This window comes from Aegilops tauschii, chromosome 2, assembly GCF_002575655.3.
Source record: "Aegilops tauschii subsp. strangulata cultivar AL8/78 chromosome 2, Aet v6.0, whole genome shotgun sequence".
Taxonomy (NCBI): Eukaryota; Viridiplantae; Streptophyta; class Magnoliopsida; order Poales; family Poaceae; genus Aegilops; species Aegilops tauschii.
The window spans coordinates 339,716,925-339,789,013 of NC_053036.3; the positions used below are offsets into that span (position 1 = coordinate 339,716,925).

Below are 72,089 nucleotides of genomic sequence, written 5' to 3' on the forward strand. Positions count from 1 at the left end.
CATGTATTGACAGATGCGGGATGAACTCCTACCACATGACCGCATAAAAGCAATTCAAGAGGAATTGGCGGGATTCTTTCTTGACCACGTCATCAATAAAGCCGGAGAATACCATGTGGCACTTGACTTCAGATGTTAGGGATTGTAAGAGATCTTATATTGTATATATGTAACTAGTAGCGTCGGATAGATATACGAAAACTTCTTGTTCGACCAATCTCTCGGAGAAGGAGGTAGATCACTTCTCTCTATATATGTTCATGAAGATCTTGTGTACTTAATTGTTTCCTTCATTTGCTTACTATCTAGCGTGTCGTGAGTTCTCTCTATACGTATAGTACGTAGCATCGACCAAGCACGGAGATAAGAGAGGTCACTTCTCTCTATTAGCTAGCTAACACAATATATGAAACCCCTAAATTAACCCTCCAAAACTCCCAACCCCCCCCCCCTAAAAAACAAAAACCCCAGCTCCTGAGCTGCTGACGCATGGATGCCTTTTGGTCCCGGTTGGTGTTACCAACCGGGACCAAAGGCCCTCCTGCCTGGGCTCACCGTAGCGGCCACATGGAGAACCACTTGTCCCGGTTCATAAGAGAACCGGGACTAAAGGTGATGGGCTTTAGTCCTGACCCTTTAGTCCCGGTTCCAGAACCGGGACAAATGGGCCTTTTTCTACTAGTGATATCTTCAGGACTGAGTTATAATATACCCCTCTTCTTTGGAGTGGGCTTACGCGATGGTTTGGGAAGAGTCCAATCATCATAATTACAATATATTATTCAATAATTCTTCAGCTTGTCCAACAGTTCGTTCCCTGAAAACACAACCAGCACAACTATCTAGGAAATCCCTATAAGCATCGGTTAGTCCATTATAGAAGATATCAAGTATTTCATTTTTCTTAAGAGGATGATTAGGAAAATCATGAAGTAACTGGCAAAGCCTCCCCCAAGCTTGTGGGAGACTCTGTTCTTCAGTTTGCACAAAGTTAAATATTTCCTGTAAGGCAGCTTGTTTCTTATGAGCAGGAAATATTTTTCGGAGAAGTAATAAATCATATCCTGGGGACTACGCACACAACTAGGAGCAAGAGTATTGTACCAAGCTTTAGCATCACCCTTTGACGAGAACGGAAATAATTTGAGAATATAGTAATAGCGAGTTTTCTCATCATGAGTAAAAAGGGTGGCTATGTCATTCAACATAGTAAGATGTGCCACAACAGTTTCAGTTTCATAACCATGGAAAGGATCAGATTCAACCAAAGTAATTAACTCTGGGTCGACAAAGAATTCATAATCCTTATCATCAATAAAGATAGGTGAGGTAGCAAACTTAGGATCATATTGCATTCTAGCATTCAGAGATTTTTCTTTATACTTGCATAATAATTTCTCTAGATCATCTCTATCCTTACAAGCAAGAATATCTCTAGTTGTCTCCTCATTCATAACATAACCTTCTGGTACCTTAGGCAATTCATATCTAGGAAGGCTAGTTCTAGCAGGTGTTTCAGGAGTTTCAGTTTCAAGCTCATCATCAGATTCAACAACATCATGTTGTATCACTCTAGCAATTTGTTCATCAAGAAATTCACCCAGTGGCACATCATTATCATCAAGCAAGGTACTAGCATCATGATAAGCATCATTCATAGTAGAAGTAGCATCATCAATAACTTGCGACATATCAGGATTAATAGCATGTGGTGGTGTTGCAAGTTTACTTATAACAGAAGGTGAATCTAAAGCAGAACTGGATGACAGTTCCTTACCTCCCCTCGTCTTAGAGGGATAAATCTTAGACTTAGCATCCTTCAGATTCTTCATAGTGATAAATTAATAATAATCCCAAGTGACTCAACAGATATAGCTATGCTCCCCGGCAACGGCGCCAGAAAAAGATCTCCATAACCCACAAGTATAGGGGATCGCAACAGTTTTCGTGGGTAGAGTATTCAACCCAAATTTATAGATTCGACAGAAGGGGAGCCAAAGAATATTTGAAGGTATTAGCAGCTGAGTTGTCAATTCAACCACACCTGGAGATTAATTATCTGCAGCAAAGTGATCAGTAGCAAAGTAGTATGATAGTTTTGATAATAGTGATAGTCGAATTGGTAATGGTAACAGTGATAGCAGTAATTTTGTAGCAAGTGCAATATTAACGGCAGCAGTAGTAACTTAGCAGAAACAATATAAGGTAAATTCAAAGAACATGGATTGGTAATTTGTTGGATGATTTTCATCATGTGACAGTCATAACCTAGGGCGATACGGCACTAGCTCCAGTTCATAAATACAATGTAGGCATGTATTCCGTAAATAGTCATACGTGCTTATGGAAAGAACTTGCATGACATCTTTTGTCCTACCCTCCTGTGGTAGCGAGGTCCATATTGGAAACTAAGGGATATTAAGGCCTCCTTTTAATAGAGAACCGGAATAAAGCATTAACACATGGTGAATACATGAACTCGTCAAACTACGGTCATCACCGGGAGTGGTCCCGACTATTGTCACTCCGGGGTTGCCGGATCATAACATGTAGTAGGTGACTATAACTTGCAAGATCGGATCTAGAACATGGATATAATGGTGATAACATAAACGGTTCAGATCTGAATTCATGGCACCCGGGCCCAAAGTGACAAGCATTAAGCATGGCAAAGTCATAGCAACATCAAGCCCTAACAAAACTAACTCGATTACATGATGAATCTCATCCAACTCCTCACCGACCAGCGAGCCTATGAATGAATTACTCACTCCCGGTGGGGGCATCATGTAATTGGCGATGGAGAAGGGTTGGTGATGATGAAGAACGAAGATCCCCTCTCTGGAGCCCCAAACGGACTCCAGATCTGGCCTCCCGATGAAGAACAGGAGGTGACGGCGGCTCCGTCTCGTGGATCGTGATAATTCTTTCTCCCTGATTTTTTTCTAGAAAAATAGGATTTTATAGCGTCGGTTTCAAGGTCTGCGGGGCCACCACGTGGTGACAACCCACCTGGGCACGCCTGGGAGGGCAGGCGCCCTGGTGGGTTGTGCCCACCCAGGTGCCCCCCTCCGGTGGCTCTTGGCTCAAGCAATTCTCTTTTATTGTATAAAAAATCCTCGCAAAGTTTCGTTCCATTCCGAGAACTTTTATTTCTGCACAAAAACAACACCATGGCAGTTCTGCTGAAAACAGCGTCGGTCCGGGGTTAGTTTCATTCAAATCATGCAAATTAGAGTCCAAAACAAGAGGAAAAGCGTTAGGAAAAGTAGATACGTTGGAGACGTATCAGTGACACCCACGCAAAGGGTTTACTAGAGTCAATAATCTAGTTCACATCACCATGTGATTAACAACCAAAGAGTACTAAGGTGTGATCATGTTTTGCTTGTGAGAGAAGTTTAGTCAACGGGTCTGTCACATTCAGATCCATATGTATATTTGCAAATTTCTATGTCTACAATGCTCTGCATGGTGCTACTCTAGCTAATTGCTCCCACTATCAATATGTATCCAGACTGAGACTCTGAGTCATCCGAATTGGTGTCAAAGATTGCATCGGCGTAACCCTTTACGACGAACTCTTTATCACCTCCATAACCGAGAAATATTTCCTTAGTCCTTTTAGGCAACTAAGGATAAATTTTGACCGTTGTCCAGCGATCTACTCCTGGATCACTATTGTACCCCCTTGCCAAACTCATGGCAAGGTACACAATAGGTCTAGTACCACTAGTACAGCGAGCTCCTAAACAAACAGTTTTTAACCCCTTTCTGCGACGGCATTTGGAAACATCGCCAAGTGAGTGTGGGTGATAGGGGGTCCTTCCCACATGACCCAGAAACCGTCGGGGATATGCCCTCCTGGCACACACGTTCGGCAAAATGAGGTCGTGTGCGACCGGCGAGCGCTCAAATACGAAAATACGTACACTAGAGCTAAAAAATACAATTATACGGCGAAATTGTTTCCGGTCGCAAGTACATCCCACACAGTCAGTTCCTGCTAAACGTTTCCGTTCGTATGTTTATCCCACACAGTCGCTCCAAGGAAAACGTTTCCGTTCACATGTACATCACACACAATTTTTCCCGTTAAATCGCTTGCGTTATTGAATATATCACACACGGTCTATGGAAGAAACTGTGTAGCAAAGGTTGTCCATCACACACAGTTTTCATGTGGTAAACATTTGCGCAAGGTGTTCTTACGCAAACAGTTTTCAAGAGAAAGTCGTGTGTGATTGTTCATTGATCCAATAGGTTTATTCCTAGAAACTGTGTGCGTTGCCTGAGGTCATCGCCCAAGATATTTTTTCAACAACCATTTCCAATAGCAAAACCCAATTAGCTGGCTACTTCGCCACTAGCAGGCTAATTATCCGATTATTCATAATCCATTTATTAATCTAATTGACATTTCATATTAAGCACATAATATATTTCATTTTCATAATTGAAATACATCAGAGTACAACATCATATAGCTTCAGCACTCAGCTACCCCATTACACAACTACACTAGGACCAAGTTTCACATGCAACACCTATAACCTTTCGAAATTAGCATCATCGATGGTACATAGACAAATGTATCTCATCTGGAAAACTGCTGAAGTAGAAGGCCAATATTGAGCCTTCATTGTTGTTGAAGGTCTTTGTAACTTTAGGCCAGTGCCTGTGGGTGTTGTATGAATACCTACCTCGCTTCCTGACCATACAGGTGGTTTGAGAGGTAATCATCAGTGAAATGCTTTGGAAAGGCCTGAAAACAAGGATGTGCATAAATATCTTCTCTATATTGGAAATGGGGCAAAGGAATAAAAAAGGCAAGGTATAATAGTTAGTACCATCCTGTAGTGAACTGATGTCTTCTTCATTGTGCAGACAAAGATCTTGTTGTTTTTTGTCGCTAATTTCATTATCCTAACAATCTTTCTGAGTTTCTTGACTTGACTGATATTCATGGACAACTCATTTCCCCATATGCAAAAATGGTCAAACAGTGGGTCAAAACCTCTGACAGCAGGACCTACATGTGCAAGACCAATTTTTAAAAAACCTAAATATTAAAATGGTTCCTGCAATTGCACAATAATGTGCTACTAGACAACGGACCATGCACGTGCTAACCTCGATTGTAAACCTCAGTGCTTCCCATTGTTTCCCTAAAACACATATAAGGTAGTTAGTCATCAGGTTAAGTAAGGGTTCGCATGCTATCAGTTAAATATGTTGATGAAAAATAATCACATTGCAGATTCATCAGATTAATTCAAGCCACATGGAAAACCCATTTATCCAAACCAAGCATGATTAAGAACTAGGAAATATAGCACTTGTATATGTTTCTCATGTATTAAGTGCAGCCAAATTTGATTTATTCCTCACATGCACAACAATACAAAATTCTACCCACGACAATTGGACATCGCATTGCAGAATTGAACCAAGCAGTTAACTAAACACCACAACAAATGAACCAAACATTAACTGAGCACCACATTGCACAATATAACATAATCCTAATAGAAGATCAGACAGTTAACCAAAAAGTTAACTACAGCCAATTGTAGCAATTCAATTCAATTTATTCCTCACATGGTATACCACAACAGAATGCACCCACAATTTTGTAAAGATAAATTCAATTTATTTCTCACATGGAAGACAATACAAAATTGCATCTTGAAGAATTGAACATCACATTTGCAGAATTGAACGAAACAGTTAACTGAAGATGACAACTAATTAACAAAACAGTTAATAAGTGAGCACCACACTGCACGACATATAGAACATATACACTAGAGCAACAGATTGCATGGTAAAATTAGATAGCACAATTCACTAGAATTTGTGAAGGAAAGGCAGGAGCAGCACACGCAACGGGTAAACCAAGCATGCTTAACCGGCACAGCTAGCAAATGGCAAGGTGCTCCTTCAAGATCTTGGGGTCGGCACGAATGGCAACCATCGCGACCTCATCCGCGCGTGCGGCCGCGATTTGCTTCTCCGCTGCCAAATGCTCCTTGAGGTCTTGGCTATACTGCATGCACCATGGCTTAGGCCGGCGCTTATTTGGTGGAGGGGTCGGTGATTTGGGTGGAAGGTGTCGCGCTCGCGCCGGTGATAGGGGCATGTGGGATGTGGAAGGAGGAGGAGGATGGGGGTCGGGTGTGGATTACCTGCCTGGATAGGCGAGGCCGAGGAGCGTGAAGGAGGGTTGCCGGCGAGGAGGCGGCGTCGCTGCAAGCAAGGAGTGAAGGTTTCAACTTGGAAAAGGAAGGCGGAAAGAGGGGAAATGTGGCTTTTGGTAAGGGGGAGGGGCGGGGAGGTAGATATTTCCGTGGAAGCCGAAAATTTGGAATGACTTCAGCCAAAAAACTGACGCGCAAAGTGTCATCAGACACGGTCCCTTATTCAGAACTATGTACGATATGTGAACATCACAAACGATTCAGATAGCTTAACCCGTGTGTGTTGAGTTTGAACGTCAAAAAATTTGGTTCGAATTTCCCTGGTTACAGTGGTCATCCACGTCATTGCATAATTTGGGTACACAAAGGAGACTAACTTCTTAATCGAGCAAGTTCAGCAATTAAACAGAGCTAGCTGACCTAAACATTACTCTAGCAAATTAAAGACCGGCGCTCTTAATTAAACAAAACAAAGAGTACTACTACGGCTGGTGCTCGTCGATCTCCGCCGCCACCTCCATGTCCAGCTCGCGCTCGACGGTCTCCTGGGGAAGGGGCTCCATGGCATCTATTGCACCATACTCGGCAAGCATCTCGCCATCCGTCCCCATATCTTTGGAATAGGCCACCACGAGCTGGGCGTGGGCGGCCGCGATCTGGGCTCTGGCGGGCTCCGTCGTGGCAAGGTATGCCGTGCAGGAACGGACGGCTGCTCGAACTCTCTCGGTGATTGCCAGCTCTTCGGCCGTGGGTTGTCGATCATTGTCGGAGAAGCTTTGTTCGATTTGTGCGGTGACCGCCACGAGCTGGGTGTGGACGGCCTCGACATGGTAGTGGGCGGCCTCCAGCCGGGCTATGGCCGCCGCTGCGGAAAGGACAACTGATGTGCCGCTCTCGCCAGTTGCTATCCCCGAGGCAGATGTTGCTGGCGCCGCCTGAGAAGCAACAATGGCCGTTTGGGCTGCCTTGGCCGCCCGGACACAGACTGCAGTCACCCTCACGAAGCTTGTTAGCACGCGCCTGGCGGCTGCAGCCGCGCTCTTGCCGGAGTGGGCCGCCAAAGTTGCCCTCACGACGTGGGTCCACATCCCCATCTTTCACCGGCGACGAATGAACAGTGAAACGATATTTGGGGAGTGAGCTAGTGTGCTTGACATGCCGGCTGTGGACTATAGCCGATGCACCTTCTCTCGTAAGCCATGGGCGTACTATACACCGACGATGCTCCAAGATATTTTGTGTTGCATCTCACACGATTGGTGATAATAAACTGTGTGCGATCTACTTGATTTATCATCTTGATCATTTCAATTACGTAATGGGGTCACAGCTACAAAGGATGGTGTTTGATTGATATAACTTTTATCTATAGTGAACATGCAACTATAGGTGTGTCCTCAAAAAAAATGGAATTATTCAGGGTTCGTTTGTACATTTTTATACATTAACTGGGTTTTCCAGGCATTTTATGCGCATAATTCAAATTTGAACTACATGCACATGCTCCAGTGCATATAAACTTATTGAAAAATCAAATATGTGTCCTTGGTTGCATGCTTAGGTCCCATGCAAGAAATGGGAATGAATTTCAAACACCCTGCCACTGTGACTCGGTCGCGAACATTGAGATACCGGGTTTTTAAATTCTAGTAAATCCAAAACTCGTCTGAAATTCATGAAACTTGGCATGCTATCATGTAGCGGCATCAACATGCCGTGGTCAATTTTTTGTCCCGTTTGGGGCAGGTTCGGGTATAAGCTTCTCACAAACCATAGCTTCTCACAACAAGCGTGATGGTGTCGGTAGGGAACGTGCCACCTTTGGGACGAAACAATATCCGTTCCCTCTTATTGCTTTCAAAAAAATTCGAGTGTCAACATAGAACAACAAGAGTGTTGTGTTCAATTTTGGAATTTTTCGGGGTTTGTTTGGACATTTTTATACATTAACTGGGTTTTCCAGGCATTTTATGTGCATAATTCAAATTTGAACGACATGCACATTCTCCAGTGCATATAAATTGGTTGAAAAATCAAATCTGTGTCCTTGGGTGCATGCTTAGGTCCCATGCAAGAAATGGGAATAAATTTCAAATACCAGGGCACCATTGATTGCCGGCAAAACATTGAGATACCTGGTTTTTAAATTCTAGTAAATCGAAAACTCGTCTAAAATTCATGAAACTTGGCATGCTATCATGTAGCGGCATCAACATGCCGTGGTAAAAAATGTGTCCCATTTGGGGCAAGTTTGGGTATAAGCTTCTCACAAACCAGAGCTTCTAACAACAAGCGTGATGGTTTCAGTAGGGAATGTGCCACCTTTGGGGACGAAACGATATCCGTTGCCTCTTATTGCTTTCAAAAAAATTCAAGTGTCAACATAGAACAACAAGAGTGTTGTGTTCAATTTTGGAATTTTTCGGGGTTCGTTAGGACATTTTTATACATGAACTGGGTTTTCAATGCATTTATGTGCATAATTCAAATTTGAACTACATGCACATGCTCCAGTGCATATAAATTGGTTGAAAAATCAAATCAGTGTCCTTGGGTGCATGCTTAGGTCCGATGCAAGAAATGGGAATGAATTTCAAACTCCAAGGCACCGTTGATTCCCGGCAAAACATTGAGATGCCTGGATTTTAAATTCTAGTAAATCCAAAACTCGTCTGAAATTCATGAAACTTGGCATGCTATCATGGAGCGGCATCAACATGTTCTGGTACAAATTTTGTCCCATTTGGGGCAGGTTTGGGTATATGCTTCTCACAAACCGGAGCTTCTCACAGCAAGCATGATGGTTTTCGGTAGGGAACGTCCCACCTTTGGGGATGAAACGATATCCATTACCTCTTATTGGCAATTTTTTTTCTCGAGTGTTGTGTGAATTATTGTGATTTTTCGGGGTTCGTTTGGACATTTTTATGCATTAACTGACTTTTCAATGCATTTATGTGCATAATTCAAATTTGAACTACATGCACATGCTCCAGTGCATATAAATTGGTTGAAAAATCAAATATGTGTCCTTGGGTGCATGCTTAGGTCCCATGCAAGAAATGGAATGAATTTCAAACACTAGGGCACCATTGATTGCCGGCAAAACATTGAGATGCCTGGTTTTTAAATTCTAGTAAATCCAAAGCTCGTCTGAAATTCATGAAACTTTGCATGCTATCATGTAGCGGCATCAACATGTCGTGGTACAAATTTTCTCCCATTTGGGGCAGGTTTGGGTATATGCTTCTCACAAACCGGAGCTTCTCACAACAAGCATGATGCTTTTTGGTAGGGAATGTCCCACCTTTGGGGACGAAACGATATCCATTGTCTCTTATTGCTTTCAATTTTTTTTCTCGTGTCAACATAGAACAACACAAGTGTTGTGTGAATTATTATGATTTTTCGGGGTTCGTTTGGACATTTTTATGCATTAACTGAGTTTTCAATGCATTTATGTGCATAATTCAAATTTGAACTACATGCACATGCTCCAGTGCATATAAATTGGTTGAAAAATCAAATCTGTGTCCTTGGGTGCGTGCTTAGATCCCATGCAAGAAATGGGAATGAATTTCAAACACTAGGGCACCGTTGATTGCCGGCAAAACATTGAGATGCCTGGTTTTTAAATTCTAGTAAATCCAAAACTCGTCTGAAATTCATGAAACTTGGCATGCTATCATGTAGCGGCATCAAAATGTCGTGGTACAAATTTTGTCCCATTTGGGGCAGGTTTGGGTATATGCTTCTCACAATCCGGAGCTTCTCACAACAAGCATGGTGGTTTTCGGTAGGGAACGTCCCACCTTTGGGGATAGAACGACATCCATTGCTTCTTATTGTTTTCTAAAAAAATTCTCGTGTCAACATAGAACAACAGGAGTGTTGTGTGAATTTTTGTGATTATTCGGGGTTCGTTTGGACATTTTCATGCATTAACTGAGTTTTCAATGCATTTATGTGCATAATTCAAATTTGAACTACATGCACATGCTCCAGTGCATATAAATTGGTTGAAAAAACAAATTTGTGTCCTTGGGTGCATGCTTAGGTCCCATGCAAGAAATGGGAATGAATTTCAAACACCAGGGCACCGTTGATTGCCGGCAAACATTGAGATGCCTGGTTTTTAAATTCTAGTAAATCCAAAACTCGTCTGAAATTCATGAAACTTGGCATGCTATCATGGAGCGGCATCAACATGCCATGGTACAAATTTTGTCCCATTTGGGGCAGGTTTGGGTATATGATTCTCACAAACCGGAGCTTCTCACAACAAGCATGATGGCTTTCGGTAGGGAACGTCCCACCTTTGGGGACGAAACGATATCCATTGCCTCTTATTGCTTTCAAAAAAAAATCTTGTGTCAACATAGAACAACAGTAGTGTTGTGTGAATTTTTGTGATTTTTCGGGGTTCGTTTGGACATTTTTATGCACTAACTGAGTTTTCAATGTATTTATGTGCATAATTCAAATTTGAACTACATGCACATGCTCCAGTGCATATAAATTGGTTGAAAAATCAAATCTGTGTCCTTGGGTGCATGCTTAGGTCCCATGCAAGAAATGGGAATGAATTTTAAACAACAGGGCACTGTTGATTGCCGGCAAAACATTGAGATGCTTGGTTTTTAAATTCTAGTAAATCCAAAATTCTGTTAACCATTCACGTGACGCCACGTGTCTTGATTTTAATGGTTGTAGGAGGTGTCGTGCGGACAGCGGCTTGACCTTGACTGAACGGGAGGCATGCGAGCGCCATCCGGTGCGCAGGCTGACCGAGAGGCGTGCAAGCTGTCCTCGGGTGCGCAGGCTCACTGGGAAGCGTGCGAGTTGTACGCTGCGCAGGCTCACTAGGAAGCGAGCCCTTTGACTTCCATGGCCGCCCGCCTTGCTCGCATCCTCTCCATTAGTGGTGTCCAAGCTGTAGTTTAATTCTCTTTTTGAATATAAAACACTGATCGCAAACGTTTTAGTTAGAACACCCGTATGCAAACCGACAGCTTCCCCAGGAAGCCAAGAGAAAATGTGCCGAGCAAGATTTCTGCAGCTCTTGATCGCAAACGATTTAGATAGAACACCCATATGCATAGTGAGAGCAGCGCAGGATTTGTGCATCCCTTCAACGCAAATGGTTGTTTTGGATGACCCGTGTGCAACCACGTACAAACAATTTGGTAAGATATGCATCTGGAATATTGGGTATGTTGCCATTTGTCAAACTGGAAAGATTTACATTTGTTGATCTAGTAACATTGCCATTTGTCAATCCTTGTAACACCGCGATTTGTCAAAATATGCAGCTAGAAATCATTAGCACTATGTAATTTTTGCAACTAAAATTCAGTAATTAAGCATAGATTTCATTCATAGATTAAGTGGTCGTTCTTAATTTATACAAACAGTTCAACTCGACAGCTGAACCGACCAAACCTCTCCCCAATTTTTGCCAACCACGTACTGAAATAGATAGTTCAACTATATATACTAGCTAATTTTAAGTACGTTGTACAGTTCTACCACACATCTATAGTCAGATGAACAGAACAAAATAGCCCCTAAATACTACTACTACCACTGAGGGGCTTTGTGCTACTTCCGGCAGCCTCTCCTCTACCGAGCACGCTCAGTAAGAGGCAGAGGAGGAGGAGGAGCCTACCGACGAGCTGGACAAATGCAATACGGTGTCTGCCGCTGCTGCACATTCAGCGACGCTCGCCAGCTCGAACGCCCACTGCCGCTCCAGACGATCCCTCTCGAAGCGGCCGGACTGCTCGTAGATCTCCTGATTCCTCGCCTCTGCGTCGGCGTGTGCTGCGGTAAGGCTCTTTGCGTGCTCGACGAGGCGCTCCTCCTCCTCATACAGGAACTCAATGTAGCGCGCAAGGTTGCTGACGCACGTGCGGACCTCCACCTCCACCTCCCTCCTTCGGGCGGTGGTGGCGGAGCGGGTGATGATCCCGGCGGTCGACGGTGGGCTGGCGGCCACGGCGGCCGATGATGGGGTGGTGGCCACGACCACCAACTCCCGCCTTCAGGCCGCGGTGGCGGAGCGGGTGATGGCCACGGTGGCCGGCAGTAGGGTGGCGGCCACGACGGCCACCTCCCGCCTTCGGGCCGCGGCGGCAGAGCGGGAGATGGCCCTGGCTTTCGACGGTAGTGTGGCGGCAACGGCGCCCGGCAACAGCTGCCGACGGGCAGCGGCAGCGGAGCGTGTGGTGGGTGCTCCACGCACACCCAACAGGGACGCCACGCGCACTACACTACGTCGGGGACTGCGCCGCCGCCGCGGTGTAGCCTCCCAGCTAGAGCTGTCCTCTGATGACGGCGGAGTGGTTGAGCAACGATGATGGACCGGTGCCATTGGCGATTGTGGGAGAAGCAGACAAGATAAGCTACAGGGAGGGAGGGGAAATGCGACGCAGGACTCGCCAGCCGTGAGGGTTTTTATAGCAGGCCGGTAAGCATTGGGTTTTTGGGGGATTTCACCGAGTCGGGCAGGAAGCTTGCGCGGGAACTTGCGAGGTTGCGTGGGAACGGGCTCACCGATGATTCATTGCGCACCACCGTTTGGCCAAAAGAACGCCCCCGCGCGCTGCGTTAGCTTGCGCTGTAAGCCGTCTGCGGCAGCGGGGTGACAAGACATGCGAGAGGAGGACGAGAGGACACGTACACATACAGTTAATAAAAACACGTTTGCGATTTAATTGCCTACTATACCCCCATCCTGGTTTATAAGTAGGATTTAACTAATAAAATACGAATGCATGTCGCCATAGATTATATCATTGGAGTCGTATTTGAACATAGTTTCCAGCTATACAATTTTTGTAACATGCAATAACACTTTTTTGGTTAAATTTAAGGTTATACACCAGCAAGCGTTTGCCCGCAACACACACGGCTTATTCCAGCACAAACAGCTCTGATGGATCAACTGTCTGCCACGTATCGCACACGCAACTCTAATCTGATTCGTGCTTGATGTCTCCGACATCGCTCGCACAATTCGCCTTATTTGCCACGTATCATTGTGCCGTCCTCTGCTCGTGTCCCTCGGCAAGCTCTGCTCGCCGTTAGGCGCCGCAGCGCGCTGTGCTTGCTGTTAGGCGCCGCGACGCGCTCTGTCGGGTCTGTTGGCGCGCTCTGCTCACGTCTGTCGGCGCGCTCGGCTTGTGGACAACTTTTCCTTGAGACGACTGCGGAGCGCTCTGCTCCCGTCCCTCCACGCGCGCTCTGCAGCCGGTTGGGCGTGCGCACGATCACGGCGGGGGGGGGGCATATGCATGCGGTTGCGCCGCGCGCGTTGCCACGCGATGCAGTTACGTGCGGCACGATGGAGTTACGCGCTGCAAATTAGAACTGCCATCAGGGCTTGCCAATATTGCTGGCCGTCCGGCTTCCCCTTTAATTCCCACGGCCATTATAACCTTAGTCTCTTCAACCTTTCGATCGCGCCCCACAACACAACAAGCACACCCACGACGACACATAGAGAGGGGATGTCCGGCGGTGCTCCAATGGAGTTCGGCGAGCATAGAGTGGAGACACACGCGAGGGAGATGGATCTCTCGGTGGTGTACACCATCGACCCGGCCGTGGTGGATGACTACATCAATAGCGTTGAGCAGTTGCTTGCTGGAGACAAGTACAAGGTGGTCGGCATCGACCTCCAGTACACCGCCGGTCGTCCCGGCATAGAACAGAAGGTTGTCGTTGCCCAGTTGTGCGCGCGCCATCATGTCCTCATCTACCACTACTGCATGGCCAGAGAGCCTTGCGACCATTTCAACATGTTTGTCAATAGCACTGACTACAAGTTCGCCACGGTGGATACCACCAACGATGTAAAAGCACTCAGTGTTACGGGCTTGGCCTGCAAGAACCTTGTTGAAATCCGTGACCACTACACGGTCTGGGGCAGCACGAAGAAGGACTCCCTGGTCGAACTCGCCTCGGCCATCATCGACCCCTACTACGAAAAGATGAAGCAGGATGCCCAGAGAACAAGTCCCGTATCCTGGCACGGGGCCTGGATGCGGCAACTGGATGAACCTCACCGCAAGTTTGCGGCCAAGAGCGTGTACACATGCTACGAGATGCACAGGCGGATCGTTGACATGAGGAAGTGCCTCGTTACCCAAATCGACGAGCCCGGATTGAGCCACAAGCAGAGCAGGCGTCACAAGAAGTAGATGATGATCAGATGATCGTTTATGCTAGGTAATCATGCATGTAATATATAGTTTACTTTATTGGTGTGTGGAAATGTCATGTGTGTAGTAGCCACCTATGTAATTATGCATGTAATAGTTTACTTTGGTGTGTGCAAATGCCATGGTTGTAGTAGCCACCTATGTAAGTGGATGTTTAATTTGGTTATGCAAGCATGTCCTTATAAGTGTGTGTGTGTGTGTGTGTGTGGTGTGTGTGTGTGTATGTTGTTGTTCTGTATGCAATCCCTTCGCACAACACACCCGTCTTATTAGCAGCAACCATCTGTGTTATTATCAGTCTTCACACACATTTCTGATTACAGACCTGTTTGTTGCGTATCACACACATCTTGTTAAGTTGAACCGTTTCTGTTCTCATGTCTCAACGCAAATAGTTCATCCAAGTGAACCGCATGCCGTATATCGCACACACCTTGATCTGGCTGACCAGTTCTTTTGTGTTGCCTAATCACAAACAGTTCATCTGAGTGAACCTTATGTTGTGTACCGCACACGCCTTCATCTGGCTGCCCGTTTCTTTTGTTCCTCGTCATCGCAAATAGTTAATTGAACTGAACCGTATGCCCTTCATCACACACGCAACTAAAACCTGAACAGTGTTTGATGCATCCTTCATCGCAAAGGTTTTATACATTTCTGACGGTTTTCATATAGCGCCGTTTGCGATTATTACATCGCACACAGTTTCTCGAAGGCTCTCTGATCGTAGTGTCGCGTTAGCAACATCCTGCAGTAGTGTACACAACATGGCATACTTTATAGAACCTATGGCTGAGGCATACGAAATGACTTCCATTCTCTCTCTATATTCTGCCGTGGTCGGGTTTTGAGTCTTACTCAACTTCATACCTTGCAATCCAGGCAAGAAACCTTTCTTTGACTGATCCATTTTGAACTTCTTCAAAACTTTGTCAAGGTATGTGCTTTGTGGAAGTCCTATTAAGCGTCTCGATCTATCTCTATAGATCTTGATGCCCAATACATAAGTAGCTTTACCGATGTCTTTTATTGAAATATTCTTATTCAAGTATCCTTTTATGCTATCTAGAAATTCTATATCATTTCAAATCAACAATATGTCATCCACATATAATATCAGAAATGCTACAGAGCTCCCACTCACTTTCTTGTAAATACAGGCTTCACCATAAGTCTGTAAAAAACCATATGCTTTGATCACCTCATCAAAGCGTATATTCCAACTCTGAGATGCTTGCACCAGTCCATAGATGGATCGCTGGAGCTTGCACACTTTGTTAACACCTTTAGGATCAACAAAACCTTCTGGTTGCATCATATACAACTCTTCTTCAAGAAATCCATTTAGGATTACAGTTTTGACATCCATTTGCCAGATTTGATAAAATGCAGCAATTGCTAACATGATTCGGACAGACTAAAGCATCGCTATGGGTGAGAAAGTCTCATCGTAGTCAACCCATTGAACTTGTCGAAAACCTTTTGTGACTAGTCGACCTTTGTAGATAGTAACATTACCATCAGCGTCAGTCTTCTTCTTGAAGATCCGTTTATTCTCTATGGCTTACCGATCATCGGGCAAATCCACCAAAGTCCACACTTTGTTCTCATACATGGATCCTATCTCAGATTTCATGGCCTCAAGCCATCCGTCGGAATCTGGGCTCATCATAGCTTCTTCATAGTTCGTAGGTTCGCCTTGGTCTAATAACATGACTTCCAGAACAGGATTACCGTACCACTCTGGTGCGGATCTTGCTCTGGCTGACCTACGAGGTTCAGTAGCAACTTGATCTGAAGTTTCATGATCATTATCATTATTTTCCTCTCTAGTTGGTGTAAGCATCACAGGAACTGTTTTCTGTGATGTGGTACTTTCCAATTGGTGAGAAGGTACAATTACCTCATCAAGTTCTACTTTCCTTCCACTCACTTCTTTCAAGAGAAACTACTTCTCTACAAAGGTTCCATTCCGGGCAACAAAGATCTTGCCTTCGGATCTGTGGTAGAAGGTGTACCCAATTTTTTCCTTAGGGTATCCTATGAAGACACACTTCTCCAATTTGGTTTCGAGCTTATCAGGCTGAAGCCTTTATACATAGGCGTCACATCCCCAAACTTTTAAGAAATGACAGCTTAGGTTTCTTGCCAAACCACCATTCATACGGTGTCATCTCAATGAATTTAGACGGTGCCCTATTTAACGTGAATACGGTTGTCTCTAATGCATAACCCCAAAACAATAGTGGCAAATTGGTAAGAGACATCATAGAACAGACCATATCTAATAAAGTACGGTTACGACATTCGGACACACCATTATGCTGTGGTGTTCCAGGTGGCGTGAGTTATGAAACTATTCCACATTGTTTTATATGAAGGCCAAACTCGTAACTTAAATATTTGCCTCCGCGATCAGATCGTAGAAACTTTATTTTCTTGTTACGATGATTCTCCACTTTACTCTGGAATTCTTTGAACTTTTCAAATGTTTCATATTTGTGTTTCATTAAGTAGATATACCTATATCTGCTCAAATCATCGGTGAAGGTCAGAAAATAACGATACCCGCCGCATGCTTCAATACTCATTGGACCGCATACATCGCGGTATGTATTATTTCCAATAAGTCATTAGCTTGCTACATTGTTCCGGAGAATGGAGTTTTAGTCATCTTGCCCACGAGGCATGGTTCGCAAGTATCAAATGATTCATAATCAAGTGATTCCAAAAGCCCATCTGCATGGAGTTTCTTCATGCGCTTTACACCAATATGACCTATATAGTAGTGCCACAAGTATGTTGCACTATCATTATCAACTTTGCATCTTTTGGCATAAATATTATGAATATGTGTATCACTACGATCGAGATTCAAGAAACCATTCACATTGGGCGTATGACCATAGAAGGTTTTATTCATGTAAACAGAACAACAATTATTCTTTGACTTAAATGAATAACTGTATTGCAACAAACATGATCAAATCATATTCATGCTCAACGCAAACACCAAATAACATTTATTTAGGTTCAACACTATTCCCTACGGTAGAGGGAGTATGCGATGGTGATCGTATCAACCTTGGAATCACTTCTAACACACATCGTCACCTCGCCCTTAACTAGTCTCTGTTTATTCTACAACTCCTGTTTCGAGTTACTAATCTTAGCAACTGAACCGGTATAAAATACCCAGGGGCTACTATGAATACTAGTAAGGTACTCATCAATAACATTTATATAAAATATACCTTTGTTCACTTTGCCATCCTTCTTATCCGCCAAGAATTTGGGGGGCAGTTCCGCTTCAAGTGACCATTTCCTTTGCAGTAGAAGCACTCAGTTTCAGGCTTGGGTCCAGCTTTGGGCTTCTTCCCGAGAGTGGCAAATTGCTTGACATTCTTCTTGAAGTTCCCTTTCTTTCCCTTGCTCTTTTTCTTGAAACTAGTGGTCTTGTTAACCATCAACACTTGATGCTCTTTCTTACCATCGCCTGTTTCGGCATCGCGAAGTGCTCGGGAATCATTTTCATCATCCCTTGTATATTATAGTTCATCATGAAGTTCTAGTAGCTTGGTGATAGTGACTAGAGAACTTTGTCAACCAATACCTTATCTGGAAGATTAACTCCCACTTGATTCAAGCGATTGTAGTACCCAGACATTCTGAGCACATGCTCACTGGTTGAGCTATTCTCCTCCAGCTTGTAGGCAAAGTACTTGTCAGAGGTCTCATACCTCTCGACACGGGCATGAGTCTGAAATACCAATTTCAGCTCTTGGAACATCTCAGATGCTCCATGGCGTTCAAACATTTTTGAAGTCCTGGTTCTAAGCCGTAAAGCATGGTGCACTAAACTATTAAGTAGTTATCATATCGAGCTTGCCAAACGTTCATAACATCTACATCTGCTCCTGCAATAGGTTTGTCACCTAGAGGTGCATCAAGGACATTCTTTTGTACAGCAATGAGGATAATCCTTAGATCACGTCCCAGTCTGCATCATTGCTACTATCAACTTCCAACTTATTTTTCTCTAGGAACATATCAAAAACAAGGGAGCCATATTGCGAGCTATTGATCTACAACATAGATTTGTAAATACTACCAGGACTAAGTTCATGATAAATTAAGTTCAATTAATAAAATTACTAATGAAGTCACACTTTAATCAACATCCCTCAAGTTATCTAAGTGATACATGATCCATATCGACTAACCCATGTCCGATCATCACGTGAGATGGGGTAGTCATCAATGGTGAACATCTCTATGTTGATCATATCTACTATATGGCACATGTTCGACCTTTCGGTCTCCATTGTTCCAAGGCCATGTCTGTACATGCTAGGCTTGTCAAGTTTAACCCAAGTATTCCGCGTGTGTAAATTGTCTTACACACGTTGTATGTGAACGTAGAGTCTATCACACCTAATCATCACGTGGTGTCTCGAAATGACGAACTTCCGCAACGGTGCATAATCGAGGGGAACACTTTTACCTTGAAATTTAGTGAAGGGATCATCTTATAATGCTACCTCCATACTAAGAAAAATAAGATGCATAAAAGATAAACATCACATGCAATCAAAATATGTGACATGATATGGCCATCATCATCTCGTGCTTTTGATCTCCATCTCCAAAGCATCGTCATGATCTCCATTGTCACCGGCTCGACACCTTGATCTCCATTGTTGCGTCGTGGTCGTCTCGCCAACTATTGCTTCTACAACTATTGCTAACGCATAGCGATGAAGTAAAGCAATTACATGGCGTTTGCATTTCATACAATAAAGAGACAACCATAAGGCTCCTGCCGGTTGCCTGATATCTTACAAAACATGAACATCTCATACAATAACGTGTATCACATCATGTCTTGACCATATGACATCACGACATACCCTGCAAAAACAAGTTAGATGTCCTCTACTTTGTTGTTGCAAGTTTTACGTGGGTGCTACGGGTTTCTAGCAAGAACAGTTCTTACCTATGGCAAAACCACAATGGTGATTCGTCAAGTTTGCTGTTTTAACCTTCTTCAAGGACCGGCCATAGTCAAATTTGATTCAACTAAAGTAGGAGAAATAGACACCCGCCAGCCACCTTTATACAAAACTAGTTGCATGTCAGTCGGTGGAACCGGTCTCATGTGCGTGGACATGTAAGGTTGGTCCGTGCCGCTTCATCCCACAATACCACCGAATCAAAATAAGACATTGGTGGTAAGCAGTATGACTATCACCGCCCACAACTCTCTGTGTTCTACTCATGCATATTATCTACGCATAGGCCTGGCTCTGATACCACTATTGGGAATCGTAGCATGGAAAACAAAAAAAATTCTACACACACGCAATGATCTATCCATGGAGATGCATAGCAACGAGGGGAGAGTGTTGATACGTCTCCAACGTATCTATAATTTTTGATTTTTCCATGCTATTATATTATCAATTTTGGATGTTTTATATGCATTAATATGCTATTTTATATTATTTTTGGGACTAACCTATTAACCTAGAGCCCAGTGCCAGTTTCTGTTTTTCCTTGTTTTTGAGTTTCACAGGAAAGGAATACCAAATGGAGTCCAAACGGAATAAAACTTCCGCGATGATTTTTCTTGGACCAGAAGACATCCAGAGGACTTGGAGTGCAAGTCAGGAAAGCCACGAGGCGGCCACATGGACGGAGGGCGTGCCCAGGGGGATATGGCGCGCCCACCCTTGTGGGCCCCTCATGCACCCCCTGACCTAATTCTTTCGCATATATATACTCATATATCGCCAAACCTCCAGAAGCATCCACGAAAACACTTTTCCACCGCCGCAACCTTCTGTACCCATGAGATCCCATCTAGGGACCTTTTTCGGCACCCTACCAAAGGGGGATTCGGTCACGGAGAGCTTCTACATCAACTCTATTGCCCATCCGATGAAGCGGGAGTAGTTTACCACAGACCTATGGGTCCATAGCTAGTAGCTAGTGTTGAGGAACGCAATATTTCAAAATTTTACCTACGATCACACAAGATCTATTTAGGAGATGCATAGCAACGAGCGGGGAGAGTGTGTCCACGTACCCTCATAGACCAAAGCGGAAGCATTTAGTAACGCGGTTGATGTAGTCGAACGTCTTCGCGATCCAACCGATCCAAGTACCGAACATACGACACCTCCGCGTTCAGCACACGTTTAGCTCGATGACGTCCCTCCATCTCTTGATCCAATTGAGGACAAGGGAGAGTTCCATCGGCACGACGGCGTGGCAATGGTGATGATGAAGTTACCGGCGCATGGCTTCACCTAAGCACTACGACGATATGACCGAGGTGTGTAACTGTGGAGGGGGGCACCGCACATGGTTGATCTTGTGTGTTCTAGGGTGCCACCCTGCCCCCGTATATAAAGGAGGGGAGGGGGAGCCCGGCCGGCCCCTGTAGGGCGCACCAAGGAGAGGAGTCCTACTAGGACTCCAAGTCCTAGTAGGATTCCACTTGGTGGAAGGGGGAAGGAGGAAGGGAGAGGGAGAAGGAAAGGAAAGGGGGGCGCCGCTCCCTTCCCCTAGTCCAATTCGGACCCAAGGGGGGGCGTGGCCAGACCCTTGTGGCCCTTCTCTCTCCCCACTAAGGCCCATGTAGGCCCATTAGTTCCCCCGTGGGGTTTCGCTAACCCTCCGGCACTCCGATATTTATCCGGTACCTCCCGGAACTCATCCGGTGTCTGAATAACATCGTCCAATATATCAATCTTTATGTCTCGACCATTTCGAGACTCCTCGTCATGTCCGTGATCTCATCCGGGACTCCAAACAAACTTCGGTCATCAAATCACATATAACTCATAATATAAATCGTCATCGAACGTTAAGCGTGCAGACCCTACGGGTTCGAGAACTATGTAGACATGACCGAGACACATCTCCGGTCAATAACCAATAGCGGAACCTGGATGCTCATATTGGCTCCTACATATTCTACGAAGATCTTTATCGGTCAAACCGCATAACAACATACGTTGTTCCCTTTGTCATCGGTATGTTACTTGCCCGAGATTCGATCGTCGGTATCATCATACCTAGTTCAATCTCATTACCGGCAAGTCTCTTTACTCGTTCTGTAATGCATCATCCCGCAACTAACTCATTAGTCACATTGCTTGCAAGGCTTATAGTGATGAGCATTACCGAGAGGGCCCAGAGATACCTCTCCGAAACACGGAGTGACAAATCCTAATCTCGATCTATGCCAACTCAACAAACACCATCGGAGACACCTATAGAGCATCTTTATAATCACACATTTACGTTGTGACGTTTGATAGCACACAAGGTGTTCCTCCGGTATTCAGGAGTTGCATAATCTCATAATCAGAGGAACATGTATAAGTCATGATGAAAGCAATAGCAATAAAACTAAACGATCATTTGTGCTAAGCTAACGAATGGGTCTTGTCCATCACATCATTCTCTAATGATGTGATCCCGTTCATCAAATGACAACACATGTCTATGGTCAGGAAACTTAACCATCTTTGATTAACGAGCTAGTCTAGTAGAGGCATACTAGGTACACTCTGTCTGTCTATGTATTCACACATGTACTAAGTTTCTGGTTAATACAATTCTAGCATGAATAATAAACATTTATCATGATATAAGAAAATATAAATAACAACTTTATTATTGCTTCTAGGGCATATTTCCTTCAGTCTCTCACTTGCACTAGAGTCAATAATCTAGATTACATAGTAATGATTCTAACACCCATGGAGTCTTGGTGCTGATCATGTTTTGCTCGTGGAAGAGGCTTAGTCAACGGGTCTGCAACATTCAGGTCCATGTGTACTTTGCAAACTTTTATGTCTCCCTCCTTGACTAGATCGCGGATGGAATTGAAGCGTCTCTTGATGTGCTTGGTTCTCTTGTGAAATCTGGATTCCTTCGCCAAGGCTATTGCTCCAGTATTGTCACAAAAGATTTTCATTGGACCCGATGCACTAGGTATTACACCTAGATCGGATATGAACTCCTTCATCCAGACTCCTTCATTTGCTGCTTCCAAAGCAGCTATGTACTCCACTTCACACGTAGATCCCGCCACGACGCTCTGCTTGGAACTGCACCAACCGACAGCTCCACCATTCAATATAAATACGTATCCGGTTTGTGACTTAGAGTCATCCGGATCAGAGTCAAAGCTTGCATCGACGTAACCATTTACAACGAGCTCTTTGTCACCTCCATAAACGAGAAACATATCCTTAGTCCTTTTCAGGTATTTTAGGATGTTCTTGACCATTGTCCAGTGATCCACTCCTGGATTACTTTGGTACCTCCCTGCTAAATTATAGCAAGGCACACATCAGGTCTGGTACACAGCATTGCATACATGATAGAACCTATGGCTGAGGCATAGGGAATGACTTTCATTTTCTCTCTATCTTCTGCAGTGGTCGGGCATTGAGTCTGACTCAACTTCACACCTTGTAACACAGGCAAGAACCCTTTCTTTGACTGGTCCATTTTGAACTTCTTCAAAACTTTATCAAGGTATGTGCTTTGTGAAAGTCCAATCAAGCGTCTTGATCTATCTCTATAGATCTTGATGCCCAATATATAAGCAGCTTCATCGAGGTCTTTCATTGAAAAATTCTTATTCAAGTATCCTTTTATGCTATTCAGAAATTCAGTATCATTTCCGATCAACAATGTGTCATCCACATATAATATCAGAAATGCTAGACAGCTCCCACTCACTTTCTTGTAAATACAGGCTTCTCCAAAAGTCTGTATAAAACCATATGCTTTGATCACACTATCAAAGCGTATATTCCAACTCCGAGAGGCTTGCACCAGTCCATAAATGGATCGCTGGAGCTTGCATACTTTGTTAGCACCTTTTGGATCGACAAAACCTTCTGGTTGCATCAGATACAACTCTTCTTTAAGGTATCCATTAAGGAATGCAGCTTTGACATCCATTTGCCAAATTTCATAATCATAAAATGCGGCAATTGCTAACATGATTCAGACAGACTTAAGCATCGCTACGGGTGAGAAGGTCTCATCGTAGTCAACTCCTTGAACTTGTCGAAAACCTTTCGCAACAAGTCAAGCTTTGTAGACAGTAACATTACCGTCAGCGTCGGTCTTCTTCTTGAAGATCCATTTATTCTTTATTGCTTGCCGATCATCGGGCAAGTCAACCAAAGTCCACACTTTGTTCTCATACATGGATCCCATCTCAGATTTCATGGCCTCAAGCCATTTCGCGGAATCTGGGCTCATCATCGCTTCCTCGTAGTTTGTAGGTTCGTCATGGTCAAGTAACATGACCTCCAGAACAGGATTACCGTACCACTCTGGTGCGGATCTTACTCTGGTTGACCTACGAGGTTCGGTAGTAACTTGATCTGAAGTTTCATGATCATCATCATTAGCTTCCTCACTGATTGGTGTAGGAATCACTAGAACTGATTTCTATGATGAACTGCTTTCCAATTCGGGAGAAGGTACAATTACCTCATCAAGTTCTACTTTCCTCCCACTCACTTCTTTCGAGAGAAACTCCTTATCTAGAAAGGATCCACTCTTAGCAACAAATATCTTGCCTTTGGATCTGTGATAGAAGGTGTACCCAACAGTCTCCTTTGGGTATCCTATGAAGACACATTTCTCCAATTTGGGTTCGAGCTTATCAGGTTGAAGCTTTTTCACATAAGCATCGCAGCCCCAAACTTTAAGAAACGAAACTTGGGTTTCTTGCCAAACCACAGTTCATATGGTGTCGTCTCAACGGATTTAGATGGTGCCCTTTTTAATGTGAATGCAGCCGTCTCTAAAGCATAACCCCAAAATGATAGCGGTAAATTAGTAAGAGACATCATAGATCACACCATATCCAATAAAGTACAGTTACGACGTTCGGACACACCATTACGCTATGGTGTTCCAGGTGGCGTGAGTTGCAAAACTATTCCACACTGTTTCAAATGAAGACCAAACTCATAACTCAAATATTCACCTCCGCGATCAGATCGTGGGAACTTTATTTTCTTGTTATGATGATTTTCCACTTCACTCTGAAATTCTTTGAACTTTTCAAATGTTTCAGACTTATGCTTCATCAAGTAGATATACCCATATCTGCTCAAATCATCTGTGAAGGTCAGAAAATAACGATACCCACCGCGGGCCTCAACACTCATCGGAACGCATACATCGGTATGTATTATTTCCATCAAGTCTGTTGCTCGCTCCGTTGTTCCAGAGAACGGAGTCTTAGTCACCTTGCCCATGAGGCATGGTTCGCAAGCATCAAGTGATTCATAATCAAGTGATTCCAAAAGCCCATCAGCATAGAGTTTGTTCACGCGCTTTACACCAATATGACCTAAACGGCAGTGCCACAAATAATTTGCACTATCATTATTAACCTTGCATCTTTTGGCTTCAATATTATGAACATGTGTATCACTATAATCTAGATTCAACAAAAATAGACCACTCATCAAGGGTGCATGACCATAAAAGACATTACTCATGTAAATAGAACAACCATTATTCTCTGATTTAAATGAATAACCGTCTCGCATTAAACAAGATCCAGATATAATATTCATGCCCAACGCTGGCACCAAATAACAATTATTTAGGTCTAAAACTAATCCCGACGGTAGATGTAGAGGTAGCGTGCCGACGGCGATCACATCGACTTTGGAACCATTTCCCATGCGCATCGTCACCTCATCCTTAGCCAACCTTCGTTTAATCTGTAGCCACTGTTTCGAGTTGTAAATATGAGCAACAGAACCAGTATCAAATACCCAGGAGGTACTACGAGCATTAGTAAGGTACACATCAATAACATGTATATCAAATATACCTTTCACTTTGCCATCCTTCTTATCTGCCAAATACTCGGGGCAGTTCCGCTTCCAGTGACTAGTCCCTTTGCAGTAGAACCACTCAGTCTCAGGCTTAGGTCCAGACTTGGGCTTCTTCACTTGAGCAGCAACTTGCTTTCTGTTCTTCTTGAAGTTCCCCTTCTTCCCTTTGCCCTTTTTCTTGAAACTAGTGGTCTTTTTAACCATCAACACTTGATGCTCCTTCTTGATTTCTACCTCCGCAGCTTTTAGCATCGCGAAGAGCTCGGATATTGTCTTATCCATCCCTTGCATATTATAGTTCATCATGAAGCTTTTGTAGCTTGGTGGCAGTGATCGAAGAACTCTATCAATGACACTATCAACAGGAAGATTAACTCCCAGTTGATTCAAGTGGTTGTGGTACCCAGACATTCTGAGTATATGTTCACTGACAGAACTATTCTCCTCCATCTTGCAGCTGTAGAACTTATTGGAGACTTCATATCTCTCAATCCGGGCATTTGCTTGAAATATTAACTTCAACTCCTGGAACATCTCATATGCTCCATGACATTCAAAACGTTGTTGAAGTCCCGGTTCTAAGTCGTAAAGCATGGCACACTGAACTATCGAGTAGTCATCAGCTTTGCTTTGGCAGACGTTCACAACATCCTGAGTTGCTCCTGCAGCGGGTCTTGCACCTAGCGATGCTTCCAGGACATAATTCTTCTATGCAGCAATGAGGATAGTCCTCAAGTTATGGACCCAGTCCGTGTAATTGCTACCATCATCTTTCAACTTAGCTTTCTCTAGGAACGCATTAAAATTCAAAGGAACGGTAGCACGGGCCATTGATCAACAACAACATAGACATGCAAAATACTATCAGGTACTAAGTTCATGATAAATTAAAGTTCAATTAATCATATTACTTAAGAACTCCCACTTAGATAGACATCCCTCTAGTCATCTAAATGATCACGTGATCCACATCAACTAAACCATGTCCGATCATCACGTGAGATGGAGTAGTTTTCAATGGTGAACATCACTATGTTGATCATATCTACTATATGATTCATGCTCGACCTTTCGGTCTCAGTGTTCCGAGGCCATATCTGCATATGCTAGGCTCGTCAAGTTTAACCCGAGTATTCGGCGTGTGCAAAACTGGCTTGCACCCATTGTATGTGAACGTAGAGCTTATCACAGCCGATCATCACGTGGTGTCTCGGCACGACGAACTGTAGCAACGGTGCATACTCAGGGGGAACACTTATACCTTGAAATTTAGTGAGAGATCATCTTATAATGCTACCGCCGTACTAAGCAAAATAAGATGCATAAAAGATAAACATCACATGCAATCAAAATAAGTGATATGATATGGCCATCATCATCTTGTGCCTTTGATCTCCATCTCCAAAGCACCGTCATGATCACCATCGTCACCGGCTTGACACCTTGATCTCCATCGTAGCATCGTTGTCGTCTCGCCAACTATTGCTTCTACGACTATCGCTACCGCTTAGTGATAAAGTAAAGCAATTAGATGGCGATTGCATTTCATACAATAAAGAGACAACCAGAAGGCTCCTGCCAGTTGCCGATAACTTTTACAAAACATGATCATCTCATACAACAATTTATATATCATCACGTATTGACCATATCACATCACAACAAGCGCTGCAAAAACAAGTTAGACGTGCTCTACTTTGTTGTTGCAAGTTTTACGTCGCTGCTACGGGCTTCTAGCAAGAACCGTTCTTACCTATGCATCAAAACAACAACAATTTTTCGTCAAGTGTGTTGTTTTAACCTTCAACAAGGACCGGGCGTAGTCAAACTCGATTCAACTAAAGTTGGAGAAACAGACACCCGCTAGCCACCTGTGTGCGAAGCACGTCGGTAGAACCAGTCTCATGAACGGGGCGAGGTAATGTCGGTCCGGGCTGCTTCATCCAACAATACCACCGAATCAAAGTAAGACGTTGCTGGTAAGCAGTACGACTATTATCGCCCACAACTCATTGTGTTCTACTCATGCATGTAACATCTACGCATAGACCTGGCTCGGATGCCACTGTTGGGGAACGCAGTATTTCAAAATTTTACCTATGATCACGCAAGATCTATCTAGGAGATGCATAGCAACAAGCGGGGAGAGTGTGTCCACGTACCCTCGTAGACCGAAAGCGGGAGCGTTTAGTAACGCGGTTGATGTAGTCGAACGTCTTCGCGATCCAACCGATCCAAGTATCGAACGTACGGCACCTCCACGTTCAGCACACGTTCAGCTCGATGACGTCCCTCGATCTCTTGATCCAGTTGAGGATGAGGGAGAGTTCCGTCAGCACGACGGCGTGGCGACGATGATGATGAAGTTACCGGCATAGGGCTTCGCCTAAGCACTACGACGATATGACCGAGGTATGTAACTGTGGAGGGGGGCACCGCACACGGCTAAGACAATTGATCTTGTGTGTTCTAGGGTGCCCCCTGCCCCCGTATATAAAGGAGGGGAGGGGAGGCCCGCCGGCCCCTGTAGGGTGCGCCAAGGAGAGGAGTCCTACTAGGACTCCAAGTCCTAGTAGGATTCCACTTGGTGGAAGGGGGAAGGAGGGAGAGGTAGAAGGGAAGGAAAGGAAAGGAGGGTGCCGCCCCCTTCCCATAGTCCAATTCAGACCCAACGGGGGCGCGCGGCCAGCCCATTGTGGCCCTTCTCTCTCCACACTAAGGCCCATGTAGGCCCATTAGTTCCCCCGGGGGGTTCCGATAACCCTCCAGGACTCCGATATTTATCCGGTACCTCCCGGAACCCATCCGGTGTCTGAATAACATCGTTCAATATATCAATCTTTATGTCTCGACCATTTCGAGATTCCTCGTCATGTCCGTGATATCATCCGTGACTCCGAACAAACTTCGGTCATCAAATCACATATAACTCATAATATAAATCGTCATCGAACGTTAAGCGTGCGGACCCTACGGGTTCGAGAACTATGTAGACATGACCAAGACACATCTCCGGTCAATAACCAATAGTGGAACCTGGATGCTCATATTAGCTCCTACATATTCTACGAAGATCTTTATTGGTCAAACCGCATAACAGCATACGTTGTTCCCTTTGTCATTGGTATGTTACTTGCCCGAGATTCGATCGTCGGTATCATCATACCTAGTTCAATCTCGTTACCGGCAAGTCTCTTTACTCGTTTCGTAATGCATCATCCTGCAACTAACTCATTAGTCACATTGCTTGCAAGGCTTATAGTGATGAGCATTACCGAGAGGGCCCAGAGATACCTCTCCGAAACACGGAGTGACAAATCCTAATCTCGATCTATGCCAACTCAACAAACACCATCGGAGACACATGTAGAGCATCTTTATAATCACCCATCTACGTTGTGATGTTTGATAGCACACAAGGTGTTCCTCCTGTATTCGGGAGTTGCATAATCTCATAGTCAGAGGAACATGTATAAGTCATGATGAAAGCAATAGCAATAAAACTAAACGATCATTTGTGCTAAGCTAAGGGATGGGTCTTGTCCATCACATCATTCTCTAATGATGTGATCCCGTTCATCAAATGACAACACATGTCTATGGTCAGGAAACTTAACCGTCTTTGATTAACGAGCTAGTCTAGTTGAGGCATACTAGGGACACTCTGTTTGTCTATGTATTCACACATGTACTAAGTTTCCGGTTAATACAATTCTAGCATGAACAATAAAAATTTATCATGATATAAGGAAATATAAATAACAACTTTATTATTGCCTCTAGGGCATATTTCCTTCAGCTAGATGGCTTCTTCTCTCTCTTTGATTCTCAATACCATGTTCTCCTCGATGTTCTTGGAAATCTATTCGATGTAATACTTTTTGCAGTGTGTTTTCAGAGGTCCGATGAATTGTGGATTTGTGATCAACTTATCTATGAATATTATTTGAATCTTCTCTGAATTATTATATGCATGATTTGATATCTTTGTAATTCTCTTCGAACTATCGGTTTGGTTTGGCCAACTAGATTGGTTTTTCTTGCAATGGGAGAAGTGCTTAGCTCTGGGTTCAATCTTGTGGTGTCCTTTCGCAGTGACAGTAGGGGCAGCAAGGCACGTATTGTATTGTTGCCATCGAGGACAAAAAGATGGGGTTTTCATCATATTGCTTGAGTTAATTCCTCTACATCATGTCATCTTGCTAAATGCGTTACTCCGTTCTTTATGAACTTAATACTCTAGATGCATGCTGGATAGCGGTCGATGTGTGGAGTAAGAGTAGTAGATGCAGAATCATTTCGGTCTACTTGACACGGACATGATGCCTATATTCATGATCATTGCCTTAGATATCGTCATAACTTTGCGCTTTTCTATCAATTGCTCGGCAGTAATTTTTTCACCCACTGTATTATTTACTATCTTGAGAGAAGCCTCTAGTGAAACCTATGGCCCCGGGTCTACTTTCCATCATATTAGTTTCTGATCTACTATTTTGCAATCTTTTACTTTCCAATCTATAAACCAAAAATACCAAAAATATTTACTTTACTGTTGATCTATCTCTATCAGATCTCACCTTTGCAAGTAACCGTGAAGGGATTGACAACCCCTGTATTGCGTTGGGTGCAAGTTGTTTGATTGTTTGTGCAGGTATTCGGTGACTTGTGCATTGTCTCCTACTGGATTGATACCTTGGTTCTCAAACTGAGGGAAATACTTATCTCTACTTTGCTGCATCACCCTTTCCTCTTCAAGGGAAAAGTCAATGAAAGTTCAAGAAGTAGGGGGAAGAATTTCTGGCGCCGTTGCCGGGGAGATCTACGCCAAGTCAAGCCATACCAAGTACCCATCATAAACTCTCATCTCTTACATTACATTATTCACCATTCGCCTCTCGTTTTCCTCTCCCCCACGTCTAAAACGGTTTTTGAAAAGATTTGCCTTTCCTCTCGCTGCCCTCGTCTTTACTTAAGTTCACCTTTCTATCGCTATGGCCGACTCTAAAAGGGCCAAGGGCTTTCTCCCGGGTTTAAATGCTTTGGATAGCCCCTCTGTCCTTTCTAAGCTCATAAATAATGAGGCTACGACACCTCTACGTTCTGCACACGTTCAGCTTGGTGACGTCCCTCACCTTCTTGATCCAGCAAGACGTCAAGGTAGTAGACGAGTTCTGTTAGCACGACGGCATGGTGACGGTGATGGTGAAGTGATATCCGCAGGGCTTCGCCTAAGCACTACGAAAATATGACCGGGGTGTAAACGGTGGAGGGGGGCGCCGCACACGGCTAGGCAATTGTGTGTCCTTGTGTGGCGCCCTCTCCCCACATATATATATAGGTGGGAGGGAGGGAGGAGCAGCCAAAGGAGGCACCCAAGTAGGAGGAATCCTACTTGGAGTCCCTCCCAAGCCGCGCCCCCTGCCTTATATAGGCATGGGGAAAAGGCCGGGGAGGGTGGCGCCCCCTTTCCTTTCTCCCATGAGAGGGAGAGGCAGGAGGGGCTAGCCCTCCCCCCTTTCCTTCCCTTAGGGCCTGCTGTCCAAAGAAGGGGCGCACCAGGGGCTGGTCTGTTCCCCCTTTGGCCCATTAGGCCCATATCTTTGTCGGGGTGCCCAAACTCCTTTCCCGTGACCCGATACCCGGTACCCTCTGAAACACTTCCGGTGTCCAAATACCATCGTCCTATATATCAATCTTTACCTCTCAACCAGTTCGAGTCTCCTCTTCATGTCCGTGATCTCATCCAGGACTCTGAACAACATTGGTCACCAAATCACATAACTCATATAATACTATATTGCCATTAAACGTTAAGCGTGCGGACCCTACGGGTTTGAGAACTATGTAGACATGACCGAGACACCTCTCCTGTCTATAACCAATAGCGGAACCTGGATGCCCATATTGGCTCCTACATATTCTACGAAGATCTTTATCGGTCGAACCGTTATGACAACATACGTAATTCCCTTTGTCCATGGGTATGTTACTTGCCTGAGATTCGATCGTCGGTATCTTCATACCTAGTTCAATCTCTTTACTGGCAAGTCTCTTTACTCGTTCCTTAATACATCACCTCATGACTAACTCCTTAGTTGTTTGCTTGCAAGATTATGATGTGTATTGCCGAGAGGGCCCAGAGATACCTCTCCGATACTCGGAGTGACAAATCCTAATCTCGATCTATGCCAACTGAACAAACACTTTCGGAGATACCTGTAGAGCATCTTTATAATCACCTAGTTACGTTGTGACATTTGATAGCACTCAAGGCATTCATCCGGTATCCGGGAGTTGCATAATCTCATAGTCAAAGGAATAAGTATTTGACATGAAGAAAGCAATAGCAATAAACTGATATATCATTATGCTAGGCTAACGGGTGGGTCTTGTCCATCACATCATTCTCCTAATGACGTGATCCCGTTATAAAATGACAACACATGTCCATGGTTAGGAAACCTTAACCATATTTGATCAACGAGCTAGTCTAGTAGAGGCTTACTAGGGACACGGTATTTGTTTATGTATTCACACATGTATTTAAGTTTCCGATCAATACCATTCCAGCATGAATAATAAACCTTTATCATGAATAAAGAAATATAAAATAACAACTTTATTATTGCCTCTAGGGCATATTTCCTTCATTCAGGTACCGTTTACATAGTGTTGCTTGGTTCTCCTACTGGTTCGATAACCTTGGTTTCATAAATGAGGAAAATACCTACCGCAGCTGTGCTGCATCATCCCTTCCTCTTCGGGGAAATACTGACGTGGACACGAGCCATCAAGACAGGGCGACCCCTTGTCCCCCTTTTTGTTCAACATGGTGGTTGACGCCCTTGCTACGATCCTCGACAGAGCCAAGGTCGCAGGACACATCCACGACGTTGTCCCCCATCTTGTTGGCTCGGGGGGAGTTTCTATGCTGCAGTACGCCAATGACACCATTATCATGATGTCTGACGGCCCGGAGGACATCGCGAACCTTAATTTCCTCCTACTATGTTTCCAACAGATGCCGGGCCTCAAGATCAACTTCGACAAGAGCGCACTGATGGTAATGGGATACTCGCCCACCGAATCTCAGGCCATTGCCGACCGCCTTAACTGCCAATTGAGATCCTTCCCCACAACCTATCCGAGGATCCCCATTAGTGACTCGCGCCTCTCCGTCGCGGACCTCCCGCCCATGGTGGACAAACTTCCTCGGCGCATCAAGCCCTGGCAGGGGCGATGGCTTTCTAAGGCTGCTCGGACAATCCTCATAATTCCTCCCTTTCCAACCTACTCCTATTCATCATGAGCTTCTATAGCCTCCATGCGACCCTCCATCACGAGATCGTTAAGTACCAGGCCCGATTCTACTGGGCCGGGGAAGGTGATAAGCAGAAGTATCATATGGGTGAGCTAGCCTGACATTTGCAAACCCCGCGAACAGGGCAGGCTTGGGATCATGTTGTCTAAACGCATGAACATCGCCCTCCTGACTCGTTGGTTGTGGCGGATCGCAAATGGGGAGGGGAGCCTCTGGCTTGACATTATCCGGAATAAGTACCTCCGCGGTCGGCCACTAGCCTTCTGCCAACAATATGGCGGCTCTCAATTCTAGCAGTCCGTTATTCAGCTCCTTCCGGTCCTCCGCATCGGGACCTCTATTGCGGTCGGGTCGGGCGCATCGACCTTGTTCTGGTTCGATCAGTGGGCAGGGGATATCCCCTTTGTGGCTAGATTCCCTGGGTTGTTCTGCATAGCGGTGGTTCCGAATGTGTCCGTCCAGGTGGCCCTTATTGACTTCGGGCGTCTGGCATTTCGTAGACCATTTGGACCACCGGAGTCGGTGGAATGGTGCGACCTCTTGGATTCATTGCGCTACACATTCCGGAGGTGGATAGCCCGCCCGACCAGATTTCATGGCGCCTGGAACCGTCTGGGAGGTTCTCCACTAAATCTCTCTACCAGGCCATCCTACCTACGCCCGCCACGTCCCCCTTTGCCCAGGTGTGGGACATTAGGCTCCCCCTGAAGATCCGAATTTTCCTATGGCAATGGATCCGGGGCCACATCTCGTCTGGCGTGGAGGTGCTTAAACAGAATGGTCCTGGTGACGGCTTGTGCCCCCTTTGTGGGACGGTAGAAGACTCGAACCATATCTTCTTCTCTTGTGTGTCGGCATAATTCCTTTGGAGTTGCTTTTCGGGAGGTCGTTGGTGCAACTCCAACTTCCCCGACCTCTTCGACGACCTTCAGGCCTCACCTCCGCAGGCTCGCCACATTAGGTGGCTTTGCATCGGTGTACTCGTGTGGACCCTTTGGACTGTTCGCAACCGTCTAGTCATCCAGCGTGTACCTCTCCGACGGGCCACTGGCGCGATCTTTAAAATGTGTGATTACTTGCAGCTTTGGTGGCCACTTAGCCACACCCCGGACCGAGACGCCATCTCCTCCATCTTTACAGATCTGCGTGCGATTGCTCCTCGCTTGTCTCCATCGCTCCCGCCACCACCTCCAGAGCTGGATTAGCCTTGGTGGCCCTTCTACGTCTGCGAGGCCTTTTGTCGTCTTTTATTTTTAAGGCTTGTTGAGTTGTGCCCTCAGCTGAACATTTGTGCACTTGGTGTTTCGTGTGTGTGGACCTGTATGTTGTGTCTTATGTGGACTTTGTGGCTCTGACAATTTGTTTTATATATAAAGCAAGGCGAAAACCTTTTTTATAAAAACTAGTGGATACTGAAATTCAAACATTTTACTTATGCTGACTTTGGAGATTTTTCTCCTAGGCAAATAATTCTGAAACGAAATCACAGAAGTAACCCATGGTTCTCATTGACTTTTTCAAAAGTTAAAAAATTGCAAGTGTTGGTTGCATCTAAAAGTACCTGGAACACAAAAACTTCAGTGAAAAATATATTGAGTTTATCAAAACCTCTCCGACACGAAACTTCTTCACAAAAGATTTGTAGTAAAGAGTAAAAGCTCCGGTATTTCTATCTTTCATACAACCTCCTCCAGACCGTCCTACCATAAAAACGTTTGAACTATTTTACAGCTTCTGTTCAAAATGATCAATTTTTTGCCGAATTGTCTACAATTGTTTCACGGGGTTTTCCTATAATTAGTTGTTTTTTATAAACAGAGGCAAAAGTTTTGCCTCATCTCATTAGTAAAGAAGAAGAGAGTTGCCCGGTTAATTAACGGAAAATCGGGCAAAAACCATTACAACATGCCCACACAGGGGGGCCTGGCAACCCACACAAGAACGTACACACGCGGCCGAGGAGAAAAGCGTCATCGAGGTTGCAGCCAGACGTCATCGTCATCACACCTCCGCGAGGGCGACTCCAACTCCACCATCGACGACCACCGAAGAAGCCCTCACCGCAAACAAGCATCGAGGTCTGCGCCGGCCGATGCCCAATAGTCAGCCACACGCACCGACGACCAGACAACTCTGACTCTATCGACAAGCATCCCAGGGGAAAAGCGTTGGGCTAGCGCCGAGCCAGCGCCAGAGCTAACCACCCGTCTCATGTCATCGTCGCCGCAAGGGCCCCTCCTCAGCATCTCCGACTTCAGGAAGACAAAGCGGGGCATGGCAACCCCTCGAACACGTCGGAAGAGACCAACTACCAAGACCCATCTGCAAGCCTGCTCTGCTCGAAACTGCCATCGTTACCACACAAGAAGCCGCGCTAACATCCACATCACCGGACGGGCAGCAGCCGACCGCAATGTCGCGAGTGTCCAGCCCATGAAGCGTGCAAATGGGAACCAATGCTCTTCAAGGTGACGCCCCCAAGAGGGAAGCGACGGTGATGACGCCGTCGCCCGACCCGGCTGGGCCTTAGGCTTTCACCCCTAGAGCAAGGTCCGAGGGTGGCGGACACGAGGCTCCACGACGGCGCCTCCAAGGAGGTGAAACGACGCCGCCGGCCGGAACCTGGCAAAACTTTCGCCCGGAGCACCCGTCACCACCGGCACCCCCACGCTGGCCCGCCCACCTCTGCGAAGACGTCGCGCCAGCAACATCGGAGAGCCACCACAACCCACTCCTCACCGGCAGCCAGAGCAGCATCGGCAAGCCAGATCTGGCCGCCTGCCAGATCCACATTCCCCCACCTCAGGCAGCCAAAGGGACCGCATCCAGCACGCAGCCACCACGCACACGAGTACACCGCCCACGAGCAGGGGCACGAGGGCCGCCACCCCTCCGCACCCGCGCTGGCCGAGTCCAGAAGCACGAGATCCGCGCTGGGATCCGCCGTCGCTGCACACTGGGAGCCGCCGCCGCAACACAAAGGGGCGTCCGCGGAGAAGCCAACCACCGAGACGCCACGGTCGCAGGGCCGCCGAAGCCGCCGGGCCGCCAAAGCCGCCACCCCTCCTCACCTGCGCCGGCCGGATCCGGAAGCGCTAGCGCGAGATCCACGCAGGGAGCCACCGACGCTGCACATGGGAAGCCGCCGCGGCTGCGCCGCCGAGCCGGGGGAAAGAGCGCCTCCCACCACCAAGGAACCTCGTCGCCGCGCAGCGAACGCCCCGCCGCCGCCGTCCGCACCGCGGGCTTAGCCCGGCCACATCTTCCGGCGGCGGTGAGGGGGGAGGAGAGGGGTGCGGCACCGGCCGGCGAGAAGGGATCCCCCGAGTCGCCTGGGGACGACGCGGGGGTCGGGAGGCTGGTCTCTGGTATCCTTTTGAGGCCTTCCATTAGGTTTGTTTAGACAACAACGAAAAAGGAAAGAGGCACATAACAGTGTAGCAGCAAAAGATAGAAGTAAGACCATGGAGTGGAAACATCACAAAAGTCATACTATGACTTTGTTTTAGAGAATATTTGATCTGCGGCAATTATAAAGCTCATATTAAATGGTCATTTCCTGCAGGAAACGGTAAAAGTTCCCGCGGATCATGGACTGTTTTTCTTGCCAAGTTTGCAAGTCCCAAGTTTCAGAAGGATGCCACACGTACAACACCACACATACGATTTCTGTACGCCACTGAAGATCGAATCATTCACACCCAGAAGCAAAATGCAGCAGGCCGGACAAAAAAAGCATCGTATGTATAGCCATAGCAATTACTCCCTCTGTAAATTAATATAAGACGTTTTAGATCACTACGTTTAAAAGTATTAGCTTACAGGTAGTACGTTTCAACTTTCAACCAAGCTCGGAGTAGCGTCAATGCGTCATTCTGCAGTGGCGTTTGGTTGCAATCTTGAAGCACGCTGCATTGCAGACATGCCATTCCAGAGAACTTCAGAAAGTGTAACTGTTGTTAGCACAATTCTTGCTATGAAATGCTTGCATATCGATGACAAATAATTTGTCCATGTCACGACCAATAGCTGAACCTATAACATACCAAAACATACAGGAATAACACCCAAATCTAATACCCAATATACATGTATGTCATGATCATAGAAAAAGAGCAGGGAGCAATCCATACCAAGCCATGCAGATAAACCATGGTCGGGAGAGGCGATCCTATCTTCCAAACCATATATGCTGACAACCCAAGGAATATGAATGATCTGGAACCAACACCGAAATTCAATACCCAATATACATGTATGTCATGAAGAATTGCATCATCTGCCTGTGAATGTCACTGCTCGGGAATGAGGTTGTAGATAAGAATGGCCATACACTTGGGTTCACAAGATAGATTAGGGTGTTCCCTGAGGTTACAACTTAAGCTAAATGTTTTGTGGATGAGAAATGTAGCTTTAGCAAATCACTACACTAAATAGAAAGTATTGCCAAGTGCAAGTAAGTTTATCAGTTTTTCCGAGTAAATTAACCAGCTTTACTTTGTGTTACCCACATAGAAACTCAGCTAGGTTTCTCTTCTCGGAGTAAGAGTAGTTAACACAGAAATGCCAGCCAAAACTCTTTCCCGAAGACCGAATCGCACGCACAGGTTAGCACAATGCAATTGTCTGCGGAACAGCATATCATATTTCTCTTGCAGCAACACAGCCATTTTCAATCTATCAACCTTGCAATACGCCTATCTGAATTCTCGAAATATAAACGGAGACAAATTGATGCCGCTTCACCCTTAGAAGAAATCCTGAAGACCCCGGCCAGCGAAGACACGGTCGGAGAGCTCGGCGAGGAACGCGTTCACGGAGAGCAGCGCGACCGTGGATCCCGCGATGATCCCGAGGACGACCCCCGTGGTGCCCAGAACCTTCCCCGGCGCCGGCCACTCGATCTCCGTCATCTCCTGCGCCACCCCGGCCCACCACCCACCGCCGCCTGCGGCGACCTCCGCCTCCTTACGCGCACGCATCACCTCCTTAAGCTCCGTCGCCACTTCATCTGAGGACTTTTCACCAGGAGGTGTTTCCTCCTCTGCCGGCTCCGCGGCTCCGCCCGCTGCCGTGGACGATTCTTGTTCTTGCCCCTTGTCGCTGGCGGTGTCCTTGGATGCGGCAGCAAGACGTCGGCGGACGGAGATGGAGCGGGAGAAGGAGAGCGTGGGAGGGCCGCGGGTGTAGAGGGAGAGGCGCGCGGCGGGGTTCGACCGGGCCGGGGCGAGGAGACGGTGGAACGGGGTGGTCGACGTGGTCGCCATGGCTTCCGTTTTGGTTGGCTCAGCGGCCGGAGCTGGAGGCTTCTTTGCGCCGGAGATAAGACACAAAGGGAATGGATCGAATCCCCTGCCGAGCCACGCGCCCATAGGAACCGTCTGATATAAATCGGACGTTTGGGCGCAGTCCAGGGGCAACAGAAGCCAGCGCCGTGAAACTCGACTCCTTTCCTCAAATTTAGAAATTCCAATATGAATCTTTATATTAAAAAAAACTATAATTTTGTGTATTTATCATCAGTTCATCAAAAAGGAGAAGATTGAAAGTGGATATCACTCAACTATTGCTTTTGTGTTGTTGACAATAGGATTAGGGAGATTTAATGTCAGTTGTTAAGTGTATCTCAGGTATACCTGGCCGTAAGTCAGGCCGGGCCGGGCCTAAAAAGCCCGCGGCAGAAAACCTAGGCCTAGGCCCAGCCTTCGGGCCTGGATTTTAGGCCCAGGCACGGCCCATTAATGGCAAAGCCCATCAGGCCTCGGGCCTCGGGTCAGGCCTCTTCCTTAAAACGCAGATATGCTAAGCCCAAGCCCGGCCCGCCCCAGCCTTTGGGCTCAAAAGTTAGGCCCAGGCTTGGCCCATGGGCAAGACCGGCCCGGTTCGGGTAGGGTCGACCGGGTCAGGTTTCCCATGGCCAGGTATAATCTCGGGACATTGAAACTCTCATGTGTGTCTACAAGACATCACTAACGCCCTATATAGAAAGAAGAAAAGACTGTGCTTTTCATTGGCTCATAAATTTTTTGGTTTAATTTGAGTCACTGAGAAAGTCGCTATGTTGAGAGAGTTGGTAAACTCATTCCATCCATGTACACTCTATTCTCCCAAATATGCCACCAAATGGAATGGTTTTTACCATGCAAAAATTGACAAGACAGGAAGTCCGGGTGCCCGGAGTCATCACAGAGCAACCACCCACCTCATCATGGTATAGGTGCCCGTGGTCCTGAACCATGGGTGCCCGAAGTAGGGGTTTTCCCCTCTGGTTGGTCTGGGTGCCTAGTGCTCCTTGTTGTCGACTCGTTGTTCGGTCTGGGTGTCCGGATCCCTTTTGTCCGGGTGCCTGGAGTTGCCTGTCGGGCAATGGTCATTTGGGCTTGGGGGTATAACCCCCCTCCTTCTTCCTTCCTCTAAAATCTTTTCCAAGGTTGGGATCTCCACCCCCCCTTCATCCAAACACTCATTTGGCGATTGGAGGATGTTCACTTGATCTACATTCTTACCAAAGCGACCTGTGTTTTCCCAACTATTTCTACATCATGACCTTGTCACTCTTGGAGCTTGGACTCCTATGCTATTAGGGTTTCTCCAGAAGTGTCCTTGATTTTGGTGTGCTCTGGAGACATATGTAAAGGTGTGGTAGTCGCCTTCAAGACCAGCCCCGAGTCATGGACGGCACGCTAGTCTTAGCAGTGCCCAATTTTTCTCAACCCTTTATTTTGGAAATAGATGCATGCAGTGAAGTGGTAGGGCGGTGTTGACGCAACAAGGTCACCCTCTAACGTACTTGAGAAAGCGTTATGTGCCAAGAAGAATCAAGCATTCATCAAATACGAAAAGGAGTGTCTTGTTATTCTTCTGGTTGTCGATAAATGATGACCATACCTTCAACATCATAATTTGTGATCGTAACTAAGCTCTATTGCACTTACTAACCAATCATTGCATACGGGAATCCAACACGAGGCATTCATCAAATTGATGAGACTGAATTATAAGATCCAGTACAAGTGTGGCACTACAAATACCGCATCGGATGCACTCTCTCGGCATGTGCATCAGACACATGTATTCGAAATGTTTGTTGCCGTACCTACTTGGTTGGAGAATCTCATGGAGGATTGCGTGGAGGATATTGCAACTAAGGCAATGTGGGAAGAGTTGTCACTCACATGAACCACTCATGGTTATTCACTGGACAAAGCGGTGTCTGATTCAAAGGCCAGTCTAGGTGGGTAGTGAAGGAAATATGCCCTAGAGGCAATAATAAAATGGTTATTATTATATTTCTTTAATCATGATAAAGGTTTATTATTCATGCTAGAATTGTATTGACCGGAAACTTAAATACATGTGTGGATACATAAACACATATTGTGTCCCTAGTGAGCCTCTACTAGACTAGCTCGTTGATCAAAGAGGGTTAAGGTTTCCTAACCATAGACATGAGTTGCCATTTGATAACGGGATCACATAGGGTCCGCACGCTTAACGTTCGTTGACCATATAGTTTTATATGAGTTATTTGTTTTGGTGACCGAATGTTGTTCGGAGTCCCGGATGAGATCACGAACATGACGGTGAGTCTCAAAATGGTCGAGAGGTAAAGATTGATATATAGGACGATGTTATTTGGACACCGGAAGTGTTTCGGGACGTACCGGGAAGGAATCGGGTCACCGGAAGGGGTTCCGGGTACCCCCCCCTCGACAAGTTATGGGCCAAAGGAGGGGACATACCAGCCCACAAGGGGGCTGGTGCGCCCCCTCCCTTGTTTGGTCAGCCCTAGCGAAGGAAAAGGGGGAGGGCTAGCCCCTCCTGCCTTTCCCTCTCATGGGAGAAAGGAAAGGGGGGGCGCCACCCTCCCCTGCCTTTCCCCGCACTCCAAATAAGAAAAGAGGGGGCGCGGCTTTGGGAGGGACCCCAAGTAGGATTCCTCCTACTTGGGCGCCTCTTTTGGCTGCTCCTCCCTCCCTCCCACCTATATATATGTGGGAGGGGGGCGCCTAGCACACAACAGACAATTGCCTAGCCGTGTGCGGCGCCCCCCTCCATCGTTTACACCCCCGATCATATTTTCGTAGTGCTTAGGCGAAGCCCTGCAGAGATCACTTCACCATCACTGTCACCACGCCGTCGTGCTGCCGAAACTTATCTACTACCTCGCCGTCTTGCTGGATCAAGAAGGCGGAGGACGTCACCGAGCTAAACGTGTGCAGAACACGGAGGTGTCGTGCGTTCGGCACTAGATCGGTTGGATCGCGAAGAAAGTTCGACTACATCAACCGCGTTGTGAAATGCTTCCTCTTACGGTCTACGAGGGTACGTAGACACACTCTCCCCCTTGTTGCTATGCATCTCCATGGATAGATCTGTTGGGAAACGTAGCATGCAATTTAAAAAAAATCCTACGCTCACGCAAGATCATCTATCTAGGAGATGCATAGCAATGAGAGGGGAAGAGTGTGTACACGTACCCTCGTAGACCGAAAGCGGAAGCGTTTGACAACGCGATTTATGTAGTTGAACTTACCGGGCAAGCACCGAACGTACGACACCTCCGAGTTCTGCACACGTTCAGCTCGATGACGTCCCTCGAACTCTTGATCCATCAAAGTGTCGAGGGAGAGTTTCGTCAGCACGATGGCGTGGTGACGGTGATGGTGAAGTGATCCGCGCAGGGGCTTCGCCTAAGCACTACGACAATATGACTAGAGGTGTAAACTGCGGAGGGGGGCGCCGCACACGGCTAGGAATCAATGTTGTGTGTTCTAGCGGTGCCCCCCCCATATATATAGTTGCGAGGGGGAGAGGGGCTGCAAGGGGCGCCCCAAGTAGGAGTAATCCCACTTGGGCGCCTCCTCCAAGTCGGCCTCCCCCCTTCCATATCCATCGGAGGGGGAAGGAAAGAGAGGGGGAGGGGAAGGAAAGGGGGAGGTCGAATCCTCCTCTTTCCTTCTCCCTTCCCTTCCTCTCCTTCTCCTCCTATTCGGCCTATAGGGGGCGCACCAGCCCCTTTTGGGGCTGGTCTGTCCCTCTCTTGGCCCATTAGGCCCATATAGCTTGCCGGGGGTTGCCCGGAACCCCTTCCGGTGACCCGATACGTACCCGGTACCATCGGAACACTTCCGGTGTCCAAATACTATCGTCCTATATATGAATCTTGACCTCTCAACCATTTCGATACTCCTCGTCATGCCCGTGATCTCATCCGGGACTCCGAACAACATTCGGTCACCAAATCACATAACTCATATAATACAAAATCGTCATCGAATGTTAAGTGTGATGTAGACATGACCGAGACACCTCTCCGGTCAATAACCAACAACGGAAACTAGATGCTCGTATCGTATTGACAACATACGTTATTCCCTTTGTCATCGGTATATTACTTGCCCGAGATTCGATCGTCGGTATCTTCATACCTAGTTCAATCTCATTACCGACAAGTCTCTTTACTCGTTTCGTAATGCATCATCCCGCAACTAACTCATTAGTCACATTGATTGCAAGGCTTATCATGATGTGCATTACCGAGAGGGCCCAAAGATACCTCTCCGATACTCGGAGTGACAAATCCTAATCTCGATATATGCCAACCCAACAAACACCTTCGGAGATACCTGTAGAGCATCTTTATAATCACCCAGTTACATTGTGACCTTTGATAGCACACAAGGTATTCCTCCGGTATCCGGGAGTTGCATAATCTCATAGTCGAAGGAATATGTATTTGACATGAAGAAAGCAATAGCAATAAAACTAAATGATCAATATTCTAAGCTAACAGATGGGTCTTGTCCATCACATCATTCTCCTAATGATGTGATCCCGTTCATCAAATGACAACACATGTCTATGGTAAGGAAACTTAACCATCTTTGATTCACGACCTAGTCTAGTAGATGCTTACTAGGGACACGATGTTTTGTCTATGTATCCACACATGTATCAAGTTTCTGGTTAATACAATTCTAGCATGAATAATAAACATTTATCATGATTTAAGGAAATATAAAATAACAACTTTATTATTGCCTCTAGGGCATTTTTCCTTCAGTCTCCCACTTGCACTAGAGTCAATAATCTAGTTCACATCGCCATGTGATTTAACACCAATAGTTCACATCTTTATGTGATTATAGTTCACATCACCATGTGACCAACACCGAAAGGGTTTACTAGAGTCAATAATCTAGTTCACATCGCTATGTGATTAACACCCAAAGAGTACTAAGGTGTGATCATGTTTTGCTTGTGAGAGAAGTTTAGTCAACGGGTCTGCCACATTCAGATCTGTATGTATTTTACAAATTTCTATGTCTACAATGCTCTGCATAGAGCTACTCTAGCTAATTGCTCCCACTTTCAATATGTATCCAGATTGAGACTCAGAGTCATCTGGATCCGTGTAAAAGCTTGCATCGACGTAACTCTTTACGATGAACTCTTTATCACCTCCATAACCGAGAAATATTTCCTTAATCCTCTAAGGTAACTAAGGATAACTTTGACCGCTGTCCAGTGATCCACTCCTGGATCACTATCGTACCCCCTTGCCAAACTCATGGCAAGGTACACAATAGGTGTGGTACACAGCATAGCATACTTTATAGAACCTATGGCTGAGGCATAGGGAATGACTTTCATTTTCTTTCTGTTTTCTGTCGTGGTCGGCTTTTGAGTCTTACTCACCTTGCAACATAGGAAAAAACTCCTTCTTTGACTATTCCATTTTGAACTACTTCAAAATCTTGTCAAGGTATGTACTCATTGAAAAATCTTATCAAGCGTCTTGATCTATCTCTATAGATCTTGATGCCCAATATGTAAGCAGCTTCACCGAGGTCTTTCACTGAAAAATTCTTATTCAAGTATCCTTTTATGCTATCCAGAAATTGTATATCATTTCCAATCAGTAATATGTCATCCACATATAATATCAGAAATGCTACAGATCTCCCACTCACTTTCTTATAAATACAGACTTCACCGTAAGTCTGTAAAAAACCATATGCTTTGATCACCTCATCAAAGCGCATATTCCAACTCCGAGATGCTTGCACCAGTCCATAGATGGATCGCTAGAGCTTGCACACTTTGTTAGCACCGTTAGGATTGACAAAACCTTTTGGTTGCATCAAATACAACTCTTCTTTAAGAAATCTATTAAGGAATGTAGTTTTGACATCCATTTGCCAGATTTCATAAAATGTGGCAATTGCTAACATGATTCAGACAGACTTAAGCATCGCTACGAGTGAGAAAATCTCATCGTAGTCAACACCTTGAACTTGTCGAAAGCCTTTTACGACAAGTCGAGCTTTGTAGATTGTAACACTACCATCAGCGTCCGTCTTCCTCTTGAAGATCCAATTATTCTTAATGGCTTGTCGATCATCATGCAAGTCCACCAAAGTCTACACTGTGTTCTCATACATGGATCCTATCTCAGATTTCATGGCCTCAAGCCATCTGTCGAAATCTGGGCTCATCATCGCTTCTTCATAGTTCGTAGGTTCGTCATGGTCTAGTAACATGACTTCCAGAACAGGGTTACCGTACCACTCTGGTGCGGAACGTGCTATGGTCTAGTAACATGACTTCCAGAACAGGGTTACCGTACCACTCTGGTGCGGAACGTGCTATGTTCGACCTACGAGGTCCTATAGTAACTTGATCTAAAGTTTCATGATCATCATCATTAGCTTCCTCTCTAGTTGGTGTAGGCATCATGGGAACGAATTTCTCTAATGAGCTACTTTCCAATCTTAGAGAAGGTACAATTACCTCATCAAGTTCTGCTTTCCTCCCTCTCACTTCTTTCGAGAGAAACTCCTTCTCTAGAAAGGATCCATTCTTAGCAAAAAGATATTGCCTTCGGATCTGTGGTAGAAGGTGTACCCAACAGTTTCTTTTGGGTATCCTATGAAGACGCACTTCTCCGATTTGGGTTCGAGCTTATCAGGTTGAAGTTTTTTCACATAAGCATCGCAACCCCAAAGTTTAAGAAACGACAGCTTAGGTTTCTTGCCAAACCACAGTTCATACGGTGTCGTCTCAACAGATTTAGACGATGCCCTATTTAACATGAATGCAGCTGTCTCTAATGCATAGCCCCAAAACGATAGTGCATCATAGATCACACCATATCTAATAAAGTACGATTACGACGTTCGGATACACCATTACGTTGTGGTGTTCCAGGTGGCGTGAGTTGTGAAACTATTCCACCTTGTTTTAAATGAAGGCCAAACTCGTAACTCAAGTATTCGCCTCCGCGATCAGATCATAGAAACTTTATTTTCTTATTACGATGATTCTCCACTTCACTCTGAAATTCTTTGAACTTTTCAAATGTTTCAGACTTGTGTTTCATTAAGTAGATATACCCATATCTGCTCAAATCATCTGTGAAGGTTAGAAAATAACGATACCCGCCGCGAGCCTCAACACTCATCGGACCGCATACATCGGTATGTATTATTTCCAATAAGTCATTAGCTCGCTCCATTCTTCCGGAGAACGGAGTTTTAGTCATCTTGCCCATGAGGCATGGTTCGCAAGTATCAAATGATTCATAATCAAGTGATTCCAAAAGCCCGTCTGCATGGAGTTTCTTCATGCGCTTTACACCAATATGACCTAAACGGCAGTGCCACAAGTATGTTGCACTATCATTATCAACTTTGCATCTTTTGGCATCAGTATTATGAATATGTGTATCACTACATCGAGATTCAATAAACCATTAACATTGGGTGCATGACCATAGAAGGTTTTATTCTCTGACTTAAATGAATATCCGTATTGCAATAAACATGATCCAATCATATTCATGCTCAACGCAAACACCAAATAACATTTATTTAGGTTCAACACTAATCCCGAAGGTAGAGGGAGTGTGCAATGGTGATCGTGTCAACCTTGGAATCACTTCCAACACACATCATCACCTCGTCCTTAACTAGTCTTTGTTCATTCTGCAACTCCCGTTTTGGGTTACTAATCTTAGCAACTGAACCGGTATCGAATACCCAGGGGTTGCTACAAACACTAGTAAAGTACACATCAATAACATGTATATCAAATATACCTTTGTTCACTTTCCCATCCTTCTTATCCGCCAAGTATCTGGGGCAGTTCCGCTTCCAGTGATCATTCCCTTTGCAGTAGAAGCACTCAATTTCAGGGTTGGGTCCAGCTTTGGGCTTCTTCAAGAGAGTGGCAACTTGCTTGCCATTCTTCTTGAAGTTCCCTCTCTTTCCCTTCTGCCATTTTTCTTGAAACTAGTGGTCTTGTTAACCATCAACATTTGATGCTCTTTTTGATTTCTAACTTTGTTGATTTCAGCATCGCGAAAAGCTCAGGAATCATTTTCGTCATCCCTTGCATATTTTAGTTCATCACGAAGTCCTAGTAACCTCGTGATAGTGACTAGAGAACTTTGTCAATCACTATCTTAGCTGGAAGATTAACTCCCACTTGATTCAAGTGATTGTAGCACCCAGACATTCTGAGCACATGCTCACTAGCTGAGCTATTCTCCTCCATCTTGTAGGCAAAGTACTTGTCAGAGGTCTCATACCTCTTAACATGGGCATGAGTCTGAAATACTAATTTCAACTCTTGGAACATCTCATATGCTCCGTGGCGTTCAAAACATTTTTGAAGTCCTGGTTCTAAGCCTTAAATCATGGTGCACTAAACTATTAAGTAGTCATCATACCGAGCTTGCCAGACGTTCATAACATCTGCATCTGCTCCTGCAATAGGTCTGTCACCTAGCGGTGCATCAAGGACATAATTCTTCTATGCAGCAATGAGGATAATCCTCAGATCACGGACCCAGTCCACATCAATGCCACTATCATCTTTCAACTTAATTTTCTCTAGGAACATATCAAAAATAAAACAGGGGAGCTATACGCGAGCTATTGATCTAAAACATAGATATGCTAATACTGTCAGGACTAAGTTCATGATAAATTAAGTTCTATTAATCATATTACTTAAGAACTCCCACTTAGATAGACATCCCTCACGTGATCCATATCAACTAAACCATGTCTGATCATCACGTGAGATGGAGTAGTTTTCAATGGTGAACATCTCTATGTTGATCATATCTACTATATGATTCACGTTCGACCTTTCAGTCTCCAGTGTTTCGAGGCCATGTGTGTACATGCTAGGCTCGTCAAGTTTAACCCGAGTATTCCGCATGTGCAAAACTGTCTTGCACCCGTTGTATGTGAACGTAGAGCTTATCACACCCGATCATCACGTGGTGTCTCAGCACGATGAACTGTCGCAACGGTGCATACTCAGGGAGAACACTTATACCTTGAAATTTTAGTTAGTTATCATCTTATAATGCTACCACCGTACTAAGAAAAATAAGATGCATAAAAGATAAACATCACATGCAATCAAAATATGTGACATGATATGGCCATCATCATCTTGTGCCTTTGATCTCCATCTCCAAAGCACCGTCATGATCTCCATCGTCACTGGCTTTACACCTTGATCTCCATCGTAGCGTCGTGGTCGTCTCGCCAACTATTACTTCTACCACTATCGCTAACGCATAGTGATAAAGTAAAGCAATTACATGGTGTTTGCATTTCATACAATAAAGCGACAACGATAAGGCTCCTGCCAGTTGCCGATAACTTTTATAAAATATGATCATCTCATACAATAACGTATATCACATCATGTCTTGACCATATCACATCACAACATGCCCTGCAAAAACAAGTTAGACTTCCTCTACTTTGTTGTTGCAAGTTTTTACGTGGCTGCTACGGGCTTCTAGCAAGAACCGTTCTTACCTACGCATCAAAACCACAACGGTGATTTATCAATTTTGATGTTTTAACCTTCAACAAGGACCGGCCGCAGTCAAATCCGATTCAACTAAAGTTAGATAAACAGACACCCGCCAGCCCCCTTTATGCAAAACTAGTTGCATGTCTGTCGTTGGAACTGGTCTCATGAACATGGTCATGTAAGGTTGGTCCGGGCCGCTTCATCCAACAATACCACCGAATCAAAATAAGACGTTGGTGGTAAGCAGTATGACGATCACCGCCCACAACTCTTTGTGTTCTACTCGTGCATATCATCTACGCGTAGACCTGGCTCTGATACCACTGTTGGAAAACGTAGCATGCAATTTCAAAAAAATTCCTACGCCCACGCAATATCTATCTAGGAGATGCATATCAACGAGAGGGGAAGAGTGTGTCCACGTACCCTCATAGATCGAAAGCGAAAGCGTTTGACAACATGGTTGATGTAGTCGAACTTCTTCTCGTTCCGACCGATCAAGCACCGAACGTACGACACCTCCGAGTTCTGGACACGTTCAGCTCGATGACGTCCCTCGAACTCTTGATCTAGCAAAGTGTCGAGGGAGAGTTTCATCAGCACGACGGCATGGTGACGGTGATGGACACTAAAAAAAGACACATCCGTGACATTTTGGGCCAAACGAAATTTTTTCTGTCATACTTATGACACTTCCATGACGATAATTGTGACAAAACCCTGTATCATCATAGATGTGGTGGGGTCCTACTTCTATGACAAAAAATCATGACAGAAAATGGGCTTTTCGTCCTGGGCGGGCCGGAGACGCAGCTGCATGACATTCTTTGGGCCGTCCATGACGGAAAAACCGTGGTAGAAGCGAGGGCGAGGAAAATATCGGGGTGTTCCCGGTTACGGTGGGTGGTCGGGGCCGAGCGATGCGCGTTTCTCTCGTACACGCACGCGCGTGGGTGCGAGGCATTGGGCTCTAACTGAACCCGAGCAAGGCATTGGGCTCTAACTGAACCCGAGCGATTGCACTGCAGGGTACGCGTTACTGATCCCGAGTGATCGATCGATGGCTGTTAACTGAACCCGATCGAGCGATTCCTTCGCTACTGCTGCTAACTGAAGCCGATCGATGCTACCTCTGGATGAACAGTGAATGTTGCTGGGGGGTTTGGATGAACAGTTCCCGGTGGGGGTGGATGAACAGGACCCCCTTGGTGTTGCCTCTGGATGAACAGGACCCCGATCGATCGAGCCGGTTGGGGCTGGATGAACAGGACCCCGTGGAGGGCAGGATGAACAGGACCACCCCGTGGAGGGCTGGATGAACAGTAGACGATGGAGGGCTAGATGAACAGTAGCCTGTGTAGGGGTGGTTGAATAGGAGCCCATGGAGAGGGCTGGTTGAACAGTAGCCGGTGGAGTAGCGCGCGGTGGAGGCTGGATGAACAGGAGCCCGTGGATGAACAATCGCAGGTGGAGGCCGGAGTGTCGGGACCCCGATCCTAAGTCACACCGATCTAGCATGTAACACATCATATCACTTTGCGGCCTCACGCACGGTATTCCCACGGGTGCCACCTTACCTGGCCCGGGACCGTTTGCGCCTTTTGGCTCACGTATATGATAGTGTTGCTAGCATCCATATGACAGAGAACTCGGGCCGACATGAATAGTCGTAAACCCAAAGTGGCACTAACTTACAGGGACAGGCATACATGACCCAGCAACGAACGTGTCGGTCATCAGCGAGTGAATTCGGGCTGTAGCAACTGGGCTAGCAGGACTCCGGGGATCCGGGCTGTAGCAGGCTAACAGGACTCCGAAAGACACTGCATGGCATTTCCCCGAAGGGACAGACACAGGACCGAAGAAGGACACATGTCGGCCAGTCTAAGTGTTCCGGAGCAGTAGCAACTGGGCTAACAGGACTCCGGTAACTCGGGCTGTAGCAGACTACCATGGCTCAGTGGAAGCACCAGACTGCATTTCCCTATAAGAGAGGCTACCAAGGATAGACAACTAGGTTGTCGGATCCCACACATACCAAGCATTTCAATCATACACACAATATGCTCGATATGTGTAAATACAACATGGCATCACAACATGACTCTACGACTCAAAGTATTTATTCATTAGGCTCCGAAGAGCCAGATATTACAAACATGGGTCTGATGACCCAGCATTCAAGTCATACAAGCAACAAGCACATGCGGAAGCTTATCTTGTCTGAGTACAGACAACTACAAATGAAAAAGGCTAAGAAGCCTGACTATCTACAAGACCCTGCCGAGGGTACATGATCATAGCTGAGGTAACAAGCTAAACGTCGAAGTCCACGCGGAACTACTAGTGAGATGGAAGTCTCTCTGCAAAACATAAATTAAGCAAACGTGAGTACAAATGTACCCAACAAGACTTACATCAGAACTAACTACATATGCATCATTATCAACAAAGGGGATGGTGGGGTTTAACTGCAGCAAGCCAGCTTTGACTCGGTGGCTAACCTGAACTACAATTGCAAGTAAATCTTTTGAGGTGGCGCACACGAGTCCACATATTCACCAAATCAATACACCACTATGGACCAGCTCCCGTCTCCCTACGAGAACGCCATCCATAGCGCTCACGCTTATCTTGCGCATTTTAGAGTATCCACTATCACTTGTCTATGAACTGTAATAGGCAACCTACAAGTCCGTTACCGTGGACGCGGCTATTCGAATAGATCATTTATAACCCTGCAGGGGTGTACTTCTTCACACATGTTTTCACCACTTAGCGTCTGCACACGACATGTGCTCGGCAGACTTTAAGTGAAAGCCGACGTGGGTGTAGACCACGACCTAACTAACCACACAAGTCTCTAGTCTAGGTTTATCGCCTATTCGGGTTCCATCTGCGAGGAGATCCGGCCAGGGTTTCGCTCACAGCCCCAAACGATGCATGCAGGGTTCCCGAGACACCAAACGGGCGCCTGGTACACCGGGCCACAGTGTATCTACCGCATCATAGCCCACCCCTAGGGTCAGCGCTACGCACGACCTCCAACACATATCCTACAAACACCAGAAACTAGTTGCAACTCCTGGACAGAGGACAATGGCGGTTAATAAGTCAAGCGGGGTCATATTTCAGGGCCCAAAGTGTGGTAGTAGCTGTTCACGGATCACAAACACAGAACTCAGTTCCTGAGGACGGTTCCAGTGAGACAACCCACCATGTACTCCTACATGGCCTCTCACCACTACCTTTACCAAATCGTGTTCACACACTTAGCTCATACACTGAAGGACATGTTCACCACTTTTCAATTCATCCCTGATGAATCAGACCTGACTCAACTCTAAGCAGTAGCAGGCATGACAAACAAGCACTAATCAGTAGGCACATCAGGGCTCAAACAACTCCTACTCATGCTAGTGGGTTTCATCTATTTACTGTGGCAATGACAGGTCATGCAGAGGAAAGGGGTTCAACTACCGCAGCAGGTAACAGTTGAAGCGTTATTGTCCTAATGCAGTAAAAGAGAGGAGAAGCGAGAGAGTGGGATTGTATCGGAATGAACAAGGGAGTTTTGCTTGCCTGGCACTTCTGAAGATAGAATAGTTCTTCATCGGTGTCACCGATCTCATCGTCGAAACCACGTCTATCGAGAGGGGACAAACACCGACAAACAAGGAAGAACACAATCAATGCAATGCACAATATGATGCATGATCATGACATGTCAATATGCTGTGATTTGAGCTAATGCAACTAGCAACGGGTTAAATGAGGTTGGTTTGAATCCAAGATTCAAATTCAAACTCCATATGTGGAAATTCAAATGCCATTTACATGATTTGTCCTAAACAGTAGCTATAAGTTGTTCTAACATGCATGAAAATGGTACAGATGGATAGATTGGATTTTTCTGATCATTTTTCATATATAATTTATCTTATTTGGAGTTATAGATAATTTTCTATGAATTCTAGAAGTTTTGGGCATTTTTTGGAATTTTCTAAATTATTTTAAATCCAGAAAATTATTAACTGCGTCAGCATTGCGTCACTGTGACATCAGCAAGTCAACTATGGTTGACCAGGTCAAACCTGACCAGAGGGGTCCACTGGTCAGTCACACAGTGCTGTCTGGGTCACCGACGGTGGGGTCAGGTCAACAGCCACGTCGGCAACTCAACGCTGACGTGTGGGGTCGGTCAATAGGTGACGTGGCCAGGTCAAACTGACCTGTGGGGCTCGTGGTGTTAGTTTAATCTAAACAGAAATAAAACCCAGGTTAATTAGGGCGTGGGCCCTAGGTGTCAGTGAGCTAGGGGGTTAGTTAGGGCGTCATTAGCGCTAAGCACCCAGGGATTAGGCCGGCGGCTAATCGCCGGCGAGGCCAGAGGCGACGCTGGTGCTCAGGATTGCGCTACGAGGCACGGTTCGAGCCGTGGCTGGGCGCGTTGGAGAGCCCTTGCCGGTGCGCGTCGAATGGTGGTGGTGGCCGGGCCTGTGGTGGCCGGAGTCGATGGCGGCGAGCTTGGAAGCAGCGGCCGACGTTCGGGTGTGCACGAAAACGCGGCTGCGGTGGCCTAGGCGATGCGTGCGCGGAACCTAATCCGTCTACGCAATGCGGCGAGCAGGATGGACCTGCGCCCGGGACGAAATGGTCACCGGAGCATCGTCGGCGGCGGGTTTCGGTCGTCAGCGAAGCGGCAGCTACGTCGTGCAACCGAGAAAATGGAGAGGGGGAGAAGGAGCAGCAGCTCACAGCGGTTGCAGTGGTGCATACGGCGAGCTCGGAGGAGGACCGGAGCGAACAGGGCGGCGGAGGCGATCTCGACAGCCGCAGGTTGGAGACGACGACGGTGAAGACGAAGCGGGGTTTCCCGAGGCGCGTGACTCGTTGTAGAGGTCGTGGTCGTCACGGCGGAGCTTCTGGACCGCTCGAGAGGACGAGGGAGAGGCGATGGCCGCGGTGGTGCTCGTCGGCGCGCAGCGCTGCGCTTGGGTGCGAGGTGGAGAGGGACCAGAGGAGGGGGAGAGGCACTGGGAGAGTGAGAGAGGGTCGAGGAGGTGGCGTGGCTGCACCAGGGAGGGCCAGGGCGAAGCGGCAAGCAGGATGTGGCCGTTGGTGGCCGTGCGCGTGCTGGGACACCGCGGGCACACGCCCTCGTGCCTTCTGGCACGAGGTTGAAGGAGGCGGCGCTGGGCTGGGCCACTACATCAGTGGGCTGGGCCAATAGTGCTGGACCAGCACAGGAGCTGGGCCGGTTGGTGGGCGCCAGGTTAGTCCTTCTCTCTCTCTCTTTTATTTTTCTTTTCTATTTCTATTATTTTGTTTTGATTTAGTTTGGAAACTAAACCATTTTAAAACTTTCTGTAAATTTTTATGTGAGCTCAGAGAGCTTGTCCAAGTTCACATGCAAACTTACAAAATATTTGAACATTATTTCTTATATAACAGAAATAATTCCAACCCAAATATATTATTGATTTAAATCAAAGGCCCAAAGAAATTATTTATGTGGCTCCAAAAATATTGGTTTGAATTTCACCTCATGCCAATATTTTCACAGAATAACAGGAACATTTTCTTGGACTCATTTGATGAGATTTAAATGTTGGTTATTTTTAGAGGTTTTCTGAGGCTTTTGAAAATTCCTCAATTCAAATTTCATTTGAATTTAAACATGATGCTCACATGGAAGCTAGCACAGGTCAGACCAGAATTAGGGATGTGACATGGAGGAGGTCGACGGTGGATGAACAGTAGCCCATGGAGGCTGGAGGGGGTCGACGGTGGAGATGAACAGTATCCCGTGGAGTCCCGTTTTGCGGTACACCACACCCCTCCCGATGAACAGGTCCCCTGTTTCGACCGTAGCGCTCCAACACAAGTCCGTTTCCTCCATTTTGCGGCACACCACACCCCTCCCGATCAACAGGACCCCCGTTTCGACCGTAGGAGGTCCGTTTCCTCCGTTTTGTGGTACACCAGACCCCTCCAAATGAACAGGATCCCGTTTCGACCGTGGCGGGTCGAGCACAAGGCCGTTTCCTCCGTTCTGCGGTATGCCAGGCCTCGTTTCCATCGGTTGTTCCGTCCAAGCCCTCCCGATGAACACGACGACGCATTCCGTTCCGACCCAGCCGGTTGGCTCCCCATGAACATGACGACGACACAGCTTCTCCGTTCCGACCCAGCCATGTACACGAGCCCTGGTCGTACGTATGCGCGAGTAGGCGTTCGAGACCCTGCCCGTATGTACGTACGTGGCCGTATTTTCTTTCTTGCACACTGGCCGCTGTACGTACGTGTACATGCTACGTGTGCGCCTCTACTACGACACGTGCGTGCCTCTACATCGACCAGTATGTACGTACACGTTCGCGAACAGAATGACAACGCTACATACGCTTCGACCAGGTGGGTCCCGACTGTCAGGCACTTCCTTGCATGCAAAGATGTAGCTGGTGGGTCCCGGCAGTCAGGGGGGCGAATCATTTTTTTTGCCCGGACGCACTTCCTTGCATGCGAAGATGTAGCTGGTGGGTCCCAGCAGTCAGGGGGAAACGTTTTTTTCACGAAATACAGTGGCCCGTCCGGTGGGTCCCCGCTGTTAGGTGGATGAATAATTATTTTGCGCGTAATAAGGAGGCACTTCCTTGCTACGGCCGTGGACCTAGCTGTCAGCCTCTCCACGTACAGTCCACGTCCGATGGAAGCCGTTCCTGACCACGTTGACCATGCCGCGCCAAGAGCACCAGGGCGATGGACGACGGCGAGGCCTAGGAAGGGGACGATGCGGATCCGGGGAAGACGCGGTAGTGGATGCCCACGCGTAGAGGAGTATGAGGGTTCACTGGTTCGCTGCGGTGTGAGGCTGCCGTCGCCGCAGAATAATAGGGGGTGTGGGTGAGTAGAGGGATGGCCTGGCCAGCGGTGGGAATAGTAGGGGGCGGTGAGGCCTTCGCGGCAGCACAGCCGGCCATGGGAGGCAGGAGCATGCGGCACGACCGGCACTGCTTTGGGCGGCTGGAGCAACAAGACCAAAGGTTGAAGAAGCACTACGGCCGTTGGATGGACATCGTACGGTCACTGGAGCTAGAATCGTTCATATTGACTAAGTTGACAAAGCACTCTGTCCCCATCAACTTAGTAGGCCCACAAGTCAGCCTCCCACCAAGGTGGGTCCCAACCAGCAGGGGGGTAATTTTTTTGTGCGTAATAAGGAGGCACTTCCGGTGGGTCTGAGCTGACAGCGGGGGGAACGTTTTTTTGCGCAATACGGTGGCCCGTCCGGTGGGTCCCAGCAGTCAGGGGGAAACGTTTTTTTCATGAAATACGGTGGCCCGTCCGGTGGGTCCCTGCTGTCAGGTGGAGGAATCATTATTTTCCGCGTAATAAGGAGGCACTTCCTTGCTGCCGTCGTGGACCCAGCTGTCAGCCTCTCCACGTACAGTCCACGTCCGATGGAAGCCGTTCCTTGACCACGTTGACCACGCCGTGCCAAGAGCACCAGGGCGGTGGACGACGGCGAGGCCTAGGAAAGGGACGACACGGAGCTGGGGAAGATGCGGCAGTGGAAGCCCGCGCGGAGAGGAGTACGAGGGTTCATTGGTTCGGTTGGGGTGTGAGGCTGCCGTCGCCGCGGAATAACAGGGGGTGTGGGTGAGTAGAGGGATGGCCTGGCCAGCGGTGGGAGTAGTAGGGAGCGGTGAGGCCTCCGCGGCATCACAGCTGGCCACGGGAGGCAGGAGCACGCGGCACGACCGGCGCTGCTTTGGGCGGCTGGAGCAAGAAGACCAGAGGTTGAAGAAGCACTACGGCCGTTGGATGGACATCGTATGGTCACTGCAGCTAGAATCGTTTATATTGACTAAGCTGACAAAGCCCTTGGTACACGTCAACTTAGTAGGCCCATAGGTCAGCCTCTGAAACGGTGCGCCCCAGATGTTAGGGGGAGGAATCTTTTTTGGGCGGCGGAAGCAAGAATATCCGAGATTGAAGAAGAAGCACGACATCCATTGGATGGACATCCAACGGCCACAGCTGCCAGAACTGTGTGTTGTTGACAAAGCCTTGCATACGCGTCAACTTAGTTTTTTTTAGGGGACGCGTCAACTTAGAAGGCCCATAAGTGTGTGGCAGAGAACATATAGCCCATTTGCGATTTGTAAGATTGTACAACCCATTTTTTATTCTAATGAAATTTACTACAACCCATTTACAGTTTGTTAAAAGTACAACCCATTTTCTAGCTAGGACAACGATTAATAATTTCAACCAACCGCTCAAAATAGAATTCAAAAAAATTCCCACATTTTTATGGGATCCAAAATATTTTTATCCGAAATTTCTAGTCAGATTAAATATAATTTCAAAATAAAGTTGTATTACGTTAAAATCCAACAAAATATTGCGTGCGCAACAAGTAATGAAATTAAAAATTTCAAATTCCGAAAATAATATATTTTTAAACTAATTACGTGTTTGGTGCATTTTTTATAGTTACTGCCCAGTTATTATAATTACATCCCATTTATTATTTCTTAAAGTCCATTTTCTTGTTAAGCCTAATGCATACCTCCTAGGAAAGTTTGCAGCCCAGCGGGGCGGAGAATAACAAGTTGACCCGGATATTGTGTACAACTGTCAGCCCAGTTGCATTGCTGATGTTGAAAAAAAGGCCTATGTAGTGCAGTACAACCTAACATGGCTACTCAGCCCACATTCAGCGACGCCGGAAAGGCCCAAACAAGGCTTCTGTACAACTTTTTGAAGTCACTGAGCTCAATTAATAACTTAAGAAAAAGTTAGATTACAATGGAACCTTACTAAAAGCTGTCACGAGCAAAGAAATAATTCAACGGGTCCCACTTGTGCGTGTGTGCGTGTGCGTGTGTGTGTGTGTGTGTGAGAGAGAGAGAGACCCATCGGTCGATGGTCGTAAATACATCTTTCAGCCATATGCATTGCTGATGCTCAGTAAAAACTTATATAGTTGACAGAATCATAGCACACTGAACTTGCATACAAAAATTTCACGCAGGCGGCACAATCAGGATGGAAGCAGTGGACCGCTACAGGTAGGGCTATGTTGAAACCAACGAACTCATACATAACGGTTCATCGTCTTTATCAATGACAGGGAAATATCTTGAATGCTGTGCAAAGAAAACAGACAGACAACACAATAAGTTCTGCTAGCACATTAAGTTGACGTACAACCCTTTCTAAAAAAAGTTCAGGTACAAAATTAGAACAGGTCACAATCAAATGTACTGGCACATCAGTGCTTCACACCCATAGCTCGGATTTAACTAGTATCTGACAAGATTCAGTTGTTACCTCAAATTAGAGCACATCCAGGCAGCCAGCCCTGCCTCTTCTCCCAAAGAAGCAGTGGCCTCCGCCGCGCGATGGAGTAGGCCCTGTGCCATCCATCGTTCCGAGCAATACGGGGAAAGTCTAACGTTGACTCCTGTAATGGACGTCATCGACGGACCCTGGCACCAGCGGCGGCGGCAGGACTTCGATTGATGGATTGACCACTTCTTCAACATGCACGAACACTCAATACATGTACATCCCTAACGTGGTCCGTGGCGGCCTTGGTGGCGACGAATAGTACAACCCCGGTTCCTGCACCGGTATCTCAACACCAATCACCTTCGGTATGGTGGACGGCTTATTCATCCATGCCATAACCGTTAGAGCCCAGCTGTCTGGAGTAACAAACATACTTACGAGCTCACCTCCAAGGTCGTTGATAAGCTCATTCATGGACTCGCTGTTCCAAGCACGTCGAGGCATGCCGTGGAAGGTAAGCTTTGTTAAAAACTCAAGCTCAGAGGGCACCGAGCCCCATCCTGGGTGCCTCCAATCAAAGCTCACCAGCGCGCCATCGCAGAACAAACGCCGGGAAGATTCGAACACACGACTGCAATCGAAAGTTGTGCGGAACCTGACGAAGAAATCAGCCGGTGGCGGACAAACATCGACGAGCAAGTCACTTATTTGGATGCTGTGCACAATGCCAAGAGCTTTGACAAGGTCGTCCGGCGAGACAGGAGGCCGTTCGCCCTTGATGGTTACCATCAGCACTTTCCCGGCAAACCGGTCGTCAAGCGCCGCCATGCCACTGTTGAGCGACAGCACGCAGCGACCGAAGGCAGGACGGACCTCAGGATCTCCGGCTCAGAGATCCGCGTTGACCGGTGACATGATAGTGAGCTTGAGTACATGAGTACAGGAGGGGGATTTGGGGGAACTGGAGTAGGAATCGATATTCCAAAGGTGGGGGAGGGGCGGGACATTGGGGATGAAAAGGTAGCTTGAATTTCGAACACGCGCCAATATGCTCTCGGCGCGCAAGCGCACGAAAACACCGGTGGCACCCACATGTCGGCCTAAGAGTCCTTATTCTTTCTTTTTTGGAGAGCCCAGCCTTTTTTGAGGATCTTTTGAGAGCCCGGCCTGAGAGTCATAATTGACCTGTTTGGCATTGCGTTACTACTCGGCCCATATTCAACGACACCTCACTGGCCCAAACAAGTGTACATCATCGAAAAGACACTGAGCTCAAATTATATAACTTGAAAAAAGGAGATACACTCTGAACACTGGAGAATGGTGATGCCCTCATTTACCCCACCCGTAGTTCGAGACAATAAGCAGTTCGAAACAACGATATATACAACATTCAAACACTGACTAGTGACTACTACTGACATAAATAGCAAGACATGATAGTTCATAAGAAGTCTTGCTACACCACCAAAACGCACCCATCTGCAGCGCTCAGACTCTCGTGATCCAGACGAGAATGACATTCTAAACAGAGCCAACTATTACATAGTAAGAGTGACATAGACGAGGATGACCAAATGACAAAGAATATGCATAACAAAAGAAAGAACTACCCATCCAGAACAAGCAGCAAAGACAACAAAGTCATTCGAAGAGATGATCCAACACCATCATAATTTGCAGCCCCGCTTCAGCGACCAATGATCCGGAGACACCAGTACTCCACCCTTTCGACGCAACAGCCCAATTACCTATCAACCTGAAGGCTTGAACCGCATCAGTGCCTGTCGTAATTGAGACATCCAAGGATCAAAGTTAATCCAGATGCTTTTGTCATTCTCACCTTCTTTTGGCTGCAGGCTGTATCATTGACAATCAGGGGAGTTTGCTCCTGAACTCCTAGGGCTCGCCGTGTAGACACAGTTTTCCATAGCAAACAGAGCCTCTCTGCCATCAAGGTCCTTGCCAACGGTGATCTCCTAGTTAATCGGATAATTGAGTCCGAGAAACAGAGAGTGTGAACAAAGGATGTTTACCCGCCTCCAACTAAAAAATCCTGAACGCCCCAACAAGCTGGTATCCTGCTCATAGACGTAACAACCACTGTGCGGATACTCACGTATTTCACGGTGCTTGTATACAGTGGGGTTTTTGCAATATAACTTTTTCGGCTCATGTGTCCGAATGATCATCAGTCTTTTGCCGTTGTCTGATCGAGCGAGGAACCAGTTGTGCTTCCCTGTTTTTGGCAAAGGTGGTGTGATTACAAAGGGCAGTAACTGTAGGGACACTGCATCATATCAAAAAGGACAGGCATTGTTAATGTAAGATCAACATTGTTCATAGTATGAGTAGGATAATGCAAGAAATAGCATTGATATGTCCCTGTTGGAACTGGGAGGAAAATACAGGGAAATGTATACTGGGTTCGAAAATATAGAAGTGCCATGCATGGTTATACTCATGTTATCTCTCAATCGATTCTTCACAGGAAACTACCACGTCATGCATGTTATGGAATCATGTCCTGTCCTCACAAACAAATTCTTCAAGGTAACTAACATACCATGCATTGTTATATACTCGTGTTCTATGGGCAAATTTTTTGTGAGGATATCATTCTAGTCATTGATTGCTGAAGGGCGAATATAGGTATGTACACATGGTAAGCATTATAGGATTTCACTACTTCCAAATATAGAGTTCTCCATATGCACATTTACTTCCCTAATGTATGGTTAGATGAAACCAACAGTGTGGTGCATGTTTCTACATCATGAAAATGAGGAAACTAACATGGCCATTGATACACACTCATATTTAGTAGTAGTATATAGATTACTGTAAAATAAGGAGAATATCCATATATTCCTAACCGTTTGATTATTCAAGGGTACAAATTGGCTGTAATGACATGATCACAATCACATGAATTAACTCATTCCAAATATAGCTGATTTACGGCGTCTCTAATACATTGCCATAGTTCTACTCAAATTCTGCTCAAACAGGGATATGCCAATCATCACAAAAAGTTCAAACAGTGTCATGGCGTCATCATTAACATGAGATGGAAACAACTTACACGCGCCGTCCCAGCAATACGTGGTGCCATCTACTTTGTCGATCGCGTAGATGATGCCATTGTGTTCAATAGCATCACAGAAGTGTGTATCAGCTTTCACGATGATCCACTGCGAGCTGAGTTGTCTCCAGCTAAAGAAGGCACCGGCGTAAAGATAGGCAAGTCTGCGGTCGAACAAGGCAATTAGCTTGAAGTCTGCATAATTTGCATGTCGTGTGGGAACTTGTCAGATTACAATCTTCTGCAAAACAAGGTCCGTCCAACTGACATGGTAATCTAGATGACTAGGATAGCAATGGTAAAACTCTATATAATCCAACGGAGGAAGGATAATATCATGGGAGGTCTGGAAGTTCACGAGCACCAACTTTTTACCGTCTTCTCTGAAGGCATCCATCCAGTGGGAGTTCATGCCGACCCAGTACATACCTGCCAAGAAGTTTCGGGCGATGGTGATCAGATCGAAGTCGAGGGAAATGATGTACGACGACCCACTACATACCTGCAAAGAAGTTTCGGCTAATGGAGATCGGATTGAAGTCGAGGGGCATCATGTACGCCTCCGTATCATGGTGAGCCAATCTCGCAAGACCAGATAGTAGCAAGCAAGGTGTCTTAAAAAGCTTTGGCCTCGCTTTGATGATGGCCGTGTGCATGCCCCTCGAGCATGCAGCCAGCCGCAGGGCGCTCAACATATCCATACACGAACAACAAGGGTCGAGGATGTCACTGGGGAGATTGCTCCAATCGCGGCTCATAATGATCCTGCATGGTTCGCGTTCGGCCATGGTGGAGTTTGGAAGGTGGGGTTTTAGGGGGCTTGATTTACGGGGGAGAAGGCTGTCGGTGCTGGAGCGGCTAGCGAGGGAATAGTGGTACTGGGGGAGGCGAGCGAGGCGAGGGTATGCGGGGGCACAGTGAGATAATGAAGAGTGACCTCAGGATCTCTGGCGAGACGGAGATGGAGATGGAGTGGTGCTAGGGGAGAGGGAGACGAGGCGAGGCATGCAATACAACGGCGGTGACAATGACTGCATAGTGCACAGGGTGAGGCTGACTTTGGTAACCCAGACACGCCGCCTGGACTGGTGTCACCTTGGGCGTAGGGTCTTGTCACTTCACTGTGAGGACCGGATGAATAATAGTATTTTTACCATCAAGTGTACCATAGTTGTACTACTACTACTAGTACGAGTAGTAGGAACATGAGTACACTCCCGTGCTAGCATGCCTCTGGGTTCACTTCATCCTCCAGCTATCATCCATATTGCGAGCAGAACCAAATTCTCGTGCATGCGGAAGCGCGAAGAAGGACTTTTCTTTTTTGAGGATAACCGCATATTCCTTAACCGCAGTAGGAACATGAGTAGTACTCCCTCCGGTCCTCTTTTGTCTGCGCATAACTTTTTTTAGTATTTCTCTAATTAGTCTGCGTATATACCCTTTTGCATGCGCCCATTTCCCTCCATGCCCCGCATTCACAACATTAATTAGCGTACGCATGAGCAGCTGCAGCCCGACTCTAGCCAATAAACTGCAGCATGCAAGTGGGCCACTCTATGCGCGTGGGAGAGAGAAAAGGCAACCGAAGAGCCCGTCCAATCCATTGCATGTAGCAGTCAAACCACCGCACCTCTCCTCATGCATGCGCATAAGTTCTCCCATTTACTTCTCCATCGGGAACCGACTTCCCTCAGCTTTTTCACTAGTCCTTGATCTTCATTTGCATCCAAACCACACTGCATTCACATTGTTTTAACCTCTTCACATCCTCCTGGAGTAATTCCGGAGCCCCTATAAATAATCATCTTCTTCAGTTAGACTAGCCATCTAATCCTAATTCTCCAAACCATAGCCCTCCGGTCCAGCGGTTCCAAATGGCGAAAGAGATCGAGATGCAGGTTTTTAGCGTCCAACATGTCCTCGTCGAAGGCTCGTTGAGCATAGTTGCCACAGTCACCGACCACCCAAGGGTTGTTCGGAAGTGGATCAACAATGTATCCAACTCCCTCCAAAAGGTGGAGATGAATGTCATCGGTCTTGACGTAGAGTACACTGAGCGTGCCACTGGGAAGATCCAACGCGCCGCTGTCCTTCAGCTGTGCCTCGAAGATGATGTTTTGGTGTACCACATCATACACGCGCCCTCCATACCAGGTGAGCTTCATGATTTCTTGTCTCGGGAGGACATATACTTCTGTGGGGCAGCCATCGCAGGGGACAAACAGAAGTTGGAGCCGTACAACCTTGATTTGAAAAGCATCGCTGACCTACAAACCAAAATAAAAATTCCTGTAGAAGATTGTGATAAACCGACACCATTCCTATTCGACGTAGCAAACTTTGTGCGAGGAACAAATCTTCAGAAGGGTGACGAGACGCTGGCATTAAGGTCGTCTGGATGGGAGAGTTATCCCTTGACGTACGAGCGGATAAAATATGCTGCCCTCGATGCCCGTGTGATTTTCGAGATAGCTGCAAGGTTCAGAGAGCTTGTTGCGAAGCCTTCTCCCACAGAAAATGAGAACAAGAAGAAGAAGAAGATGTTGCACCAGCAGCAGGGCGTTATGAATGGATGAACTATTTCCTCTCTTGTAAATTTTTTTTCCCTCTCTATGTATATTGATATAGATGGACTATTTCGATGGTGTGCATGTCTTTGGACCAAGTAGTAGCGTGGGTCCGCTTGACTATAAGGAACTATTTATCCGCCTAGCTTTCTCTACTACTCCTTCTAGTGATCGGTATGCAATGCATGTTTCCATAGACATGACAGCTTCTCCATGGAAGTTCAACTACGGCGACCATCACGTTTCATCCACTGCCACTCACGATTCCCGCGACGCCGCTCCAACCCACGGCACCACGTCCCCCGACGTGCGCCTCACCCCTCTCGGCCGCACCGCCCCTCTGCCTTTGTGTGCATGACATGTGGGCCACCTTAAATGCGGCGAGCATCAAGTTTCTACCACAGCCACACGTGATTCCCACGACGCCGCACGAACCCATGACACCACACGTGTCGCACCATCGAATTTTCATCCAGCGGCTGTGACACATTTCGTCCCAGGCATCAATTCCCAGCTATAGTACTTCTGTACTACAGGTAGTACCCGTCGGTGTGGCCATCTACGCCTCGTAATGCCCCAACGCCCAGCTGTGGCACCCTTGCCACGGCCACGCCACCACCGGCCGGTTCATCTCGAACGAGTGAGTCACGAACCACACCACCACCATGAGAATGACATGTGGGCCAGCCGCATTTAAGGTCCGCATGTCATTGACTCATAGGCCGGGCACTAAGCCACTAAAGTTCGGTCCCGTGGGCCCCGAGAGGGAAATGTAACTCCTGCGGCAGGCCTTGTGGTGCTCCCGTAGTACGAGCTCGTGCCAAACCCGAAATTTGTTTCTTACTACTACCAACTACTAGTAAAGTACACGTGCATTGCACACATGAGATTCTGGTGGTTTGTGCATTATGCTTCTACATTTGGAGTCTTCTAGATTCTACATGTGGCAAAATCTGGTGGAATGTAGATGATATCCAACGGCCAGTAGTGCTCGGATTTGCCATCTTTGTACCGTCGGATTGGCTTCATCCAACGACCAACTTTCAAAGTTATGGTTTGGTTTGTAGCCTAAGGTTGCCACGCCTAAGCTTAGGTGTGCCGACATGTGTTTGGTTCATTGCTACACTTGTGGCTTGCCACACTTTTCTAGCTACATGGTCCACATGTCATAGACTCAACTTCTTGCCAAATCTTGCCACACTTGTGGTGGCCATTTTGTTAGCCGCATTTTTTGTGGCAGACACACTTTGCCTAAGCTTAGTTGTGGCAAAGTTAGTCATGAATGAAGTTCAACCATGGAGTCTTCTAGATTCTACATGTGGCAGAATCTGGTGGAATGTAGATGATATCCAACGGCCAGTAGTGCTCGGATTTGCCATCTTTGTACCGTCGGATTGGCTTCATCCAATGACCAACTTTCAAAGTTATGGTTTGGTTTGTAGCCTAAGGTTGCCACGCCTAAGCTTAGGTGTGCCACAAGTGTGTTTGGTTGCGTTCTCGTCTCAGCATAGTTGTTCCCTCTTCATGCATGCTCAACTCAACACCCCTCTTCATGTATGCTCTCTTCATGCATGCTTCTAGTGTATTTGTGCTAATCTAGTGTGGACTCATGCACCCTCCATACACTCTACCAAACACCCAAAAATGGGTCGAGAAGGGAACTCTTGGGATCATGCACCCTTCATACACCCTACCAAACACACCAGGCATGTGTTTGGTTCATTGCTACACTTGTGGCTCGCCACACTTTTCTAGCTACATGGTCCACATGTCATAGACTCAACTTCTTGCCAAATCTTGCCACACTTGTGGTGGCCATTTGGTTAGCCACATTTTTTGTTTCAGGCACACTTTGCCTAAGCTTAGTTGTGGCAAAGTTAGTCATGAATGAAGTTCAACCATGGAGTCTTCTAGATTCTACATGTGGCAGAATCTAGTGGAATGTAGATGATATCCAACGGCTAGTAGTGCTCGGATTTGCCATCTTTGTACCGTCGGATTGGCTTCATCCAACGACCAACTTTCAGAGTTATTCACACACTATATAGGGGGTATAGATATAGATGTGTCGGCCCGTTGCAATGGATCCAAAGTATATCTGTTTAGTGGAGTGCACTCTAAACATATTATCTATTTATTTTTCTCTAACCTTTCGTAGCCATGCAACCAAGCCACATAAGCTTCATGGGTGCCCCCCACATCATATTATTCATACTACGTTGACAGAAAAAAGATAAATCACCCAAAACAAGATCTTCCTGTTTTTTGTTCCTACGATGTTGTGATGTGCACGTACCTACTAGTTGTATAGTGGTAGTACTAGTTGTATAGTACAAACTTGGTACTAGTAGGAGTAGAGTAGTACGGAATGCTCCTACTCTATCAACGAGCCCCATCTGACACCAAATTTCTTGGCTTCCGTGCTATAGCTAGATCTTCCCCTCGTTTCTGTTTTCCAACCCGGCGGCGGGCGGGGTGCGGTTTGCCAATAGTCGGTTTGCTCAATGGAGGTCCCACATGAAAGTGAAAATGCTAGGCAACACGCCTTCCCTAAGCTATGTGTCGTGCCAGACGGGCCGTGGAGTACTCCCGATTCCCAGGCGTGTGTGGGGGGAGTGAGACACGAACGTGGCAGGCCTTTTCCTCAGTTAATGAGATGCCCAAAGAATGATGCCTGATGTTGGGTACTTGTATAACTATTAGTTGGCATAATTAAAGGCCTTACCATTTAATTACTCTGCCGAAGTGTGCCTGAAGCTTTGAAGTCTATTAACCAACTATTATTGAATGAGGCTCATAATCTAGTTTATACTAGGCTAATGATTGCATAGTTTTGCTTGATGTAGTATGTTTGTATGAAATCCTCTGCTGTTCATTATGCTCCCTAAGACTTTAATTGAGCTACAGAATGGCCATCTGCTTGCTTACTTCTACGCAACGTGCTGTCTAAATTTGTAACTTGTCCGTGTTTTGGATTGGGCCCCAACATCATGCTCCTCTGGTGAGCTAAGAGAGATTTCTGTATGCAGGCTGCACAGACTACCTTTTTTATAATTTTTAAAATATCACCTGCTTATGCTTCATGACGTGTAACATTATTGTTAGTCCTGTTTTGCCATGTACAAAATAGTCTGTCTTGCTCGGTTCACTGTTGTAACTATATTTTTGCCCTAGTCATGTGTACTTACAGAAACATCTCAGGATGAAGTGACATCAACACAAAGATCTGCGAGCAGTGCGGCATGGCCATTACCGAATGATTATGGATTGGAATTGGAATGTGCTGATGTTCTCGAGCATCAACTAGAGGTGGCAAGACAAAGTGTACATGATTCTGAACGTACAATCAACAAGTTGAGACTGGACATGCAGGTATTAGATGCAGGAGTCAAAAAAATGAAACAAGACACTGAGGTAACAACGAAGGAATTGGAGATTTTGCAGACTGAAATTTCTGCTATCTAAATCCGGCCAATCCTATTTTCTGAAGAGATTATAGTTCAAATGGTAAGTTATGTTGATGCGCGTCCATGATGTATGAGCTGTATTTGCCCAGTGTATGTAATTTGCTGTTTGTGTATGCTTTATTATCACCGGTGCCGAACCATAATGCCCACTGGGTATAATCGGCTGTAATTTCTTTATTGTATAGTGTAGGATTATTCTATGTTTCTATGCCTTAGTCTCTTTATTGTATAGTGTATGTTTTTTAGAGGTGATAGTATAGAGTAGGATAATTCTTTGAATATGCTATATCGTTCAAACGGGGGCCAACTCACCCAAACGTTGTAGTGACCATGGCCCTCCACAGGCCGTACGTTCCATGGGCCATCTACGGGACGAACGATCCATGGCCTTCTGTGGCCGTCAGATTCGTGGGCCTTCTATGGGCTGTCGGATCCGTGGGCCTTCTATCGGCTGTTGGATCCATGGGCCAGCGGATCCATGGGCCTTCTATGGGCCGTCGGATCAATGGGCCTTCTGTGGGCCGTCGGGTCAATGGGCCTTCTACGTCCCGTAGGATCCATGGGCCTTGTACGGGCCGTCTCATCTATGGGCCTTGTACGGGCCGTATAAGGGGCCGTAAACGGGCTAGAGTGGAAATCGTACGTTTTATGGGCTGACCATAACGGGCCGTTAATAGGCCGTATTTGATGATGCTATGAAAATGGCCCAACAGATTAACGGGCCACAAACGGGCTGACTGTATCCACGGGCTGAATTTGGCCCACAGGCAAAAAGGCCAGTAACGGGCCGTAAGTAACCGAATGATGGAAATGAGCCCAAGAATAAATGGGCCCTCAGAAGGCCGAAAGGTAGCACGGGCTGGAAACGACCCAATGGAATAATGGGCCGCTAATGGGTATAAAGCGATACACTGTTCATTAGGGTCCGGTTTCACCACAGGCCATTAATGGGCCAAGAGTTACAAAGGGACTCATATGGGCCGAAATACGTCATGGGCCATACATGGGCCGGAAGTTAAAACGGGCTGGAATTATATTGGACGGCCCAGATGACGCTACTGGGCCTAATTCGAATAGGACGTAAATGGGCCCTGGGTTAGCGGCTGTAAATGGGCTATATGCGAACAGGCCGTTAACAGGCTTGCCGTGGGCCGGCCCGCCACCTTTTGACCAAGTCAAACGGGCCGGCCTTTTCACAGGAATGGGCCTCTGTTGGGCAGTGCCACATGTCGACGTATCATAGGCGCTTTGGGTCCAATGAGTGGATGACATCTGTCCCAACGGTGAGCTGACACGTGTTTCCTCGAGCCAATGATGATTTTACACGTGGAAAATCCCCATTGGTCGGGGCTGTTAACGGGTTATCGGATCCAAAACCGGACCCGATAGCTTAACGGTGTTCTGTTACGGTGGATGCCACGTGTCGGTCACCCTTGACGAAAGCACTTCTGTGACGCGCGATTTATCGTCATGGAAGTGGACACTTCCGTGATGATAATTTTGGTAACGTCATGGAACACTTCTACGACAACACATGTATGACTATCTTGATTCTGTCATAAGTTTGTCATGGATGTACATGCATGACAGAAAACGTGACCTACTGTGACAAACACGTATCATCACGGAAGTGTATTTTTTTGTAGTGGGAGAAGTGATCCGCGCAGGGCTTCGCCTAAGCACTACGACAATATGACCGGTGTAGCGACCCGACCTCAAATGGTCAAGTCTCTGTGTTTCAGTGTCATCCCTGGATTGGTAATGCTGACACACACAATACTCGAAGGATTTATAACAGAGTAGCAATCACACACTTATTACATCGAATGTCCCAAAAGAGAACTTATTACAATAAATATGGCTTAAGGCCATCTAAAACGATAACAGCAGAAGGCTTGGAAGATAAAGTGAGTCCATCAACTCCAACGGCATAGCTGAGCTGCACGACAACGACCTATCGCACCTTTACTCGTCGTCTGAAAAGTTTGCAACATGATACGTTGCAGCCCGAAAACGGGCCAGCACATGGAATATGCTGGCAATGTAACACAGTAGAGCAATGAACAGATAAAAGCTATCACTACATGCATATATGGCTGGTGGAGGCTCTATGGTTATATGGTTTTTGCGAAAAGCCAATTTTTCCCTACAACAAAGGAATAGATTTTATTTAACTATCATGGTATTTGAAACATCATTGAGAAGGTACCTCCAACTCAATCCCAATTGAAAGTAATTATCCACCCAACAATTTAAATTAGAGTGATGAGATGCAATAGGATAATCCAAGTTGTAGATACTCAAGATGTCCATAACCGGGGACACGGCTAACCATGATTAGATTCTACACTCTGCAAAGGTTTGCGCACTTTTCCCCACAAGACTCGATCTCCTCCGTTGGATTTCTCACACTACATGATGTTTGAGAAACGGATGACCGAGACACAGTCTTTCAGAAGCATTAACTCTAACCCCGTGTAGACAGTACCAACCTACATCCCTCTACATCTGCTAGCCTACCACTGGAAGAGGTCATGCAACATACTCAACTATGCTAGAGCCCATAATAGCTTATGGCTGCACACGGAAGTTTCTAGCATGAATAATCTCACGATCCCGTTGAGCCTGGGTGGCGGACCTTAGGATGATCTCACAGATGCCCCGGGATCTCCTAGGACAACACTGGATTCCCCAGGTGCCCAAACAAGCAATCCACCCAGATGTGTATTAAAGTTGCCACCTTAAGCTGAACCATTAATTAACAAACTCACATCTGTCATGGATACAATCAAACCCAATCCACGTCTACGAGCATAGCATGGCAATATAAGCATAACGTAGAAGTAACTCCCAAGGGTTTGATAATAAAACAAGTAATAGGTTCTACCTCATAAACTACTTCCCAATACCCATAAGTTAATCACATCCTAATCATGCAGTGTTTGAGGGTTGGAACTAATGCATAAAAACTGGGTATGAAAGGAGTATGATCAATGTGTTACTTGCCTTGCTGACGATCCGCAAAACCTAGAGACTCGTAGTAGCACGCTTCGCACTCCGGGAATTCTATCGCTAACAAACAATAGCATACATAAGCAATCAAGCAAATATGCACAGGTAAATCTCAAATAAGAAGATCTAACCAGAAAGTTCAACTTACGAAATCCGGTTGGCAAAAAGAATCAAATCGAACGAAGCAACAAAACTCAAACTGCGAAAGAAACAAGATCCATTTACTATTCTAGACTAAAGTCAAATTTTACAGTAGCAAAATCTTGTTCAAGTTGGTTAAACAGAAAGAGGGTTTCGAGACGAAGATCTAGGCGCTTGAATCGCCTGATTCGGATAAACGAGCGAGAAGATAAACTAAAACGAAAATCGGATCAGAAATCGCGATCGAAAATAATCGCGAAAACCGTTCGTTAAAACGAACGTACAGACAAACGTCCGCTAAATAAACTAAACCAAGAAAACTGACGAACCGATCTAAAAAAATGAACTAGGGTTTATAAAAAAACGAACGGTTTTAAAAGAAAAACCGGCGGCAGCTACCTTGAGTCCGGCGGGATTCCGGCAAGGCGGCGGCGGGCTCCGGCGGGGCGGCTCGCGGGCGGCGGGCAGCGGCGGCGGCGGCTCGGGCGGCGGCACATGCGGCGGCGGGCTCCGGCGGCGCGGGCGGCGAGGCGGTGGCTCGGGCTAAGGTTTGCGAGGGGGCGCGGGGCGGATGGGCTGTCGGGGCCCCGGGGTCGCGGATTAAAAAGGCCGGCCCGAGGTGTCCTGGCCGGGTACGGCCCGGAGTCGGTTACACCTTATTTTTTTTAAAACAATCCGACGTTCAGAAAAAGAAAGAAAAGAAATACTAAACGGACTCCAAAAATCCCGAAATAAATTTTCCCCGTCCTCTAAAAATATGTCGGACAAGGTGAACATTATTTGGGCCTATAATGCAATTTTTAAAAACGCGTATTTTTCCTATGCATATAAAATAGCAATAAAATCCGAATAAAATCAAATATTTGATTTTAACATTTTCCTCCAATATTTCATTTATTTTGGAGAAGTCATATTATCTCCTCTCATATATTTTAATATGAAATATTTTCGGAGAGAAAAATAAATTAAAACCAATGTGATCCTTGTTTCAATATTTGATAAATTTAAAATATGAAAACGTGAAATCCCCAACTCTCTCCGAGGGTCCTTGAGTTGCTTAGAATTTTGAGGATCGCGAAACAAAAATGCAATAAAATATGATATGCATGAATGACCTATGTATAACATTCCAAATTGAAAATTTGGGATGTTACAACCGAAGGCGTAAACTGTGGAGGGGGTGCCGCACACGGCTAGGAATCAATGTTGTGTGTTCTAGCGGTGCCCCCCCACATATATATATATATGTGTGTGTGTGTGTGTGGGAGAGGGAGAGGGGCTGCAAGGGGCGCCCCAAGTAGGAGTAATCCTACTTGGGCGCCTCCTCCAAGTCGGCCTCCCCCCTTCCATATCCATCGGAGGGGGAAGGAAAGAGAGGGGGAGGGGAGGAAAGGGGGAGGCCGAATCCTCCTCTTTCCTTCTCCCTTCCCTTCCTTTCCATCTCCTCCTATTCGACCTATAGGGGGCGCACCAGCCCCTTTTGGGGCTGGTCTGTCCCTCTCTTGGCCCATTAGGCCCATATAGTTTGCAGGGGGTTGCCCGGAACCCCTTCCGATGACCTGATACGTACCCGGTACCCCCGGAACACTTCCGGTGTCCAAATACTATCGTCCTATATATGAATCTTTACCTCTCAACCATTTCGAGACTCCTCGTCATGTCCGTGATCTCATCCGGGACTCCGAACAACATTTGGTCACCAAATCACATAACTCATATAATACAAAATCGTCATCGAACGTTTAGCCTGTGGACCCTACGGGTTCGAGAACTATGTAGACATGACCGAGACACCTCTCCGGTCCATAACCAACAGCGGAACCTGGATGCTCATATTGGTTCCTACATATTCGACAAAGATCTTTATGACAACATACGTTATTCCCTTTGTCATCGGTATGTTACTTGCCCGAGATTCGGTCGTCGGTATCTTCATACCTAGTTCAATCTCGTTACCGGCAAGTCTCTTTACTCGTTCCGTAATGCATTATCCCGCAACTAACTCATTAGTCACATTGCTTGCAAGGCTTATCATGATGTGCATTACCGAGAGGGCCCAAAGATACCTCTTCGATACTCGGAGTGACGAATCCTAATCTCGATCTATGCCAACCCAACAAACACCTCCGGAGATACCTATAGAGCATCTTTATAAACATCCAGTTGCGTTGTGACGTTTGATAGCACACAAGGTATTCCTCCGGTATCCGGGAGTTGCATAATCTCATAGTCGAAGGAATATGTATTTGACATGAAGAAAGCAATAGCAATAAACTGAACGATCAATATGCTAAGCTAACGGATGAGTCTTGTCCATCACATCATTATCCTAATGATGTGATCCCGTTCATCAAATGACAACACATGTCTATGGTTAGGAAACTTAACCATCTTTGATTCCCGAGCTAGTCTAGTAGAGGCTTACTAGGGACATAGTGTTTTGTCTATGTATCCACACATGTATCAAGTTTCCGGTTAATAAAATTCTAGCATGAATAATAAACATTTATCATGATATAAGGAAATATAAAATAACAACTTTATTATTGCCTCTAGGGCATATTTTCTTCAAGATCTTGCGTGTGCATAGAATTTGTTTTTGTTTTCCTTGCAACGTTTCCCAATAGTGGCATCAGAGCCAGGTCTATGCGTAGATTATATGCACGAGTAGAACACAAAGAGTTGTGGGCGGTGATAGTCATACTGCTTACCACCAATGTCTTATTTTGACTTGGCAGTATTGTGGGATGAAGCGGCCTGGACCAACCTTACATGTCCACGCACATGAGACCGGTTCCACTGACTGACATGCAACTAGTTTTGCATAAAGGTGGCTGGCGGGTGGCTGTTTCTCCCACTTGAGGTGAATCGAATTTGAATGCGACCGGTCCTTGAAGAAGGTTAAAACAACAAACTTGATGAATCACCGTTGTGGTTTTATGCGTAGGTAAGAACGGTTCTTGCTAGAAGCCCGTAGCAGCGATGTAAAACTTGCAACATCAAAGTAGAGGACGTCTAACTTG

The 72,089-nt window shown here is 46.3% G+C and overlaps 2 protein-coding genes across 2 annotated transcripts; one reads left to right on the forward strand and one right to left on the reverse strand.

Annotated features, from left to right (window-relative positions):
- The first annotated feature begins 32,152 nt into the window (after window positions 1-32,152).
- Window positions 32,153-32,632, forward strand: LOC141041001 (uncharacterized). The gene has a single exon (XM_073507111.1). It carries the CDS (start codon window positions 32,153-32,155, stop codon window positions 32,630-32,632), a length of 480 nt encoding a protein of 159 aa, XP_073363212.1.
- Window positions 32,633-37,183: 4,551 nt separating this feature from the next.
- Window positions 37,184-38,002, reverse strand: LOC109762011 (uncharacterized). Its single transcript, XM_020320817.4, has one exon. It carries the CDS (start codon window positions 37,909-37,911, stop codon window positions 37,393-37,395), a length of 519 nt encoding a protein of 172 aa, XP_020176406.1. The 5' UTR covers window positions 37,912-38,002; the 3' UTR covers window positions 37,184-37,392.
- Window positions 38,003-72,089: the final 34,087 nt, after the last annotated feature.

Bases quoted from the DNA above. Each gene is read 5' to 3' on its own strand.
- LOC141041001 (XM_073507111.1), top strand. From the start codon at position 32,153: ATGGTGGTTGACGCCCTTGCTACGATCCTCGACAGAGCCAAGGTCGCA.
- LOC109762011 (XM_020320817.4), bottom strand. From the start codon at position 37,911: ATGGCGACCACGTCGACCACCCCGTTCCACCGTCTCCTCGCCCCGGCC.